At 39.8% G+C, this 72,089-nt stretch overlaps 1 protein-coding gene across 1 annotated transcript; it reads left to right on the top strand.

Annotated features, from left to right (window-relative positions):
- The first annotated feature begins 54,328 nt into the window (after nt 1-54,328).
- On the top strand, nt 54,329-55,000 carry LOC142520279 (uncharacterized). Its single transcript, XM_075623280.1, has 2 exons — nt 54,329-54,440; nt 54,519-55,000. The coding sequence occupies exons 1-2, from the start codon at nt 54,329-54,331 to the stop codon at nt 54,998-55,000; spliced, it is 594 nt and encodes a 197-aa protein (XP_075479395.1).
- Nucleotides 55,001-72,089: the final 17,089 nt, after the last annotated feature.

The raw sequence follows: 72,089 nt of genomic DNA, 5'->3' as shown, positions 1-72,089 counted from the left end.
CAAGAGACAGCACCACCATTGAGCTTGAATACAAATCAAGAGGTTGATTTCGAATCATCTACATCTGTTTGGAAGCTAGAATCAATGTAGCCTTCCAATTTTAGTTCTCCACTCCCGTATACCAAGAACAAATTCTTAGTTCTTCTTAAGTACTTAAGAATGTCCTTCACTACTTTCCAATGCAGTGGACCGGGATTCGACTGATATCAGCTGGCAACATGCATATGCCACATCAGATCGAGTAGATATCATACCATACATAATACTGCCTATGGCAGTCACATCTGGAATGCGGCTCATGGTTTCTATCTCTTCATCAGTCTTAGGGCACATAGACTTGGATAGATTCACACCATGAGACATTGAGAGATATCCTCTCATGGACTCCTCCATAGAGAATCTCCTCAGTATGGTATCGATATATGTGGATTGGGTGAGCCCCAGCATCCTCTTTGATCTATCCCTATAGATCTGTATTCCTAATACATATGATGCTTCACTCATATCCTTCATGGAGAACTTACCAGCTAACCCTACTTTAGTTGACTTCAACATCCCTACATCATTCCCATTGAGTAGTATGTTATCAACATAAAGTACTAGGAATGTCACTGCACTCCCACTAACTTTCTTGTATACACAAGGTTCCTCGGGATTTTTTGCAAAATCAAACTCTTTGATAGTGTTGTCAAATCTGAGGTTCAAGCTCATTGATGCCTGTTTGAATCCATAAATGGATCTCTAAAGTTTGCATACTTTATGCTCACTTCCTACTGATGCGAATCCTTCAGGTTGAGACATTTAAATATCTTCCTTAATCTCCCCATTAAGGAACGCTCTCTTTACATCCATTTGTCATATTTCATAGTCATACCATGCTGCTATGGCTAGCAGTATCCTAATGGACTTTAACATTGCGACTGGAGAAAAGGTTTTCTCATAGTCAACACCTTGCCTTTGAGTATATCCTTTTGCTACCAATCTAGCTTTGGAGGTCACCACCTTCCCATCCGCTCCAAGTTTCCTTTTGTAAATCCATTTGCATCCTATGGGAACTATTCCCCCAGGTGGATCTACTAAGGACCATACTTGGTTCGAATACATGGAGTCCATTTCAAACTTCATAGCTTCAAGCCATTTAGATGAATCGGCATCAGACAATGCTTACTTGAAATTTCTTGGATCACGTCCAGGAATGGGCTCACCTTGGCCCTCTTCAAGAAGCAGGCTCAACCTATTAGGCGGCCTTGAGATCCTTTTGGATCTTCTAAGAGCTTGTGTTTCTTTGACTGGCTGTTGGGATGTGGGTTATGCTACTTGTGTTGTATGTGGTTCTCGAATCTCATCGAGTTCTATCCTCCAGCCTTTTCTATCCAATAGAAACTCCTTCTCTAAGAAGGTGGCATTCCTTGAAACAAACACCTTTATTTCACTGGGATAATAGAAGTAATATCCAATAAAGTTCTGTGGATATTCCACAAAGTATCACAAATTGGCTCTACTATCCAATTTGTCTCCCACTGCCTGCTTCACGTAAGCAAGGCATCCCCATATTCTTAGATAAGAATATTTGGGCGGCTTTCCCATCCATATCTCATATAGAGTTTTATCCACTGCCTTTGTATGGACTTGATTCAACAACCTTGTCGCTGTTTCAAGCGCATATTCTCATAGAGATGGCGGCAACTCAGTGAATCCCGTCAAAAGTCGGACAATGTCCATCAATGTCCGATTACGACGTTTTGACACACCTCAACTAGGGTGTAGCAGGCGGAGTCCAGTGTGAGAGAATCTCATTCTCTTTAAGGTAGTCTTGAAACTCAGTACTCAAGTATTCTCCACCTCGATCTAATCGTAGTGTTTTAATACTCTTTCCTAATTGTTTCTCTACTTCTGCTCTGAATTCTTTGAACTTTTCAAAGGCTTCAGACTTGTATTTCATTAAATACACATACCCAAACCTCGAATGGTCATCGGTAAAAGTAATGAAGTAGATATGGCCAAATCTCGTGCTAACACTTAGCGAGCCATTCACATTTGTATGGATCAAATCCAACAGATCATGTGCACGTTCCACTTTCCCTAGGAAAGGGGCCTTAGTCATTTTTCCTTTCAGACAGGACTCACACGTCTCTTAGAGAGTTTATGTCTGACGAGTCAAACATGCCATCTCCCACTAGCTTGTGGATCCTTCTTTGGGAAATATGTCCTAGCCTAACATGTCACAAATGTGCTTGGTTTAGACTATCTTGTTTTCTTTTGGTTGTTGTTGAAATTATGTTTACTTGGACATTCACTTATCATTGCCAAAACATTTCTGGCCCAGATAATTTCTTATGTCCAGATTTCTTGCAGTGAAGCAAACATGTTCTGACTTATCGGGCTTTGTCAAATTCCAGGCCCATCACCTTCTCAATAGGCCCAATCATACTTACACCATGCTCATGGGCAAGAGCCCCATCTTGCATACATGTGGTCATGAGCTCCTTGAAAGTAGCGTGCATCATTATGCGAGTTTCATGCACCATGCAACTCTTGCATGTGTTATTCGAATGTCAGCAGCATTCAATATTTCCTCAAACTGTCTCTAAAGTTTATTTGACATAGGCGCGAGCATATAACACTTTAGCTTGCACACTATAGTCCTACCATGTTGCATGCTTTGTCAGTTCAGCAAGACTGACATTACTGTGTATGCTATTCTCTTCGAATTTAGAACAATTTTCCCAGCCAATCTTGAAAATTAATGTTCGGTTAGCTTGTTTTAATAACAGATTTGAATTACGTGACGAAATCATAAATATACTATATGAAAACAGAATAAACGTTACCGACTATTTTAAAATATTTTGTAAGACGTAAAATATGGATTTTGTATTTACGAATTGCCTCCCACTATTTTGACATTTTCACCACCCTCTGATGAAAAACGGTAAATCCAATTTCCTTAGTGAGTACGCAAGGCCCGATTGCAAAATTATGATCCCGAATAATATCAGCCAATCATAACTTCCAAAAGGTAGAGCCCAATTGCAACTCCTTGCAACCCTTACGTAATTTTGCCTCACGTTTGAGGAGGGTCCAATAATATGATCCCCTTTCTCTTCACGTGTCGAGCCCGGCCCATCAATGTTGAATCTTAGTGGACGGTCGCCATGAGATCCCCCATAATATGAGTCGAAGTCATGGGAGTTCCACGTAGTTCACATCAAATATGTCAGTGGAAGTCACAGCTTTCCGGCGTCCAGGCCTCCCCAATAATATGAGCCAGACACTGACCGGGGTAGCGTTCATCATGCAACCACCGTTGATGGAAGGCAAGGAATTATAAAACTTTCTTTTAATTATCCTTTTAATGGGTTTAATTTAAATTTTGGATCTCATCCAAAATGAGGGATTTTTATTTTAAAAATTTGTCTCATCATTAATTTTAAAACTCGTGCCATGATTGTTAGTATGATTGCCGGATTCATTCAACTCTTGTCATTATATTAATAATAACGCAGATACTGATTATTTATAATATATCACATACATCATAAATAATAAAGGATGATCGATAACCGAGAGCTAATTGATCCGTACGAGCCACATACGGATCCATGTCCATAGCCTAGGGAAATGCAGGGATGAAAATGCAACTATTACATAAGCCTCCAAAATTTACATGTCTTCGATCTTCAAAACTCTTTTCGAGGATCTCGGGCCCACCGTCTTCAAATCTTGATCTCCCACTAATTTTAATATTTACATTAAATATCCATGGCACATTGGGATACAAATTTAGGGGGTGGGGACGGACCATAAACCAGGTCCACTTTTAATTATCAAATAATCAAAAATTACAACATGTAAAAACCTAACATACACCTAGCAAATTGGTCATGGCTCTCGATCATCCTTTTAACATATAATATCATAATATTATATAAATCCGATAATATCACATATCATCAATAAATCGTGTATCTCGTAAATTATCACTAACCACCATAATTATCAAATTAAATAAACACTTTTATTTAATTTCAAATAATTAAATTTCTTGTAAAAAACCTTTTACCATAAATAATTAAAATCATATTTCAATTATTTATTTTGTAAGAAATTGATTTTATAAAAATTATTGTAGGGGTAAAATCGTCTGTATTTTCATAAAATATCAATTTAACCCAAACTTTTAAAAAATAAGAAAATCGCCCTCGGGCCCGAACAATTCAAGCCCACGACCCAGCGCGGGGCCCGAGACTTTCCCGAGCACCCGCCCGCTCAATCTTATCGGGCGCTGGCAAGCGCGGCTGTGCGCTGGCCGCGCGTGCGCCGTACAGCGCCGCGCCTGCCGTGCGGCGCCTGCGCATGCGCCGTGGCGCGCCGCGCGCGCCTGGCTGCTGCACGCGCGTCTGCCCGGAACAGTTCGGAGCAGACCCAAAATTAATTTTATTTTTCAAAAACAGATTTTTCAAAATAATTTTTAGGGGCGTTTTTCATAAAAATTCTTACGCGGTTAGAAATAATAAACTAAACACAATTTAATTAAAACACACGATTGAGAAAAAAAACCGGCTCTGATACCACTGTTGGGACATCGAATTCTCGCACCCAAGACGCAGCGGAAGTTTAAAAATTTTGTTCTTGGGCTTCGTGTGTTCAAAACATCCATAGGGTGTTTAGAATTATACTTTTGCGTTCTAAACGCTGAACTCCAAACTATTCCGATGTTTAAGCGGATATAACCCTTCTTGTAAATCCCTACGAACGGCTCTTCTCCTTTGATCGCCTAATTAGGTCGACGATTGAAAAATGTTTTCCTCGTTTGGTTTGCACTAGAAAAAACAAACGATTCTTGCGTTGAGATTGTAATCTTCGAATTTCCAAAATCCAGAGACGGTGTAGCGTCGACGGCGCGGTGGTGGAAAGAAAAATCACTTGACCAAAATTTTCCCAAATCCCTTTGAATTGGCAGATTGATTTTCTCAGAGGTTGGGAAGATTTGGTTAATTTTTACATAATGATTCTTAATCAAATAATTATGGATTCTTAATCCACAATTATGCAAATCTAATTTGAATATTCTTGCCAAATTTTCTTCTAACTCTTTTGGGGTGGCCGTGACTTCAATTGGAGGAGAGAAAGGTTTTTTGAGTTGTTTTGTGTACAAAAACTTCATCATCAAACAATGAGCCCTAATATTGTATTTACAGAGTAAGACTCCTAATCTAATTAGGAGTCCATCTCCTACTAGGACTCTAATAATTTCATTATATTTAAACTCTCATATAATTAATACATAATGTATTTATTAACCTTTAATAATACATGATATAATAATATTATATACACATATTTTATATCTTTATATAAAATACATACATGTATATTAATTAAATTAAATAACCATTATTTAATTAATAAATTAACTCCTTAGTTAATTTAATTCTAGACTCCTCTAGAACATATATGAGAACTTGTGCAAGTTAGTAGTCACCACTACTAGCACAATAATTTAATTAGTAAATTCTCAATTCACTAAATAAATGATTTCGAACTCATTATAACCCCGATCGACGATCCGAGAGCGCCGATGTGTCAAGGATACAAATCTTGTTCATATAATGAAAATCAAAAATTTCGAAAATAAAAATTTTCATTTACCAAATTTAGAATTTACCAGATATGGCAGTTACCATATTTGGCAGCTGCCAGTTTTAGTGAACTCCTTCACAAAACAGGCAGTTCCACTCTCCTTCCTTATTTAGCAATCATACTAACTTCCACTTCTTCCATCCTATGGAATCAGCTCATAAACTCCTTTATAAGCTTCCTGTTTGATCTCCATCAAACTATAGTCGCCAAATTCCAACTCCTTGAAATTTGACTATCTCAACGGGAACACAGAATCCGATACTTGTGTGACCCTCAATGGTTCAGGGATACAGCTAGCCGTGGGTTCACATCTCCATGTGATTCAGAATAACATTTATTCTTATTCGGGTTTACCCTAGTTAACCCCATTCTTTTCATCAACTCCTTGATCAAGAATGTCAAAACTCATTTCTGATTGCACCCATCGGATCATATAAAAGCGTCAAGTAGCATCGCTCCATGATCTCCTAGGTATCACTGATAGTGCCTGCAAGAACCTTTAGTCATGGTTAGCGTACAGTACGGTCCCTTCAACACATATATCCCAATCGAATCTAAGACCATTGATTATCGAGAGTTGCATATGAATTCGATAACGATGTGATTTATCTTTGAGTACTAATAGTGTCATGGCATGTGCAACTAGGAAAACACATTTCCCTAAAGCACATTTCTTGCTTTGGCCAGAGACTCCTTGCACTATTAACTCATCAGATCACATAGTATATCTTCACCCGTAGGCGAATGGTGAATCGCCGACTACAATGCATTTGCTCCTACGTATTTCGAAACTACACCCAACCTCGCCACCTGATGACCCTCGATGGAGTCGGTAAACGGATCAAAGTGCATGCTAGTACGTATAGCCCCTACATTGTCCCGGGTCAAAGGACTAATGATGTACAACCATAACTGCGAACTATTCCACTCGATAATTGGGAACCACTTGGATACTCTGAGGGAGGGTTGTTCAGTGCATCATCATATGATCACCCATCTGTGTGAATGGACATCTCCATGGCCTTGCCAATGAAATATGGCGTTTACACCACAAATGCTAGTCTCAAGCTCGCGCGTCCTTTATCCTTGTTTTAGGTGGCTGATTCGACTAGGAACCTGTTTAGAATATATGGTATACTTCCTAATGAGTTTCATGATCTTACGTTGAGACGCAGACCTCATAGTACCTATTGTATATTCAAGGACTTTATCTATGCAGCTTGCATGGGTACACAGATAAAGTATAATGCCATAATCGAATAAAATCATAAAATATTATTAAAATAAAGATTTTTTTGCATTAGAGTCAATAAAAGCCCTATCCACAAGTTGGCTTGCCGGGCACCTACTCTAACACTTCATGGATCTCATGAATCGCGTATTTCAGCCGTATCTTGACCAGTTTGTGATAGTATTCATAGAAGACAATCTCGTCTACTCCAAGAATCATGAGGAGCACAGCAGACATCTGACCGCAGTTTTACAGACCTTGAAAAAGCACAAGTTATTCGCAAAGTTCAGTAAGTGCGAGTTCTGGTTAGAGAAGGTGGCATTCTTAGGCCACATCATTTCTAGCAGCGGTATTGAGGTAGACCCAGCGAAAGTTGCAGTAGTCAGAGATTGGGTTGTGCCGCAGAATGCATCAGAGATCCGTAGTTTCCTTGGGCTAGCAGGGTATTATCGGAAGTTTATTCAGGGATTCTCCTCTATCGCAGTTCCACTCACGTCGTTGATAAAGAAGAACGCAAAATTTGTGTGGAGCGAAGAGTTCCAGAGGAGCTTCGATACTTTGAAGCAAGCCCTTATCTCAGCACCAGTATTGGCCATGCCGTCAGGGCCCTGAGATTTTGTTTTGTATACCGATGCTTCGAAGATCGGTTTGGGTGCAGTATTGATGCAGCATGGGAAGGTAATAGCATATGCTTCTCGTCAGTTGAAGACCCATGAGAAGAATTACCCTACCCATGATATAGAGTTGGCCGCCGTAGTATTTGCCTTGAAGATTTGAAGGCATTATTTGTACGGAGAGAAGTTTCAGATCTTTACTGACCATAAGAGCCTCAAGTACTTCTTTACGCAGAAAGAGCTGAATATGCGTCAGAGGCGTTGGTTGGAGCTAGCGAAGGACTATGAATGTGACATTAGCTACCACCCGTGCAAAGCTAATGTAGTTTCGGATGCACTAAGCAGGAAAGTCACAGCGATGGCTCATTTGGTAATTCTGAGACCTCTTCATTTTGAGATGCAGAGGTTTGACCAAGAGACTTATCCTCGAGGTGGAGTTCCTCGTCTATCTACTTTGACGATTCAGTCTTCCCTTCTAGACCGTATTCGCAGTGGTCAGTTAGCAGATGAGCAGTTGGCAAAGTGGAAGCAGAGAGATGAGGCCAAGGGCAGTATCTTGTATACAGTTAGCGACGGTATTGTGAGATATCGAGACAGAATGTGGGTTCCTAGCAGTGATTCTATTCGAGCAGATATTTTATCCGAGGCCCACATGTTGCCGTACTCTTTTCATCCTGGGAGTATGAAGATGTACAAAGATCTGCAGTTGTTGTATTGGTGGCCCGGAATGAAGAAGGATATCAGACGTTTCGTATCCGAGTGTTTGACGTGTCAGCTAGTGAAAGCGGAGCATCAGAGACCAGCAGGTATGCTCAAGCCTCTTTCTATTCCAGAGTGGAAGTGGGAGAATGTTACCATGGACTTCGTCGTCGGTCTGCCGAAGTCAATCAGAGGATCAAATGCTATCTGGGTGATTGTTGATCGTCTTACCAAATCAGCGCACTGCTTGCCCATTAAGACGACTTTCAGCATGATTCAGTATGCAGAGTTGTATATCCGGGAGATAGTTCGACTTCATGGTATTCCCGTTTCTATAGTGTCTGATCGAGATTCTAAATTCACTTCCTCATTTTGGAAGAGTTTGCATTCGGCTATGGGTACGAAGTTGTTGTTTAGCACAGCTTTCCACTCACAGACAGATGGGCAGTCAGAGAGAGTTATCCAGATTTTGGAGGATCTTCTCCGTGCATGTGTCATCGACTTCTCAGGGAGTTGGGAGTCGAAGTTGCGATTGGTAGAGTTCACCTATAACAACAGTTTTCAGTCGTCTATAGGTATGGCTCCGTATAAAGCACTGTACGGTCGTAAGTGTAGATCTCCTATTCATTGGGATGAAGTAAGGAAAAGAGCAGAATTGGGTCCGGAGATTATTCAGCAGACTGCCGATGTAGTAGTCAAGATCCGCGATAGGTTTAGGACTGCTCAGAGTCGACAGAAGAGTTATGCGGATCAGAGGAGGAGAGATCTAGAGTTTGCCGTTGGCGACCATGTTTTTGTGAAGATAGCATCTATGAAAGGTGTCATGCGGCTCGGGAAGAAAGGAAAGCTTAGTCCGATATTCATCGGGCCATTTGAGATCCTCGACAGGGTTGGGACGTTAGCCTATCGTGTTGCTCTTCCGTCGATTCTGGCCGGAGTACACAATGTGTTCCACGTCTCTATGCTGAGGAAGTATATGGAAAATCCTTCGCATGTCTTGAACTTCGAACCGTTGCAGCTCACTCCGAACTTGTCTTATGAAGAAAGACCAGTGCAAATCTTAGGCAGACAGGAGAAGAAGCTTCGGAACAAACTGGTGAAGCTAGTGAAGGTCAAATGGCTTAATCATTCGGAGGAGGAAGCTACGTGGGAATCGGAGCCAGAGATGAGGAGTCGGTATCCCGAGTTATTCGGTGAGTTTTAATTTCGAGGACGAAATTTCTTTTAAGGGGGGGGAGAATTGTAGAACCCGTTAAATCAGACTACGTATAAGCCATGCATAATTACTATTATTTAAATTAAAATGATCTTTTTATGCATAAGGATTTATATTCATTCTTTTAAAATTGGTTGAGTTATGATTATTTATTTTACGCAGTAGTTTAGTTTTTATCTTTTTAGTTAAATAAGCGAGGCCGGACCGGAGTTGGAGTATTGAGATAAAATATAAGGATAAGAAAACATTCCTAGAATTTATTTAAGATAAATAATAATTTATTTTAATGAAAAAGAATGTTTAGGGATTTAAATAATTAATTGGAGTTAAGTAGTAAATAAGTTCTTTCATGTCCAATAATTAATTAAAGCCTAAATTAAAATGTGTGACCAATTGAGATAAGTTAATTTAGGCTTATTTTATTTAAGAAATTGTAACTTAACATGTTAGCAATTTATTTTAAAGAATTAGCCATGCATGCAAGAAAATTACCATCCTAAATTAAATTTACTATTTCACTAAAATACATAATTAGTATTTAAAATTTTAAAGAGTTAAAATTCAATAATTTAGCAATATTTCTATCATATTTATCTAGCAATTTCGGCCACCCCACCTTAAAGATTTAGTCATGATTTGGAAACTCACCATTTTGATTCATTTACTTAATCTTTTCTTGGTAGATAATTCCCTCACCTTTTAATCAACAAAAAAATTAATAATTAAGCAATATCCTTACCCTTATTTGACAAGAAAAATCGGTCATCCCATTCAATTAATTATCCCTCAAATCCCTTGATATCATTGTCATTCCTTATCTCACAAACCCAAAGAAAGCAAGATTCATTTTGCCATTTAATTATCCATTTTATCTTGCAACTTCCCCTAATTTCCTAACCACTCTCCCTCACCCCATTCTCTCGAAATTCAGAGTAAAAAACTAGAGAAAAATCGTGAGAAAACAAGGGAGAGAACAAGAGAGAAAGCTAGAAAAGAAAACTCCGTCTCCGTCGCACCGTGTCGTCGTATCATTTTTGTTTTCTTCAAAACAAATTCAAGGCATGTATATGTTATTTTTTTCTCTTCAATCAAGTCATATAATTATTTTTAAACATCACATGTACGCGATTTTATTGGCAAAACCGAAATCATCACAGCACCTTCGAAAATTTGTATGCAGATTTTTTTTCGGTTTCTCTTCATGCTTCACGTTTGGTATTGCTTTGATGGTTTCAGGGTTTGGCTCGGTTCCAGGCGTTCAAGGCTGCATCTAGACATGTACTAGGGCATGTTATGGTCATGCTAGTCCATTGGTTCCAGCCTCTACACGCAGGAGGAAGAGATTTGACAGCAACTCTCCATAGTTGTAATTGTTGAGTCTCGATTTCTCTTCTCGTTTGTCTAACGCGAGGGTTCGGACCTTGGTTGGCCTAGGGCCTGTAACCATGGTTTGAACACTTTCTTAGCATTTCTAGGACGTGACCAAGTCGGACTTTCAAGGCTTGGTCCATGGTTCCATCGATTTTTAAAACAAAACAAGACAAGTACCCCCCTTCGATTTTTGTTCCTGCGTGAGTGAAGCTTCGGATTTGAGGATTGGAGTGGATCATGGTTGGATTTTTAGCCCTTAGCCATGGTTCACACAATACCTCATGATGTCTAGATCGAGCCATGGTCAATCGTATGGCCACTGGAACGATGAAAGACAGCAAGCGAACCAATGCATCACAGTACAGATTTTTGGTGTTCTCGGTTTCAAGTTTCGGTTGCCTTGGGTGTTTGCTTGGATTGTGGTTGGCCTAGGTCCCTTAGCCATGATTCAAGCCATACCTTCAGATGTTGGTAAGAGGTTCTGGCAGGCGGTTCAAGCCCCAATGGCCATTAGCCTCGTAAACGAAGCAAGAAAGCACAGCAGCTGCTGCTGAATTATTTTGACAGCAGCTTGGGCTTCGGTTCAGAGGCCTGTTTTGAGTTCTTGGTTGGCTTTTAGCCTATGGCTTTGGACTTGAAAGTACCTAATTGAGTTAGGAAGGTCATGTTTTTGGCCGTTTGTGATTTGGTTAAGTTTAGAAGTCGTACGAGAATTTACGGTGCAATGTGCCAAAGTGACTCTCGAAGGAGCGTTTCAAGATTTTGGCCTCCATTCACCAAATTTCGTGAATTGCAATGTAGAGGCCTAAAAATCCGTGTTTGAAATTTGCGGAAGAATTAAAATTTTCTTTTTAAATAATTAAAATTGCCTCATTCATAAATGAACTGATAAATAAATTTTGATGTTCAAAATGGCAGCGGAAGAAATTAACATTTTCGAAATAACGGCAAAATTTTATCCAACGACAATCACAATGTTTGAGCAATCTAATAATAATAAATGCTGAACTGAGGTCCTCGGGTCCTACTACTGCCGACTCGAGCTGGCTCACTGGTCCCTGCCCTCGGTCCCGACATCATCAGTACCTACAACAATCAAGTCTAGTTAGTCTAAAGACTTAACATGCATATATCGTAAATAACAAGTAAATAAATAGTAAAATTTTGCATGGGATAAAAATATCATGTCATGAGGCATAATGTGAAAATAACTTGTCATGAGCAATTATAATACGTGCATAACTGAACTGAAAATCATAGTGAAAATGTTTTCTCCTTGGAGCGCTGTACTGAAATAGCATGTAATAATTTTCTGGTGAGATTATGGTCTACGCAAGTGGTCCCTGAACTGAACTGAACTGAGCTGACCGGTAACTGGCGACCGGACCGTAACTGGCGACCGGACCGGTAACTGGAGACCGAGTTTAATAATGTACGTCTGATCAGACTACTGCCACAATATACTGGGTGAAACAACTGAACTGACCGGTAACTGGCGACCGGGTTTTATCATGATAGTAAAGTGACCACAAGCAATATCGCATAAATCTCAAAATGAATATTTTTGCACGTAATATAATTAATCAACATAATTAAATATCCTGCAATAATTTTACTGAATGGATTGGATCGCTCCCAGGCTCGCTGCAACCTACATATGCCATGAAAATAATGCAATAGCTTTTACTTGACCAAACTATGCAATTAAATCCGAAAACTGAGACAATTGCGCCTACGACTTCGTATTTAATCATGACTCCGTGCCAACCCGAACCAACACCGAACCATCAAGTAGTCATGATTAAAATACGCCTTAAATGATGAAATAATGATCCTAAAGTGGTGAGGGTCAAAATCTAGGTGAATGGAGGCCAAAACATGAAACGCTCTTTCGAGAGTCAATTTGGCACATCGCACCGTAAATCCTCGTACGACCTCAAAAATGATCCGAATCACAAACGGCCAAAAACAAGACCTTCCTAAATTAATGAGGCACTGTACAGTCCAAGGCCATAGGCTAAAAGCCAACCAAGAACCCGAACGAGCCAGTGAACCGTCACAGCATGTTGCTGTCCACAAAATACAGCAGCTGTGCTTTGGTTTCTTGCGTCGTTTTTGAGGCTAATGGATATTGGGACTTGAACCACCGACCAAAACCTCTTACCAACATCCTAAGGAATGATTTGAACCATGGATAAGGGCCTTAGACCAGCCACAATTTGCATCACACCAGCAAACAACCGAACGTTCCAACCGAGAACAAATTCTGCACGTAGGATGCATTGCTTTTGTTTTGCTGTCACGAATCGTTCCAATGGCCATTTGATTGACCATGACATGATCTAGACATCTAGTGGTATGATATGAACCGTGGATAAGGGCCGGAGGCCAACCAAGATCCACACCATTCCCTAAAAATCGAAACAACACTAGCTGTCAAAAATGATAAGCCGAAGGGTGCAGGGGCTGTTCTTGAGTATTTTGTAAAAACCGATTCACCATGGACCAAGCCACCAAAAAGGCAACTTAGTCACGTCTTAGACATGCTAGGGAAGTGATCTAACCATGGCTATAGGCCCTTAGGGCAGCCAAGATCAGATCCTTTCCCTTGACATCAAAACATAATTTTCGAAAACACAAATGGCTAAGAATGAGAAGCTGCTCTCAATTTCGGTTTCTATCATGCATGGGGCTTGTTTGAATGGACCATCATGGTCTTGACACACCCTAGTATGTGTCTAGATGTAGCGTAGTGAGCCTGGAGTCGAACCATCCACCTGAAACATCAAAACAAGAGAACCCGTGAAGAGCATCATGAAAGCCGAAATTCTGCATCTTTTATTTTCTCAAAATTTTTGATAGATTTCGGTTTTTTTTGCTTGGAAATGATGATCATGTAATGTTAAATACTGATAATAGGACTTGATTGAAGAGTCAATGAAGAATATATGCATGCCTGGTTTCGTTTGAAAGAAAAACGAAAGGATGAGACGATTCGGCGCGGAGGAGGTGGAGTGATCTTGCTTCCTTGTTTCTTACTCGATTTTCTCTCTTGTTTCTAGCTATGAGGTTCACGTTTTTTTACTCTGAAATGGCTCTGAATTTCGGTGATGGAGAGGAGAAATATTGGTTAGGAGAGTGAGGGAAATGGTTGCAAATATAATAAGGAATGCAAGACCAAGTCTCCTATTTGAAATTTGAATTTTTGTTTGATATCAAATGATTTGTTGGGGTGTTTGTTGGAGTGCTAATGACCGATTCCTACATGCTAGACTAGGTTAGGATAATGATCTAGTATTAATTAATTAATTAAGGGTGAAAAGATAACCATGCTAAGGAGTGACAAAGAATGGGTCAAAGGGTGAGTTGGCAAGGTATTGCTTAGTCATCTAAGGGGGCCGAACATTTTACAATAAAAATGAAGGGGAAATGTTGATTAGTTAGTTAATCTATAACCCTTAAAAGCCTTACCTATCTTTTAAATAATTTAGTGAATTAACCCCTTAATTATGGAACTTAAATGAATTTATTTCCTACTCACCTCAAGTTGTATATATAATTCCCTAAACCTCCTTATTAACTTAAATTAACTTACATGCTAGCTAAAATAAACTCTGGAAATGTTTTCTGAATCTTAAATTTTATCTCTAAACTCCAACTTCAGTCCAGCCTTACTGAAATAACTGAAATGATAAAAATTAAACTACTACGTAAAATAATTAAATTTAAATACTCATGCAATAAAATCATTTTAATTTAAATACTAGAATTATGCATGGCTTATACGTAGTCTAAGTTACAGGTTCTACAATCCTTCTCCCCTTAAAAGAAATTTCGTCCTCGAAATTAAAACTTACAGAAAAACTCGGGGTAACGACTCCTCATTTCCGGCTCAGACTCCCATGTAGCTTCCTCCTCTGAATGGTAGAGCCATTTGACTTTGACTCGCTTAACCAGCTTGTTCCGAAGCTTCTTCTCCTGCGTGTCTAAGATCTGCACTGGTCTCTCCTCATAAGATAGGTTCGGAGTAAGCTGCAACGGCTCAAAGTTCAGGATATGCGAAGGATTCGCCATGTACTTCCTCAGCATAGAGACGTGTAATAAATTGTGTACTCCGGCCAGATTCGGCGGAAGAGCCACACGATAAGCTAGCATCCCAACTCTGTCGAGGATCTCAAATGGCCCAATGAATCTCGGACTGAGCTTCCCTTTCTTCCCAAATCTCATGACACCCTTCATAGGTGCCACCTTCACAAAGACATGGTCGCCGACAGCAAACTCTAAATCTCTCATCCTCTGATCTCCATAACTCTTCTGTCGACTCTGAGCAGTCCTCATCCTATCACGGATCTTGACTACTACATCGGCAGTCTGCTGAATAATCTCTGGACCCAACTCTGCTCTCTCTCCTACTTCATCCCAATGAACAGGAGATCTGCACTTGCAACCATACAAAGCTTCATACGGAGCCATTCATATAGACGACTGAAAGCTGTTGTTATAGGTGAACTCAACCAATGGCAAGTTCGACTCCCAACTCCCTGAGAAATAAATGATGCAAGCACGGAGAAGATCCTCCAAAATCTGAATGACTCGCTCTGACTGGCCATCTGTCTGCGGATGGAAAGCTGTGCTAAACAGCAACTTCGTCCCCATAGTCGAATGCAAGCTCTTCCAAAACGAGGAAGTGAATCTGGGATCTCTGTCAGATACGATAGAAACTGGAATACCATGGAGTCGGACTATCTCTCGGATATACAACTCCGCATACTGAATCATGGTGAAAGTCGTCTTAATAGGCAAGAAGTGCGCTGATTTGGTAAGACGATCTACAATCACCCAGATAGCATTCGATCCTCTGGCTGACTTCGGCAATCCGGTCACAAAATCCATGGTAACGTTCTCCCACTTCCTCTCGGGAATAGGAAGAGGCTTGAGCAAACCTGCTGGTCTCTGATGCTCGGCCTTCACTAACTGACAAGTCAGACACTCGGATACAAACTGTCTGATGTCCTTCTTCATACCCGGCCACCAATACAATAGCTGCAGATTTTTATACATCTTCGTACTCCCTGGATGAATAGAGTACGGCGACGTATGGGTTCTGATAAGATATCTGCTCGGATAGAATTACTGCTAGGAACCCATATCCTGTCTCGGTATCTCACTATACCGTCACTGACTGAATACAAGACACTGCCCTTGGCCTCATCCCTCTGCTTCCACTTGGCCAACTGCTCATCTGCTGACTGACTACTGTGAATACGGTCCAGAAGGGAAGACTGAATGGTCAAGGTAGATAGATGGGGAACTCTACCTCGAGGATAAGTCTCAAGATCAAACCTCTGCATCTCAAACTGAAGAGGTTTCGAAACTGTCAAATGGGCCATCGCTGCAACTTTCCTGCTCAATGCATCCGCAACTACATTAGCTTTACCCGGGTGGTAGCTAATGTCACAATCATAGTCCTTCACATGCTCCAACCAACGCCTCTGACGCATATTCAGCTCCTTCTGCGTAAAGAAATACTTGAGGCTCTTGTGGTCGGTAAAGATCTGGCACTTCTCTCCAAAAAAATAGTGCCTCCAAATCTTCAAAGCAAAAACTACGGCGGCCAACTCTAAATCATGGGTAGGGTAGTTCTTCTCATGAGTTTTCAACTGTCTAGAAGCATAAGCTATCACTCTCCCATGCTGCATCAATACTGCGCCAAGACCGAGCTTCGAAGCATCGGTATACAGAACAAACTCATCGGGCCCTGACGGCATGGCCAAAACTGGTGCTGAGATAAGAGCTTGCTTCAAAGTATCGAAGCTCTTCTGACACTCCTCGCTCCAAACAAATTTCACATTCTTCTTTGTCAGTGCTGTGAGTGGAACTGCAATCGAGAAGAATCCCTTAATGAATTTCCGATAATATCCTGCTAGCCCAAGAAAACTGCGGATCTCTGATACATTCTGCGGGACAACCCAATCTCGGACTGCTGCAACTTTTGCTGGGTCTACCTCAATGCCACTGCTGGAAACAATGTGGCCTAAGAACGCCACCTTCTCTAACCAGAATTCGCATTTACTGAACTTCGTGAATAATTTGTGCTTCGGCAATGTCTGCAACACTGTGGTCAGATGCCTGCTGTGATCCTCCCGATTCTTGGAGTAGACGAGAATGTCGTCTATGAACACTATCACAAACTGGTCGAGGTACGGCTGAAATACGCGATTCATGAGATCCATGAAGATCGCTGGCGCATTCGTCAAAACGAACGGCATCACAAGGTACTCGTAGTGACCATAACGAGTCCTGAAAGCTGTCTTCGAAACATCGGCGTCTCTCACCCTCAACTAGTGATAACCTGAACGCAGATCAATCTTAGAGAAAATCGAAGCTCCTTGCAACTGGTCAAACAGATCCTCAATCCGCGGAAGTGGGTACTTGTTCTTCACTGTGACCCTGTTCAACTCCCGATAGTCAATACAAAGCCTCATCGTGCCATCTTTCTTCTTAACAAATAAAACTGGCGCGACCCATGGTGAAAAACTCGGGCGAATGAACTCCTTGTCAAGAAGTTCCTGACTCTGCTTCTTAAGCTCTGCCATCTCTGTCGGTGTTAGTCGGTACGGTGCTTTGGAAATCGGAACCGTAACTGGCATAAGCTCAATAGAAAACTCCACATCTCTCTCGGGTGGCATACCAGAAACGTCCTCAAGGAAAACGTCTATGAAGTCTTTAACAATCGGAACGTCTGCGGCTGACTGACTGGGCGCCTCGGGGACAGATATGAAGGTCGCTAAAAACGCCCGACACCCTCTATGCATGAGCTTCCTAGCCTGAACATATGGAATAATGCGCTGGGTCATTCCAGGCGGTCGGACTAGAACAAATCTCCACTGGAAGTCAATCAAAACTCTGTTCCGTAATAGCCAGTCCATGCCTAATATGATGTCAAACTCTGGCATCGGCAATAAGATAAGATCCGATTAAACAAAATTTCCATGCAGCTCAAGGTCTATGTCTCGGATCACATTGGTGGCTGTGATCTCCTCTCTAGAAGGCAATGATATTGAATAGGCTACATCTAACCCGATGGTCTTAACTTTGAGAAAGTTCGCAAAGACCTCTGAAATAAATGAGTGGGTAGCCCCTGAATCTATCAGGGCTTTGATAGCTGAGCCAGCTATGAAAATTCTCCCTGAAAGTTTGGAACACTAAGTTGAAACCAATAATCACAAGAGCTAAGCTTATAGGCATGCAAAGGTCAGAGTTCTTCTATCTTAATCCCGAAAATAATACTGAGTAGAGCATGCAATCCTATCGCAATACTAAGTTCAAAATCTTAATCCCGATTCCCAAAACATTGGAATGCAAATATAAACTTAAAGCTGTAAGGTACCTGTCATCAGCATGGTATCGGGGTTCGTCTCCGTAGCATGGAGAGCAAAAACTCTGCCTTGGGTAGGAAGATTCTTCCGGGGGCACTGCTACAGCACGTGGTCTATGCTGCCACACTTGTAACATTTCCCTGAGCCATACATGCATGCTCCAGGATGACGGCGTGAGCACTTGGGACAGACTGGGTTCTCAAAAGTCCTCGGGACGGCACGTCCCTGATGCTGCTGCTGCTGCTGAGGTCCTCCTCTGTTTCTGGGCGGGCCGTGATGCGACCTCTTATGCTGATGCTGATGCTGCTGAGGAGGAAGAGGACGGTGTGGTACCTGTACTGGTCGCTTTCCCAAGCGATCCCTCTCTATATCAATCAGATCTTGCTCTGCAACCAGAGCCCTAGAAACAGCAACCTCAAAGGTAGTAGGGCCAGCAACCCTAACATCGCGGCGTAAGATCGGCCGCAGACCATCCAGAAAGTGCCTCAGCTTGGCACTGGCATCGTTCGCAATCAAGGGCACAAAGTAACAGCCTCTCTCAAACTTACGGATGAACTCCGTAACAGTTAGATCTCCCTGTCTCAGGGTCATGAACTCCTTGGTCAAACGCGAACGCACCTCATCCGTAAAGTACTTGGAGTAAAACACCTCCGTGAAGCGCACCCAAGACAGTGTAGCCAAGTTAAGGGCTACTGAAGCTCCTTCCCACCATAAGCGGGCATCTCCTCCGAACCGATAAGAGGCACAACGAACTCGATCTGAATCCCCAAGCTCCATAAACTCGAAGATAACCTCGAGGGACTTGATCCAGCCCTCGGCAATCATGGGGTCCGACGTCCCTGAAAACTCCTTCGGACGCATCTTCATAAATCTCTCATATACAGCCTCGGGCCCTGTCGGCCTGGTCGCCACGGCATTGTTCCCCGCAAACTGTGCGAATAATTGCGTCATCCCAGCTAGCATCTGGGCATTCATGTCAGGCGGAGGGGGTGGTGGAGGTGGAGGTCCATGCCTCTCTTGTCTCTGATCCTCGCCGTCCTCATAACGGCGTTCCTCCTCTCTAGTGCGCTCGAGAATGCGTCTAGGGGGCATACTGCTCCAATCATAACCCATACGTAACTAACATGTATAATTCCTTAATTTAATTAAATATAAATACTGAACAATAAAAAACTGGACGTAAAATAATTCATGAAAACATGCTGTCAAATAATTCATGCTTTAAATAAAATGCGTAAATGTAAAACTTACAGTCCGAAGACGTGACTTCATAAGCTTCTCGTGGTCAGTAGTAGTACAACCCTTTACAGAACCATTGCTCTGATACCAGCTGTAGAGGCCTAAAAATCCGTGTTTGAAAATTTGCGGAAGAATTAAAATTTTCTTTTTAAATAATTAAAATTGCCTCATTCATAAATGAACTGATAAATAAATTTTGATGTTCAAAATGGCAGCGGAAGAAATTAACATTTTCGAAATAACAGTAAAAGTTTATCCAACGACAATCACAATGTTTGAGCAATCAAATAATAATAAATGCTGAACTGAGGTCCTCGGGTCCTACTACTGCCGACTCGAGCTGGCTCACTGGTCCCTGCCCTCGGTCCCGACATCATCAGTACCTACAACAATCAAGTCTAGTGAGTCTAAAGACTCAACATGCATATATCGTAAATAACAAGTAAATAAATAGTAAAATTTTGCATGGGATAAAAATATCATGTCATGAGGCATAATGTGAAAATAACTTGTCATGAGCAATTATAATACGTGCATAACTGAACTGAAAATCATAGTGAAAATGTTTGCTCCTTGGAGCCCTGTACTGAAATAGCATGTAATAATTTTCTGGTGAGATTATGGTCTACGTAAGTGGTCCCTGAACTGAACTGAACTGAGCTTACCGGTAACTGGCGACCGGACCGGTAACTGGCGACCGGGTTTAATAATGTACGTCTGATCAGACTACTGCCATAGTATACTGGGTGAAACAACTGAACTGACCGGTAACTGGCGACCGGACCGGTAACTGGCGATCGGGTTTAATCATGATAGTAAAGTGACCACAAGCAATATCGCATAAATCTCAAAATGAATATTTTTGCACGTAATGTAATTAATCAACATAATTAAATATCCTGCAATAATTTTACTGAATGGATTGGATCGCTCCCAGGCTCGCTGCAACCTACATATGCCATGAAAAATATGCAATAGCTTTTACTTGACCAAACTATGCAATTAAATCCGAAAACTGAGACAATTGCGCCTACGACTTCGTATTTAATCATGACTCCGTGCCAACCCGAACCAACACCGAACCATCAAGTAGTCATGATTAAAATACGCCTTAAATGATGAAATAATGATCCTAAAGTGGTGAGGGTCAAAATCTAGGTGAATGGAGGCCAAAACATGAAACGCTCTTTCGAGAGTCAATTTGGCACATAGCACCGTAAATCCTCGTACGACCTCAAAAATGATCCGAATCACGAACGGCCAAAAAATTGACCTTTCTAACTTAATAAGGCACTGTCCAGTCCAAGGTCATAGGCTAAAAGCCAACCAAGAACTCGAACGAGCCACTGAACCGTCACAGCAAGTTGCTGTCCACAAAATACAGCAGCTGTGCTTTGGTTTCTTGCGTCGTTTGCGAGGCTAATGGCCATTGGGGCTTGAACCACTGACCAAAAACTCTTAAAAACATCCTAAGGAATGATTTGAACCATGGCTAAGGGCCCTAGACAAGCCAAAATTTTCATCACACCAGCAAACAACCGAACGTTCCAACCGAGAACAAATTCTGCACGTAGGATGCATTGCTTTTGTTTTGCTGTCACGAATCGTTCCAATGGCCATTTGATTGACCATGACACGATCTATACATCTAGGGGTATGGTATGAACCGTGGCTAAGGGCCGGAGGCCAACCAAGATCCACACCATTCCCTAAAAATCGAAACAACACTAGCTGTCAAAAATGATAAGCCGAAGGGTGCAGGGGCTGTTCTTGAGTATTTTGTAAAAACCGATTCACCATGGACCAAGCCACCAAAAGGACGACTTATTCACGTCTTAGACATGCTAGGGAAGTGATCTAACCATGGCTATAGGCCCTTAGGGCAGCCAAGATCAGATCCTTTCCCTTGACATCAAAACAGAATTTTCGAAAACACAAATGGCTAAGAATGAGAAGCTGCTGTCAATTTCGGTTTCTATAATGCATGAGGCTTGTTTGAATGGACCATCATGGTCTTGACACACCCTAGTATGTGTCTAGATGTAGCGTAGTGAGCTTGGAGTCGAACCATCCACCTGAAACATCAAAACAAGAGAACCCGTGAAGAGCATCATGAAAGCCGAAATTCTGCATCTTTTATTTTCTCAAAATTTTTGATAGATTTCGGTTTTTTTTTTTTGCATGGAAATGATGATCATGTAATGTTAAATACTGATAATAGGACTTGATTGAAGAGTCAAGGAAGAATATATGCATGCCTGGTTTCGTTTGAAAGAAAAACGAAAGGATGAGACGATTCGGCGCGAAGGAGGTGGAGTGATCTTGCTTCCTTGTTTCTTACTCGATTTTCTCTCTTGTTTCTAGCTATGAGGTTCACGTTTTTCTACTCTGAAATGGCTCTGAATTTCGGTGATGGAGAGGAGAAATATTGGTTAGGAGAGTGAGGGAAATGGTTGCAAATATAATGGGGAATGCAAGACCAAGTCCCCTATTTGAAATTTGAATTTTTGTTTGATATCAAATGATTTGTTGGGGTGTTTGTTGGAGTGCTAATGACCGATTCCTACATGCTAGACTAGGTTAGGAAAATGATATAGTATTAATTAATTAATTAAGGGTGAAAAGATAACCATGCTAAGGAGTGATAAAGAATGGGTCAAAAGGTGAGTTGGCAAGGTATTGCTTAGTCATCTAAGGGGGCCGAACATTTTACAATAAAAATGAAGGGGAAATGTTGATTAGTTAGTTAATCTATAACCCTTAAAAGCCTTACCTATCTTTTAAATAATTTAGTGAATTAACCCCTTAATTATGGAACTTAAATGAATTTATTTCCTACTCACCTCAAGTTGTATATATAATTCCCTAAACCTCCTTATTAACTTAAATTAACTTACTTGCTAGCTAAAATAAATTCTGAAAATGTTTTCTGAATCTTAAATTTTATCTCTAAACTCCAACTTCAGTCCGGCCTCACTGAAATAACTGAAATGATAAAAATTAAACTACTACGTAAAATAATTAAATTTAAATACTCATGCAATTAAATCATTTTAATTTAAATACTAGAATTATGCATGGCTTATACGTAGTCTAAGTTACGGGTTCTACATGCAATTTTTAGGAGCATTATTTCATCATGTTAGGCGTATTTTGACCATGACTAAACGATGGTTCGATGTTGGTTCGGGTTGGTACGGAGTCATAGTTAGAAATTAAGTTGTTGGTCTAGTTGGCCCCGTTTTTGTTCAATTACGAAGTTATTCTCAAGAAAAATATTTACATGTTTCTATATTAGAATTAGGTCGCAGCGAGCCATGGAACGATCCAAATCAATTGGTAAAATAAAACAGGATTTTAATTATATTTCGTGCATAAAAATAGAAAATGTTTATTTTTTAGATATATGCGATATGTCTTGTGGCCACCTCACGCTTATGGGATTCAGCTTATGGGATTATTACTTTACCCGGTGACTTACGACCGGTTCATGTTCATGTATGGGTACGGATATCCAGTCCAAGGGCTGTGATCATCTCTACTGCCCAGTATACTGTGGTTTAGAAGTGGTATCAGAGCCGACCTCTCTTAGTACGGTGTGGTTCGGGGACGAACCAAGCGGAAGCTGGTGGGCATGTGAGGCCCGGGGCCGAAGAGGGCGGGGGGTGATCGCCGGTGCCATCAGTTGCACGGACAATGAGCGGCTCCTGGCAGGCTTCTAGGTGAAGGGAACATGAATGAACCGAACCCACACGGGAATGAGAGGGATTCCGAGACTGTTCAATGTAATGGACTGTACAGTTGAAGAGGGCTTAAAAGATTTGATTTGTACTACTCATATCACGAAGGTGCATCTTCTTTTCGGTAGCTCATCACATAAGAACTCCAAAGTTAAGCGTGCTTGACTTGGGGCAATTTTGGGATGGGTGACCTCCTGGGAAGTTTCCCAGGGTGCGTGTGAGTGAGGACATAAGCACGCTGGAAAGACTCGTCGTGGTACAGTGAGGACAGTCGTCGAATCTGGGGCGTTACAATTATCTGCGGAGCCGACTTTGTTAATCGACATTTCTCCTCTTTCCACAATCTTTCGGAGGATGTGGTACTTTCTCAATACATGTTTGAACTTCTGATGAGACATTGGCTCCTTTGCTTGAGCAATGGCTCCCGTGTTGTCACAAAACACCGGGACATGAGCAACTCCATTAGGAATGACGCCCAACTCTTGGACGAAATTCCTTATCCAAACAGCCTCCTTTGCTGCAGCTGATGCAGCAATGTTTTCTGCCTCAGTAGTGGAATTTACAGTACTGTCTTACTTGGAACTCTTCCAAGAGACAGCAGCACCATTGAGCATGAATACGAACCCAGAGGTTGACTTCGAGTCATCGATATCGCTTTGGCAGCTAGAGTCGGTATAGCCTTCCAATTTCAGTTCTCCACCCCCATAGACCAAGAACAACTTATTGGTCATTCTCAAATACTATAGGATGTATTTCACAGCTTTCCAGTGTGGAAGACCAGGGTTCGATTGATATCTACTCAATACACTTAGTGCAAAAGCCACGTCAGGACGTGTAGATAACATCTCATACATGGTGCTACCAATTGCAGATGCATACGGAATGCGTGACATCGCGCTATCTCTGCATCAGTCTTGGGAGACATAGACTTGGATAGGGACACGCTATGACACATTGGTATATGTTCTCTCTTGGACTCATCCATCGAGAACCGCTTCACGATGGTATCAATGTATGTGGACTGGGTGAGACCAAGCAATCTTCTCGATCTATCTCTATAGATTTGTATTCCCAATACAAAAGATGCTTCACCCAAGTCTTGTATCGAGAAATTACTTGCTCACCATATTTTAGTTGATTGCAACATCCCTACATAATTCTCAATGAGTAGAATGTCATCAACATAAAGCACCAGGAATGTCACAGCACTCCCACTGACCTTCTTATACACACAGGATTCCTCAGGATTCTTAGTAAAACCAAACACTTTGATTGTACTATCAAATCTAAGGTTCTAACTCATAGATGCCTGCTTTAGACCATAAATAGATCTCTGAAGTTTGCATACCATATGCTCACTTCCGATAGATGTAAACCCTTCAGGTTGAGACATGTAAATCTCTTCCTTAATATCCCCATTAAGAAAGGCTGCCTTGACATCCATCTGCCATATCTCATAGTCATACTATGTAGCTATGGCTAGCAATATCCTTATAGACTTAAACATTGCAACTGGAGAAAAGGTTTCCTCAAAGTCAACTCCTTGTCTTTGAGTATATCCTTTTGCCACCAATCGGGCCTTGAAGGTCAATACCTTATCATCCGCCCCAAGTTTCCTCTTTTAAATCCATTTATACCCTATGGGTACAATTCTCTCAGGTGGATCCACGAGATTCCACACTTGTTTCGAATGCATGGAATTCATCTCAGATTCCATAGCTTCAAGCCACTTGGATGAATCGGCATCAGATAACGCTTCCTTGAAGGTCCTTTGATCACATCCATGGTTAGGCTCATCATGGCGCTCTTCAAAAAGCAGACCATACCTCATAGGTGGTCTCGAGACTCTCTCGGATCTTCTAGGAGCTTGTATCTCCTCTCTTGGCTCTTCGGGTGTGGGTTCTTCAATTGTTGGTGTCTCTCGAACCTCTTCGAGTTCTATCATCTCCCCTTTTCTATCCAATAGAAATTCATTTTCTAAAAAGGTTGCATTCCTAGAAACAAACACTTTTGTTTCTTTGGGATGATAGAAATAGTATCCAACTGAATTCCTTGGATATCCCACAAAGTAACAATAAGTGGATCGACTATCCAATTTATCTCCCACTACATGCTTCACATAAGCAGGGCATCCCTATATTCTAAGATATGAATATTTGGGAGGCTTACCCATCCATATCTAATATGGCGTTTTTTCAACTGCCTTTGAAAGGACATTGTTCAACAACACTGCCGCTGTCTCAAATGCATATCCCCAAAAGGATGGCGGCAACTCCATGAACCCCATCATAGACCGAACCATGTCCATCAAAATCCGGTTACGATGCTCCGAAACACCATTCAACTGTGGTGTAGTAGGCGGAGTCCACTGCGAGAGAATCCCATTCTCCCTAAGATACTCTTGGAACTCGGCACTCAAGTACTCACCACCTCGATCCGATCGAAGTCTCTTGATGCTTCGTCTCAACTGTTTCTCTACTTCATTTCTAAATTCTTTGAACATTTCAAAAGCTTCAAACTTGTATTTCATCAAATATACATACCCATACCTCGAAAAGTCATCGGTAAAGGTGATGAAGTAGGCATGTCCATGCTCAGTGGTGATGCTAAGTGGACCGCACACATCAGTATGGATCAAATCCAATAACCCTTTGGCTCGCTCCACATGGCCCTTAAAGGGAATTTTGTTCATCTTTCTTTTTAGACAGGATTCACAAGTTGGGAGAGAATTAATATCAGACATATCAAACATGCCCACTCCTACTAGCTTGTTAATCCTTCTTAGGGAAGCGTGTCCTAATCGAGCATGGTATAATTGTGCCGAATTTAGAGTATCTTGTTTTCGCTTCTTTGTTGTTGTTATTGCTTGGATATTGTTTAGTGGAATATCTTTCTATTTTAAGGTGTAGAGATCGTTTTCAAGTTCTCCAGTACCAATAAAACATTCATTCTTGTAAATGTTGCAAACACCTTTGCTAAATAAACAAGAATATCCATCTTTATCAAGCATAAAAATGGAAACAATGTTTTTAACCAAGTGAGGTACAAAAAAAACTTCTCTTAAAATCAACTTAAAATTATTGTTCAATAACAAGCAAACATCTCCTACGGCCTTGGCAGCAACTCTTGCTCCATTGCCCATCCTCAAGAATGTCTCAACTTCCCTAAGCCTCCTACTCCTTCCCATCACATGCAAATCATTACAGAGATGTGAGCCACAGCCGGTATCCAATACCCAAGAAATAGAGTCAATTGAAATGTTTATTTCAATATAGAACATACCATTTCCAGAACTCTTCTGGGGAAGATATTCTCTGCAGTTACGCCTGCAATGTCCATGCTTCTTGCAGTGATGACAAATGTCAACAGTCTTGTCAGCTTTAACTGATGTAGCGGCCATAGCGGGACTCAGAGCTTGCCTCTTCAAGGGCACATTCTTCTTAAGACGTTGGAAAGAACGCTTCTTTCCCTTACCATGTGGGCCAGTCTTCGCACCAGATGAAGAACCCAAATAAAGAACCGGCTTCTCTTTCTTGATGGTGGCTTGAAACGTAACAAGCATATTCACCAACTTCTCAAGGGTAGGCTCTAGCTTGTTTATGTTGAAATTCACCACAAAAGGATCAAATGAGCTAGACAGCGACAAGAGCAACACTTCGGTGGTCAACTCCGAAGGCAACATAAGATCCATGCCAACGAGCTTATCCACAAGCCCAATCAACTTTAGGCCATGCTCATGGACCGAGGCCCCATCTCGCATGCGTAATGTGATCAGCACCTTGACGGTAGCATGCCTAAGAGGCCGTGTTTGCTCACCAAAGAGCTCCTTGAGATGCAAATGAATGTCAGCATCACTCTTTGCATCCTCAAAAGGCCTATGCAGCTCATCATTCATAGAAGCCTACATATAACACTTAGCTCGCAAATCATGGTCACACCAATCCTTGTAAGTCTGCAATTCCTCAGGAGTGCAGCTAGTCGGAGCCTCAACAAAGGGCGACTCAGTAAGTGTATATGCTATCCTTTCCGAATTCAAGACTATTTTTAGGTTTCTTAGCTAGTTGAGGTAATCAGTTCCGGTTAATACGCGTTTGTCAAGTATTGCAGATAGAGGATTGCGAATTGAAAGACATTGTCAAAAATTGTACTGAAAAGTAAAACAGATAAATGTTAATGACTATTTTAAAATATTTAGTAAGATATAAAGTATGGACTTTTACTTCATAAATTTTCGCTCCCACTGTTTTGACATTTTTCACTACCCTCTAGTGGAAACGGGAAACTCCTTTCCTCAGTAGGTACGTAAGGTCCAATTAGCAAATTATGATCTCGAATAATATCAGCCAATCATAATTCATAAAACGTAGTTTCCAATTGCATCACCATGCAACCTTCTACGTAAAATTTTGTCTCACGTTTGATTAGGACCCAATAATATGACGTCGTTCATATTTACGTGTCAAGCCTTACCCATCGATGTTGAACATTAATTGACGGTCGCCATGAGTTTCCTCAATAATATGAGCCAAAATCATGGCTGTTCCACGTAGTTCACATCACCATGTCAATAGATGTCACACATTTCCGGTGTCCAGGGCCCCCCAAATAATATGAGTCGAGCCCCGAACATGGGTAGCGTTCATCATGCATCCATTGTCGATCGAAGACATAAAAATTATAAACACCTTTATAATTCCCCTTTTCGGGCTTGATATTAATTTTGAATCTTATTCAAAATGAGGGTTTTTAATTTTGAAAGGTCTCATCATTAATTTTATTTAAAAGCTCGCCATGTTTGATCGTATGTTTGTCGGATTTATGCAACTTTGTTATTATCATAATAATAACGCACATACTCATATTTATAACATATCATGCATATATTATAAACAGTAAACAAAACAAGGATGATCAATTGCCCCAATACTAATGGCCCGTGTGAGCTAAACACGGGCCTAGGTCCAATCCTATGGAAATTCATAGGATGCAAATGCAACTTTTACATAAGCTTCCAATATTTACATGTCTTAGATCTTCATAATCATCAAGACCATCATCTTCCAATCTTGATATTTCACTATACTAATATTTACAAATAAATATCCATGGCAAATAGGGATACATCTCATGGGGTGGGAACGAGCCATAAACCAAGCCCACTTATAAATTGATAATTATTACAAACATTCAACAAAAAATATCCAAGCCTACACCTAGTGTGGGGACCCGGACGCTAATCAGTTCTTAATCGTCATCAGGATCAATTTACTAATCAAGTAATTAGGGTCATAAAATTTTTTTCTTTTTAATGCGGAATGTAGTGAAATCAAACTAATATACAACTCAGTATAAAATAAAGTACAAGTCCTGTACCGTCTACAAATCAGTAAAAACTAAGGTTCAACATCTAATTATCAAGTGACAAAACCCTATATACATCAAAGTCCGAAGTCTCCACTCTATCACGATATCTCCTCATCTCCTGGACCCTGATCCTGTCCCACCTGTTGTCATGTACACATACAAACAAGACAAAAGCCGGATAATTCCGGTGAGAATATAATCCCAGTATAAATCAACGAAACATGCTATCATATAAACAAATATAAAGCATGTAACAGATAACAGCAATATGTATCAAAATCTGAAACATAATCAATATCAAACTGTCGACAATGCTCGTAACTCTACGATTCAGACTAGACTCAATCCTAGTCTAGGGATCCCGGTTTCCAGAAGTTGGCATTCCATATCGATCACCACTAATAGAAGAAATTCCGATTCTATCCACATCAATATGGTATCGATTACCAGTAATAGAAGAAGCTCTGATTCTATCCACATCGATATAGTATCGATCACCAGTAATAGAAGAAACTCTGATTCTATCCACATCGATATGATATCGATCATCAGTAATAGAAGAGTTACGATTCTATCCACATCGATACAGTACCGATCACCAGTAATAGAGAAGCTACAATTCTATCCACATCGATAGCCAATCATCCGGTGAGAGACTTTGGCACTATCGCCCATACACTATCTTGTGACATCGTGCATTGTGCCCGTGGCGATCCCGCCACTATTAGACACTTCTGTCACAAGATTACTCGTCTAATACCTGCTATCTATAAATCAAGAGAACAAGTACATCAATCAAATCAATGCAAATATCAATGCAAAAAAGTAAAGTATGTGATTTAGGGAAACTCAAGTCTAAACCGACTCAAGTCGATCTCCCAATACCACATTGACTTATACCTTTCGTTTGTAGTCTCGGTCTGAAGCAATATCAATTCTGAACTCAAGACTGTCTCTGTAAATCTGAAACGACATATTGAGAATCATAATATCAATATTCTATTCTCAATTCAACACTGAATCTGATTAACCAGGATTTAATTCAAATCACAGCATAACAGCACAATCTCAGTATCCCCGTCAATACCATATCAACAGACATCAATTACAAATCATAACTCATATCCGATACAATTTGTAATCCATCTATAATCCAAAACTGTCCGATTTTAGATCAATATAATCAGAAATTCATAACAATTCCATAATCAGTCCGTTTCTTAATCTGACATCGATTCTATGATGTCTAACATGTCAAGAACATCATATATGAATTCTATTCAATTCTGACAACATCATAATTTCAAAACATATCAAAACGTAGTAAAACTTACGTCCAGTTGTAGCCTACGTCGATAGGAACACAGTACTGAAGTCGGATTTAAAATCGGACGGACGAATTTCTCACAAAAGGCGTAAGGATTTTCTATAACTTTCCCCTGACCCCTTTTCTCGGTTTTCTTGCGAAAGAATGAAGGGAATTGCATTGTATATATATATACATCAACGATGCATGCTGAAGCCAAGTGGATCTTCCTTCATAAAACACGTCTCGCGCATATGCGCGACATCACTCGGCGCATATGCGCGAGACACTCTGTCTCCGCGCGTATCATGCACATCGCCTCGCGCATATGCGTGAATCTAAGTCGCGCATGTGCGCCCAACTCTCTGGACCTCTCGCGCATGTGCAAGTATTGAGGTCGCGCATGTGCGCCGAACTCTCTGGACCTCTCGCGCATGTGCGCGTATTGAGGTCGCGCATGTGCGCCCAATGCTCGGTCTCTCATTATGGCTTCCGCATAGCTCGCGCATATGCGCGCCTACTCTTCGCGCATATGCGCGAGACCTTCGGTCCTCGCACCAACAATTCCCACATAAAATCTCCTTTTATGTCTCGGTTAGCCCCTCTCATAATCGTCTCGATTAAAATCAATAATCGTAATTTAACACGATATTAAATCTCGGGCATTACACCTAGCAAATTGGGCTTAGGCTTTTGATCATCCTTCATGCATAATATCACATATCATACACCATCAATTAATTATCACAATAATCAATTGATCCAATATTATATATCTTGATCCAATCACTAAACGCAACGATTATAAACTAAATTAACAAAGTATATAAACTCCTTTGTCTACTTTCTAATTAATTTATTTATAACCGAATTTCTTGTAAATCACCATTTACTATAAATAATTAAAGTCCAACTTCAATTATTAATTTTATGAGAAAATACGTACAAATTTTGTAAATTTAAACTTTAGGGCCCAAAAAGTCATTTTTCACAAAAAATATTTTGGCCCATTTAAATTCACAAATTGTATTAGCCATCTAATGGCCCAAAAACTTCAAAGCCCATGACACTTTGATATTCCAAAATACTTTAGGAAACCCTAGTCTTCATCGCTGTCGTCGGAGCTCCGTCGTTGGATTCCGGCCAACTTATGAATTGGCTGTTCGGGGGCTGCCCTTGCTGCCTGTTTCGGGCAGCCCGAGGTGCCCGAAATGGGCAGCAAGTCCGCCCCAAAAACCGGCCTTCAATTTGTCGTTTTGATTGTCTCATGCGGTTAGAATCATGTATATGCCACACAAAATAGTAACCATAGCTCATAATACCACTTGAAAGGGATCGTTTTAAGGTGCCCGAATGCGCAATGGAAGTTTCAAAAATTATTTTTCTTAGCAAAACCGAGCACCTCTATAAGGCTTGAGATTTATTAGTCTTCATTGATGTGATATTCGAAGATATGAGTATGCATGACATGTAATGAGAGGCATTAAGTGAGATGAGATTGTGAAATGTGGCAAGAACTGAAGACCGCACCCGCGCTAAGGAAGCTACCGCACCCGCGGTTGATGGACAGAGAGTTGGGACATTTTTTACAGTAGGCACCAGCCAGAAAGAACGCACTCGCGGTGCAGCTACAGTAGGGTCACCGCACCCGCGGTATAAAGCATAGCGCACCCGCGGTTCTTGCTGCTGGAAAAATTGATGTATATCAGTACACCGAGCGCACCCGCGGTCCAAGGTATAGCGCACCCGCGGTGCGACGTGCAGTATGAAGATTTAGCCACATGTTTTACATGAAATTGAGATATATATATAGATCTTGATTCCTCACGATTTCAGCAGAAGAAATCGTGATTTTCCCTCAGCAAATTCCTCAAAGCTTCCCATACCTTTAAATCGTGATTTTGAAATATCCGTGTATCAGAATTTGAATCCGAACGCAGTATCGTGCTCCTCTCGCTACGAGCTACAATTGGACGTAAGTTTTACTACGTTTTGATATGATTTAAAAATATGAGGTTGATGGTATCAAATAGGATTCATATATGGTGTTCTAGACATAGTAGACATCGTATAATCGAAACCGGATTGAAGAACAGATATGGTATGGAATTATTATGAATTTTGGAAGATATTGAGTAGGAATCGATATCAGATTTGTATTGTTACTGATTATGAATTGAGAGTTGAGTATTATTATATGTGCTAGATATACTGATCAGTATGTATTTGAAATCAGATCGAAGAACAGACTGTTTATACAATTGTTATAATTTATCGGATTTGATAGGATTGAAATGATGCCGATTTAGTATCAGACTATGTTAATCGATTGATTATGAGTTATGGAGATTGATATACACTGATCTGTACTACCGGTACTTGGAAATTGGACCATTGTGCCGTAAAAATTTGATAAGACTGAGAGATCTTAAATTGAATTGAATATTGATACAGTAGATTGGATATTAATCAGAACAGAGTTTGAATTAAGCTATACATTGATACAGTGTATTCGATATTGTTATTGCCAGATTGTTTTGGACAGGCAGTGAGTTTGAGACTTCGACAGAACCAGATCGAAAGAACGAAAAGAAAGGTATAAATTAATGTTGAGTTGGGATTGCACAACTTGAGTGAGGTTTGACTCGAGTCTCCCTAAATCACATACTTAGTTTATTACATTGATATTTGTAATTGATGAGATTGATGTTTGTAGTCTATTGATTTATAGCCAATGCATGTATTGACTACTGATTCGTTTAGTCATTGGCTGATTTGCTTAGTTACCGGCTGATTCGTCTGGTTATCGGCTGATTCGCCTAGTTACTGGCTGATTCGTCTAGTCATTGGCTGATTCGCCTATTCTCTGACTGATTCATCAATTCTGCGGCTGATTCGCCCAGACACTGGATATATGAATTATATCGATGCCGTTTAGGGATTGATTCATTCCTATCGACTGAGATTCGATATATTTATCATTATTCAGACACCGGGATCCCTAGATTAGAATGGAGTTGAGTCTGAGACGACGTGTCAGTTGAGTCGAGTCTGAGACGACGCGTCGGTTGAGTTGAATCTGATACGACATGTTGATTTACAGTGTTTATATCATTCATGTTTGTTGAGTTGCTACATGTTAATGATATCTTATTTATGCTTTTATATATGTTTTTATATGATTGCATGTTTACATTGTTTATACTGGGATTTATTCTCACCGGAGTTATCCGGCTGTTGTCTTGTTTTGTATGTGTGCATGACAACAGGTGGGGCTGGAGGATGAGAGAAGACAGTTAGCGTGGAGATCCGGACATAGGAGTATATCTGTTATATCACCTGAGACGTAGTGAAGAAACAGTAGTTATTATGATTTATAGTTGAACCTGACTTGTACTTAGATCTGAATAGTGATCTTGTAAATGAGATAAGACTTATTTCATATGCTGCGTACTCCCGTATTTTAAAAAAAAAAAAATTAGACCCTATTTATTTTAATTGATTAATTATTCCCAGAAAGTGATTAAGAATTGAATTAAGTTCGGGTCCCCACAACCTCAACCACTATAGTGTGTATGCAAAAGTGAAAAGTATCATGTGCATGGCATGCTTTGTTTAATGAAAAAGTTGCCTCCAACTCTTCACCTCTCAAGCATGCAATTCTATTTGGGCTTGTAACAATTACAAAGCCCATGAACTTTTATTTAAATATTTCAAACATATTTAAGACCATTTAAACTTTACTTTATTTTTCTCAAGCACACTAATTTAATAATTATTTCTAATTGGGCTCTACAAGGTCCAAGGTTGTTTAATTAATTGAACACTTGAATTAATTTAATTATTTGGACTCTACTAGGTCCACTAGTGTTTAATTAATTCAACACTTGAATTAATTTAATTTAGTTCATAATAATGTTTATGAAAATCAAAATTTTCAAATACATTATTTGTTTGGCCAACTTTTAATCTAGGAACACTTCCTCAAATTAAAAGTTACATTTCCCTCATAGAAGTCATACTTCTATTTTTCCTTACGCTTATAAAATCCTTTATAAGCCGTTCAACACATTGAACTATTTTTCTTCTCAACGGGATCTAGAAAGCTAGTACTTGTGTGGCCCTCAATGGTTCATTGATATAACTAGCAGTGGGTTCACATCTCCATGTGATTCGGGACTAAACATGTCCTTATATGAGCATACCCAAATTGCTCCATTCTTACTTATCAACTCCTTGATAATAAGAACGTCAGAACTCAAGTCTGATAGTACTCAACCAATCATGTTAAACGTCTAGCAGCATTGCTTACATGATTCTCTAGGTATCAAATGATAGTGCCTGCAAGAACCTTTCAATTATGGTTAGCGAACAGTACGGTCCCTTCATCTTATATATCCCGACCGATTCGACTACTATTGGTATATCGAGAGCTGTCAAAGAATTGATACTATGTGTCATGTCGTAGTTGCATCGATGGTATAATCTATGTAACCCCTTTCATAATTACCATCATACTCTGATCAGAGATTTCATACTACATATACATGAGATCACATAGGATATCCATACCCGAAGGTAAGCGGTGAATCCCCGACTACAATGCATCGACTCCTATATGTTTCGACAAAACACCCAACCTTGCCACCTGATGACCCCATGAGAGTCGACAAACAAGTCAAAATGCAATGCTAGCTTATAGAGTCTACATGTTGTCCCGGGTCATTAGGACTAATGGTGTAAACCATAAACTAGGACGTTACAACACGACAAGTGAGAACCACTTGGAAAGTCTTATATGAAGGGTTGTTCAGTGCACTCTACAAGGAGCACCTATCTGCATGTTCGGACATCACAATGTCCCCTACCAATGAAACATGGTACTCACATCGCAGATACCAGTCTCGAACTCGAGCAGCCTATATCCTTCTTTGCGGCGGCTGAATCGACTAGGAACTGTTTAGAATATACAGTATTCCAAATACGAGTTTCATGATACTCATCATATGAGCATTTTATATTCTTTCTACTATTTGTACAATGAAGAACTTTATCTATGCAACTAGAATGTGTATACTGATGAAGATGTGCCAAAACATTATTTTCAAATATTATTAAAATAAATATTGTTTATACATAGAGTTTAAACATGAACCCTTGGCCAACACTTGGCTCGACGGGCACCTACTCTAACAAAGACGACTTTCTCCATGACTCAGTATGCAGAGCTCTATATCCGGGAGGTAGTCTGAGATCACGGGATCCCAGTTTCTATTGTATCTGACAGGGACCCAAGATTCACATCGTCCTTTGGGAAGAGTTTACATGCAGTCATGGGGACGAAGTTGCTATTCAGTACGACATTCCACCCTCAGAGAGATGACCAGTTTGAGCGAGTGATTAAGATATTGGAGAATTTTTAGCGAGCCTGTGTGATAGATTTCCATGAGAATTGAGAATCGAAACCACCTCTAGCGGAGTTTACCTATAACAACAGTTTTCAATTATCTATAGGAATGACTCCCTATGAAACACTATATGGAAGGAAGTGCAGATCGCCGATTCATTAGGATGAAATCGGTGAGAGATCAGAACTTGGCCCAGAGATTCTTCAGCAGACTGCAGATGTAGTGGTCAAAATCTGAGACAAGATGAAGACTGCCCAGAGTCGTCAAAAGAGTTATGCTGACAAAAGAAGAAGGGATCTCGAATTTGCCATAGGAGATCATGTATTCGTGAAGATATCACCTATGAAGGGTGTTATGAGGTTTGGAAAGAGAGGCAAGCTGAATCCGAGATTTATTGGACTATTCGAAATTCTTGACAAAGTTGGGACACTTGCTTATCATGTAGCTCTACCGCCGAATCTAGCTGTATTACACAATGTGTTCCACGTTTCCATGCTGAGGAAGTATATGACAAATCCGTCGCATGTTTTGAGTTATGAGCCATTGCAGCTTGCCATAGATTTGTCATATGAGGAAAGACATGTCCGAATTCTAGACAGACAGGAGCGGAGACTTCGGAACAAAGTGACCAAGCTGGTCAAAGTCCAGTGACTGAATCAATCAGTGGAGGAGGCCACTTCGGAGGCCAAACCAGATATGAGAAGTTGCTACCCGGAATTTTTTGGTAAAATTTAATTTCGAGGACGAAATTTATTTAAGTGGGAGAGGAACTGTAGAACCCAAAATCAGTACACGTAAACCTATGCATTTATTAAATTGTTAAATTATTTATTTAATTTTAAATTTATTTTTTTACTATGCATGATTTATGATTTGCATTATTTTAAATTATTACATTTATATTTGAAGCAAGTTAAAATGTTTCTTGAGTTTTATGTTTCAGGCGAATATCCAATGCGGAATCGGGAAAAAAGAGACCGGTGACGTTTTAGACGATTTATGAAAATGTGGTATTTTATTTCAAGTCTAGGAAATTGATATATTTTTAACATTTTAAAACCTAATTTTATTTATTAGCTGATTTTAAGATTTTAAACTTTTCAAATACTAATTAGATTATTGGAAAATTTTAATCTTGAAAATTGGTGCTTAATTAATTGTAACAAATCTTTGAGTGAGATTAAATAATTAGAATAGTGTCATTTTATCACTAATTATTTAATTAAACACTTTAAGCCCCTAATTATTTAATTAAGCAAAAATTCTCACCTAAATTAAACCACACTTACGCGCGCACACACAACACACACATTGTAGATTTTGGAGAATAGCTAGGGTTCTTGAGTTCTTTCAACAGCCACCCTTCCCCTTGCAAAATTTCTGGAGATTTACGTCTCTTTTTCGAGCAAGAATCGTGTAACAAAGCGTCTCCCGGTCATCTCCCGTAGTCCACCACGTCGGTATTCGTTATCTTCGATCGTTTAGACGCAAAGGCATGTCTAATCTTTCGTTTTCACATCGATCTTGTCATACTAAACATTTTGATGCTTATTGTATGTAAAACTCTGTGTATGTCATGCAAAAGTTTGAGCAATAATGTTTAAAACGCTTTTGAATCAAAATTTTAGATCTCAAAACTGAGAGTGTTGTTATTTCGAGTTCTGCGAATTTTAAGTCGATTTTCTGGAAAATATTTCAACCTATAAAAGGTAGTGCTTTTCGATACCTTCGATTTGACAGTAAATTCGAAATTTATGGACAGGAAACGAGTGAGTTATGATCATTTTTGTGTGAATGCTCAAACTGTTACGAATTTAAAATATGTTCTTCATGTTTTTTGAGTTATTTGGTTGCAGGCTTCATTGGAAATCGCCGAGTGGTTATTGTTGTGTTTAGGTGTGTCATATGTTGTGATCAAATGCTAGTTGATGCTTCATTTTGAGTCGGTAAGGTTTTGGTTTCAATAGAAGTCGTAGGGAAACGAATTATTTCGAATTTCAGGTTTATGGGATTGTGATGCGTTGTGGTTGCGTGTGATTTCTTGGGGAATGTTTGGGGCATTTGTATGGGTTTGAGTCAATGTCTTAGCGTCTTAGGATGTGTCTCGATGTGTTGATTCGACTCGGTTGGGCATGGATTAGAGTTTGGATCAAGAATCATTTTTGGGAAAATGTTTCGAAGTCGGGCACCGCGGCGCTATTCGTGTGGCACCGCAGCGCCAACGTTTCGATTTTGTAGAGCCACAGCTCTGCCATGTGGTGCCGCATCGCTAGCACTTCCGTGCTTGTAGCGCCGTGGCGCTGGCACGCAACGTCGCAGCGCTGAATGTCTCGGCGCCTAGGCGGTAGTTCAAGGTTGTTTGTGTTACTATTTTTGGCAGTCTTGGTCCGTGTATTCCATTGTTTGGGGAATGTTCATACTTCATATTGGGATTTTTTTGGGATCGATGTTACAGTTTAGTATGATGGTTGAACATGGTCAAGTCTTGAGTGGTCTAGAAAGTCATAAGTTATTTAATTGTTTTGGGAATTAGCACGATTGGCATGATTAAGTTATGAAATTTGAGTTGCTTGAAATACGTTTTAGCATGTGCAGAAGTAGCCCAAGCGAGATCGAACGAATCTCTCAACGCTATGTAAGTATGTTCGACGTGCAAAAAAAATATTTTATTTTTTGAGGTATGCTAATTGTCTTGTGACCAAATATGAACGGGTTTGGAAGCTGAAGAACGTGTCCGGGGACCTTTCCACCCCGATAAAGTATGATCGGGTTTTGATCAGGATTGGAAAGCAGTAAAGTATGACTAGTGACCAATCTACCCGGTAAAGTATGACCGGGGATCTTATGTATGTTGCATTGGACATCACTGCCAGCCCAGTACTGTGGTTTAGTCTTATCAGGCGCACTATGTTATGGGTCACTTGCTTTGAAACATATCTCTACCCTAAATGATGATGATATGCATGTTTAAGTATGTATGATGTAAGTACGTTTATGAAATATTGGCATGTCTATGTTTATGCAAGTATGTTCGGAATTTAAGTACGTATGGGCTACTTTAAAAAGCATGTGGTTTTATTATTTATTATTTGATATTCTTAGTTTATTCATGTCGAGTCTTTAGACTCACTAGACTTGATCGATGCAGGAGATGACGAGTATGAGGAGACAGGAGGTGGGGACCAGTGAGTTGGCTCGGACAGTGCTGAGGCCTAACCCGAGGACCGCTTAGTTTTCAAAGATTTTTTTGCATGTTAATTCATTTATTCTGATTTTTAAGGAAATTACTTCTTGTGTTTAAACAAATACTTGTTGCAAATTCGTTTACATTTCAAATATTTAATCAAGCATGTTATTCATATTGCATCTTTTTAAAGATTATTGTTTATTTAAAAAAAACTTTTATTTTACGCAAATTTTAAGTATGTTCAAAATTCGGTACATTACATTAACCTTTGTGCTAGTTAACTGGTCGAGTTGACTCACAATTAACTCAAATGATGCTGAACCGCATTGATCATCTACTTTGATCTGATATGGCAGTTAAGCGACGGTATACTGCTGATGATTAAGCTCCACTTTAATCATCAGCATTTCAGCTTAGCTGGGTTTCGTCTGTGATCAGCTGAACTAGTAGGATGGAAACTGAAATCTTGTCCACTGATCAGTTTAGCTGTTCTGATGTCATTTGCACTCAAAACCATGGTAGTTGCTAAAACAACAAAATCCGGAGTCGAGAGAAGCGGCTACAATATTAGTTGCAGATCCAACAATCTTCTCTCTTCCCATGGTAAGCTCATAAAATTTTTAAGAGGATTTTGAAATTCATTTTAAATAATATTTTGAAACATATTTTAAAATATTAGATTTCAAATGTCATTTTTAGAACAACTAACTCTGATATCAATTGATTTATCGGTTTGGGCACCTTTTGTAAGGACCTATTACAGGCCCAGTGGACCGCCTATACGGCCCACTGCCCCGATCGACCCAAGACTATCCCGATCTTGGGCTCCCTCGGGGGCCTTGTCCGGTCTTGGGTTCCCACTGGGGCTTTTTCCCTCACGGGCTTTCCACATGTGTCTGTACTCATAGGACTCTCCACACCAGGTTGGTGGAGTGATAACTCCCCAAGTCTCGAACCCATGACCTCCTGGCATAAGTACATAGTTCAAATAGACTTGGTACCAGTTGGGCTACTAGCTCAGGCGCACTATGTTATGGGTCACTTGCTTTGAAACATATCTCTACCCTAAATGATGATGATATGCATGTTTAAGTATGTATGATGTAAGTACGTTTATGAAATATTGGCACGTCTATGTTTATGCAAGTATGTTCGGAATTTAAGTACGTATGGGCTACTTTAAAAAGCATGTGGTTTTATTATTTATTATTTGATATTCTTAGTTTATTCATGTCGAGTCTTTAGACTCACTAGACTTGATCGATGCAAGAGATGACGATTATGAGGAGACAGGAGGTGGGGACCAGTGAGTTGGCTCGGACAGTGCGGAGGCCTAACCCGAGGACCGCTTAGTTTTCAAAGATTTTTTTGCATGTTAATTCATTTACTCTGATTTTTAAGGAAATTACTTCTTGTGTTTAAACAAATACTTGTTGCAAATTCGTTTACATTTCAAATATTTAATCAAGCATGTTATTCATATTGCATCTTTTTTAAGATTATTGTTTATTTAAGAAAAAATTTTATTTTCCGCAAATTTTAAGTATGTTCAAAATTCGGTACATTACATTAACCTTTGTGCTAGTTAACTGGTCGAGTTGACTCACAATTAACTCAAATGATGCTGAACCGCATTGATCATCCTCTTTGATCTGATATGGCAGTTAAGCGACGGTATACTGCTGATGATTAAGCTCCACTTTAATCATCAGCATTTCAGCTTAGCTGGGTTTCGTCTGTGATCAGCTGAACTAGTAGGCTGGAAACTGAAATCTTGTCCACTGATCAGTTTAGCTGTTCTGATGTCATTTGAACTCAAAACCATGCTAGTTGCTAAAACAACAAAATCCGGAGTCGAGAGAAGCGGCTACAATATTAGTTGCAGATCCAACAATCTTCTCTCTTCCGATGGTAAGCTCATAAAATTTTTAAGAGGATTTTGAAATTCATTTTAAATAATATTTTGAAACATATTTTTAAATCTTAGCTTTCAAATGTCATTTTTAGAACAACTAACTCTGATATCAATTGATTTATCGGTTTGGGCACCTTTTGTAAGGACCCATTACAGGCCCAGTGGACCGCCCATACGGCCCACTGCCCCGATCGACCCAAGACTATCCCGATCTTGGGCTCCCTCGGGGGCCTTGTCCCGTCTTGGGTTCCCACTAGGGTCTTTTCCCTCACGGGATTTCCACATTTGTCTGTACTCATAGGACTCTCCACACCAGGTTGGTGGAGTGATAACTCCCCAAGTCTCGAACCCATGACCTCCTGGCATAAGTACATAGTTCAAATAGACTTGGTACCAGTTGGGCTACTAGCTCAGGCGCACTATGTTATGGGTCACTTGCTTTGAAACATATCTCTACCTTAAATGATGATGATATGCATGTTTAAGTATGTATGATGTAAGTACGTTTATGAAATATTGGCACGTCTATGTTTATGCAAGTATGTTCGGAATTTAATTACGTATGGGCTACTTTAAAAAGCATGTGGTTTTATTATTTATTATTTGATATTCTTAGTTTATTCATGTCGAGTCTTTAGAATCACTAGACTTGATCGATGCAGGAGATGACGATTATGAGAAGACAGGAGGTGGGGACCAGTGAGTTGGCTCGGACAGTGCGGAGGCCTAACCCGAGGACCGCTTAGTTTTCAAAGATTTTTTTGCATGTTAATTCATTTACTCTGATTTTTAAGGAAATTACTTCTTGTGTTTAAACAAATACTTGTTGCAAATTCGTTTACATTTCAAATATTTAATCAAGCATGTTATTCATATTGCATCTTTTTTAAGATTATTGTTTATTTAAGAAAAAATTTTATTTTCCGCAAATTTTAAGTATGTTCAAAATTCGGTACATTACATTAACCTTTGTGCTAGTTAACTGGTCGAGTTGACTCACAATTAACTCAAATGATGCTGAACCGCATTGATCATCCTCTTTGATCTGATATGGCAGTTAAGCGACGGTATACTGCTGATGATTAAGCTCCACTTTAATCATCAGCATTTCAGCTTAGCTGGGTTTCGTCTGTGATCAGCTGAACTAGTAGGATGGAAACTGAAATCTTGTCCACTGATCAGTTTAGCTGTTCTGATGTCATTTGCACTCAAAACCATGCTAGTTGCTAAAACAACAAAATCCGGAGTCGAGAGAAGCGGCTACAATATTAGTTGCAGATCCAACAATCTTCTCTCTTCCCATGGTAAGCTCATAAAATTTTTAAGAGGATTTTGAAATTCATTTTAAATAATATTTTGAAACATATTTTAAAATATTAGATTTCAAATGTCATTTTTAGAACAACTAACTCTGATATCAATTGATTTATCGGTTTGGGCACCTTTTGTAAGGACCTATTACAGGCCCAGTGGACCGCCTATACGGCCCACTGCCCCGATCGACCCAAGACTATCCCGATCTTGGGCTCCCTCGGGGGCCTTGTCCGGTCTTGGGTTCCCACTGGGGCTTTTTCCCTCACGGGCTTTCCACATGTGTCTGTACTCATAGGACTCTCCACACCAGGTTGGTGGAGTGATAACTCCCCAAGTCTCGAACCCATGACCTCCTGGCATAAGTACATAGTTCAAATAGACTTGGTACCAGTTGGGCTACTAGCTCAGGCGCACTATGTTATGGGTCACTTGCTTTGAAACATATCTCTACCCTAAATGATGATGATATGCATGTTTAAGTATGTATGATGTAAGTACGTTTATGAAATATTGGCACGTCTATGTTTATGCAAGTATGTTCGGAATTTAAGTACGTATGGGCTACTTTAAAAAGCATGTGGTTTTATTATTTATTATTTGATATTCTTAGTTTATTCATGTCGAGTCTTTAGACTCACTAGACTTGATCGATGAAAGAGATGACGATTATGAGGAGACAGGAGGTGGGGACCAGTGAGTTGGCTCGGACAGTGCGGAGGCCTAACCCGAGGACCGCTTAGTTTTCAAAGATTTTTTTGCATGTTAATTCATTTACTCTGATTTTTAAGGAAATTACTTCTTGTGTTTAAACAAATACTTGTTGCAAATTCGTTTACATTTCAAATATTTAATCAAGCATGTTATTCATATTGCATCTTTTTTAAGATTATTGTTTATTTAAGAAAAAATTTTATTTTCCGCAAATTTTAAGTATGTTCAAAATTCGGTACATTACATTAACCTTTGTGCTAGTTAACTGGTCGAGTTGACTCACAATTAACTCAAATGATGCTGAACCGCATTGATCATCCTCTTTGATCTGATATGGCAGTTAAGCGACGGTATACTGCTGATGATTAAGCTCCACTTTAATCATCAGCATTTCAGCTTAGCTGGGTTTCGTCTGTGATCAGCTGAACTAGTAGGCTGGAAACTGAAATCTTGTCCACTGATCAGTTTAGCTGTTCTGATGTCATTTGAACTCAAAACCATGCTAGTTGCTAAAACAACAAAATCCGGAGTCGAGAGAAGCGGCTACAATATTAGTTGCAGATCCAACAATCTTCTCTCTTCCGATGGTAAGCTCATAAAATTTTTAAGAGGATTTTGAAATTCATTTTAAATAATATTTTGAAACATATTTTTAAATCTTAGCTTTCAAATGTCATTTTTAGAACAACTAACTCTGATATCAATTGATTTATCGGTTTGGGCACCTTTTGTAAGGACCCATTACAGGCCCAGTGGACCGCCCATACGGCCCACTGCCCCGATCGACCCAAGACTATCCCGATCTTGGGCTCCCTCGGGGGCCTTGTCCCGTCTTGGGTTCCCACTAGGGTCTTTTCCCTCACGGGATTTCCACATTTGTCTGTACTCATAGGACTCTCCACACCAGGTTGGTGGAGTGATAACTCCCCAAGTCTCGAACCCATGACCTCCTGGCATAAGTACATAGTTCAAATAGACTTGGTACCAGTTGGGCTACTAGCTCAGGCGCACTATGTTATGGGTCACTTGCTTTGAAACATATCTCTACCTTAAATGATGATGATATGCATGTTTAAGTATGTATGATGTAAGTACGTTTATGAAATATTGGCACGTCTATGTTTATGCAAGTATGTTCGGAATTTAATTACGTATGGGCTACTTTAAAAAGCATGTGGTTTTATTATTTATTATTTGATATTCTTAGTTTATTCATGTCGAGTCTTTAGAATCACTAGACTTGATCGATGCAGGAGATGACGATTATGAGAAGACAGGAGGTGGGGACCAGTGAGTTGGCTCGGACAGTGCGGAGGCCTAACCCGAGGACCGCTTAGTTTTCAAAGATTTTTTTGCATGTTAATTCATTTACTCTGATTTTTAAGGAAATTACTTCTTGTGTTTAAACAAATACTTGTTGCAAATTCGTTTACATTTCAAATATTTAATCAAGCATGTTATTCATATTGCATCTTTTTTAAGATTATTGTTTATTTAAGAAAAAATTTTATTTTCCGCAAATTTTAAGTATGTTCAAAATTCGGTACATTACATTAACCTTTGTGCTAGTTAACTGGTCGAGTTGACTCACAATTAACTCAAATGATGCTGAACCGCATTGATCATCCTCTTTGATCTGATATGGCAGTTAAGCGACGGTATACTGCTGATGATTAAGCTCCACTTTAATCATCAGCATTTCAGCTTAGCTGGGTTTCGTCTGTGATCAGCTGAACTAGTAGGCTGGAAACTGAAATCTTGTCCACTGATCAGTTTAGCTGTTCTGATGTCATTTGAACTCAAAACCATGCTAGTTGCTAAAACAACAAAATCCGGAGTCGAGAGAAGCGGCTACAATATTAGTTGCAGATCCAACAATCTTCTCTCTTCCCATGGTAAACTCATAAAATTTTTAAGAGGATTTTGAAATTCATTTTAAATAATATTTTGAAACATATTTTTAAATCTTAGCTTTCAAATGTCATTTTTAGAACAACTAACTCTGATATCAATTGATTTATCGGTTTGGGCACCTTTTGTAAGGACCCATTACAGGCCCAGTGGACAGCCCATACGGCCCACTGCCCCGATCGACCCAAGACTATCCCGATCTTGGGCTCCCTCGGGGGCCTTGTCCCGTCTTGGGTTCCCACTGGGACCTTTTCCCTCACGGGCTTTCCACATGTGTCTGTACTCATAGGACTCTCCACACCAGGTTGGTGGAGTGATAACTCCCCAAGTCTCGAACCCATGACCTCCTGGCATAAGTACATAGTTCAAATAGACTTGGTACCAGTTGGGCTACTAGCTCAACTGGTACCAAGTCTCTTTGAACTAAGTACTTATGCCAGGAGGTAATGGGCTCGAGACTTGGGGAGGTATCACTCCACCAACCTGGTGTAGTGAGTCCTATGAGTACACACAGATGTGGAAAGCCCGTGAGGAAAAAGGCCCCAGTGGGAACCCAAGACGGGACAAGGCCCCCGAGGGAGCCCAAGATCGGGATAGCCTTTGGTCGATCGGGGCATTGGGCCTTATGGGCAGTCCACTGGGCCTGTAATGGGTCGTTACAATAAAAGGCACCTTGTAACGATCATGGGCTATCCCGATCTTGGGCTTCCTCGGGGGCCTTGTCCCGTCTTGGGTTCCCACTGGGGCCTTTTCCCTTACGGGCTTTCCACATGCGTCTGTACTCATAGGACTCTCCACACCAGGTTGGTGGAGTGATACCTCCTTAAGTCTCGAACCCATGACCTCTTGGCATAAGTACATAGTTCAAAGATGATACCACTAAATGTAACACCTCTGACCGATTTAAAAAGATAACAGCGGAATTTATCTAAAATTTATTTGAAGGGAGGAAGGATTTAAAATTTTCTTGACGTAAAACATTTACAATCAAAAGTATATACATGATCAATCACAAAATACAAAATATCATTTTTGATCATGTCAAAATGCTAACAAAATAGCCTTCTTCCTTCCATCTTCTATGCATATGACCTCGGCTCCAATCAACGTCCTGGTCCGTCGCTCTTATCTGCATCACATGAATAACTGAAATGAGTATAAATAAAACTTAGCAAGTGGAACTCTTACCTAACAATCTACATATATCATACTCTGTAAAACATGAATTTGAAATCATTAAATACCATCCAACTCTTGAAACATGAATAACATGGTATAGCATAACAATAACGATGGTATTTCTCTTTTCTCTGGTGGATTGATATTTAAATAGTATCTCTGTCTCTGTACCTATATCCCATCGATATAAATCGATACTCTGTTGGGATATAAGTCTATGGTCGTTGATCAACTAATTGCATGTAATCTCTGACTATCTCTCTATCAATCCAATAAATCATTTGAACTCTCTTTTGGGCATTAAACCAAACACTTTGCATACTCTTTTCTTTTGTATTCCCTTTTACACAATTGAGACGTATAAAGCCTCTTATATACAACATGGTATATCTATACATAATATGAATCAAATGGAAGGGAATAACATGTTAAAACATTGGAACACAATACATATATTATCATGTGAGCACAAGGAAATGAATTTCACTTACTACACTTGGAGCACTTGATTCAAAACTTTTTGTACAAAACCTACAACAATAAACCATGTATTGCACCATCAATAACCCAATAATCAAACAACCATACCATTAAATCCATAAAACCAACAAAATCAACAAACCCAATATTTCTCCCCAACACCAAAATCCAAATAATAACTAAACCAAAAGCTTACCTTAGCTCCTTGGACCCAAAAAAACCTTGTTCTCACTTCAATAATCCAACAAGAAGCTTGAATCAAAGAAACAAATGGAAGAAATATGAACCCTAACCTCCCCTTGAGCTGAAGAACCGAGAGAATTGGGAAAGAATGAGGAAAAATGGGCCAACTCCTTCTATTAAATCACTTAAAATACCAAACCACGTTTTTTAACATTGCTGGCCGCCCGGGCGAACATCCTTTTCCTCCCGAGTGCGGAACTCTCGGCCAAAAATCCAAGATTTTCGAAGTAGGCTCGCCCGGGCGGACATCTTTTTCGGCCCGGGCGCGCTCTACGCACAGCTACTTCAAAGATTGCTTCCGAAACGCCTCTTCCTTTGAGAATTAGGAAAAGTGGTAAACTGGAAAGCTGTAGCCCTTTTTCTTTTCTTGAGTCTTCCCAAATTTCAGGTCATTTGGAGGTTTGAGTAAAATGTTATGCTAAATCTCCCAACATGTGTCACTGGAGGAACGATGAAACACACGACATACTTCGGGGCACTTTTGGCTTATCTTCCACAATGATTTGAACAAAACCCAAAACAAGAAAGTTATAACTTTATGTCTTATCTTTTTAATGGAATTGGCCTCACCTCATTTGGATCAATATATAAATTATCATGAATTTAATCGTAACGCCGCTACTATAATACTACACGTCATCTATAACCAACCATACTATAAATCATAAATCGAAACTCTTAACATCCAAACTATACTTAAACTTGACCAAGTAGTCAAAAAATTTATGAAATCTTAAACCGTACTGTTCACCAGGCTTGGATATTACAATCTCCTCTCCTTAAAGAAATTTCGTCCTCGAAATTGACGTCACTGCGCAAACAACTCACGATACTTTTCTTTCATCTCATCCTCTGGTTCCCACGTGGCTTCTTCAATCAATTGATTTCTCCAAAGGACTTTAACAATGTCGATCTCTTTGCTTCTCAATACTTTAACTTTGCGATCCAGAATCTGAACTGGAATCTCTTGGTACGTTAAATTCGGCGTCAAATCCAATGGATCGTGGCGAAGAACATGGGAAGGATTCGCAATATACTTCCTGAGCATGGAGACATGAAAAACATTATGAACTCTGTCAAGATCTGGCGGTAGGGCTAACCTGTAAGCTCGATCACCAACTCTGTCCAAAATCTCAAATGGGCCAATAAATCTCGGACTCAACTTTCCCTTCTTGCCAAACCGCATCACACCTTTAAGAGGTGCTATCTTCAAGTACACATGATCACCAACCTCAAACTGCAACGGCCTTCGTCTGACATCAGCATAACTCTTCTGTCTTGACTGTGCTGCCTTCATCCTTTCTTGGATAACATCAACAACATCAGCTATCTGTTGGACCAACTCTGGACCCAACATCTTTCTCTCTCCAATCTCGTCCCAATATAAGGGAGATCTACAGTTTCTGCCATAAAGTGCTTCATACGGTGCCATGCCAATCGTCGTCTGGTAACTGTTATTGTACGTGAACTCAACAAGAGGCAATTTGGAATCCCAACTACCAGGATAGTCGGTAGTACAAGCTCTGAGCATATCCTCCTAATCTGAATAACTCTCTTTGATTGACCGTCGCTCTGAGGATGATATGCTGTACTGAATGCCAACCGTGTACCCAAGGCTCTGTGCAAACTCTTCCAAAACTCTGAAGTAAATCTAGGGTCACGATCAGACACAATCGACACAGGAACACCATGAAGTCTAACAATCTCTGCTATGTGCTCTTCGGCATACTGGTCCATGGAATACGTGGTCTTGACTGGGAAAAAATGCGCTGACTTGGTCAATCGATCAACGATAACCCAAATAGAGTTATAGCCTTTTTGCATTTTGGGAAGACCAGTCACGAAGTCGATTGTAATGAGCTCCCATTTCCATTGAGGAACCGGCAATGATAGCAATGTCCCAGCAGGTTTCTGATGTTCGATTTTCACCTGCTGACAAGTTAGGCATTGAGAAATAAACATGGCAATATCCTTCTTCATACCTGGCCACCAATAAAGTCTACGAAGATCCTGATACATCTTGGTACTACCTGGATGTATCGAGTATGGCGCGGTATGTTCCTCTGTCAAGACGACTCGCCGAATATCATCACCAGTAGGAATACATATACGGCCTCTAAATGTCATTAAACCATCTCTATTCATCCCAAACTCTGAATTACCTCTCTCTTCTGCTCTGGCTCTCATCTCTATCAACTGTGCATCATTGGCCTGCTCTCTACGGATCCTGTCCGTCAATGTAGGCCGAATGATCAACGCTGAAAAACGAGCAATAGTTCCCGGTACTACCAAAACTATCTCTTCTCGTTGCAAATCTAACAACAACGGCTTCTGAATCATAGAACTCAAAGAGGAAATTGACTTACGGCTCAATGCATCCGCTACGACATTCGCCTTCCTAGGGTGTTAACTAATCGTCACATCATAATATTTGACAAGCTCTAACCACCGTCTCTGTCGCATATTGAGTTCTTTCTGCGAAAACAAATACTTTAAACTCTTGTGGTCCGTGAAAATTTCACACTTTTCGCCATATAAGTAGTGTCTCCAGATTTTCAGGGCGAAAACCACAGCTGCCAGTTCCAGATCATGCGTAGGATAATTCTTCTCATAGTCTTTCAACTGGAGAGAAGCATAAGCTATAACCTTTCCACGTTGCATCAGCACTGCACCAAGACCCTTCTTCGACGCATCGGTATAAACAACAAAATCCTCTGTACCACTGGGCAATGCAAGTACCGGAGCTGTCGTCAATCTATCTTTCAACTTCTGGAATCCATTATGGCATTCATTGGACCACTCGAACTTCACAGTCTTCCTCGTTAGATTGGTTAACGGCAGGGCAATCTTGGAAAAGTCTAAAATAAAACGACGATAATAACCCGCCAAACCAAGAAAACTGCGTACCTTTGAACTATGTACTTATGCAAGGAGGTCATGGGTTCGAGACTTGGGGAGGTATCACTCCACCATCCTGGTGTGGAGAGTCCTATGAGTAATGATGCATGGGAAAGCCTGTCAGGGAGAAGGCCCCAGAGGGAACACAAGATGGGACAAGGCCCCCGAGGGAGCCCAAGATCGGGATAGCCCATGGTCGTTACAATAAAAAGGCGCCTTTTATTGTAACGATCCATTACAAGCCCAGTGGACCGTCCATACGGCCCACTGCCCCGATCGACTCAAGGCTATCCCGATCTTGGGCTCCCTCAAAGGGGCATTTTCCCTCACGGGCTTTCCATAGGCGTCGTACGGGTTACTCATAGGATCTCGCCCTCCCTACCAAGGGGTTTCTTTGGCCTCTCCAGGACTCGATCCCATGACCTATAGGATAAGTACATTGATATCAAGAGTCCTGGTACCAATTGAGAGCCCAAGATCTGGATAGCCTTGGGTCGATCGGGACAGTGGGCCGTATGGGCGGTCAGTGAGGGCTTGTAATGGGTCGTTACACCTTTGAAGGTGCTCCAAACATAATATTCTCAATGAGCTGCAATAGCTCATGTTCTAAGAATGTAAACACCGATGAATTTGATCGAGTTTGTTTTTAAACCAAGCGAAAAATACTCAAAATAATCTTTCGTTAAGAAAACTAATCAGTTTGAAGCTTTTAATTTTGTAAACTGATTAACTGATATAAAAGGGATTAGTTCTTGCATATATCAGTTTAGTTATAGTGAGAACTGAACTGATAACTACTCGAACTAATCAAATCAGTTTTAAATCAATAGTTAAACAGCTAATAACACAAGATATGTTTATGGATGTTCGGATACTTCAACTGCTCCTACGTCACCCTTCTACCACCTCGGGTAGGTTCCACTAGAAGACTTTGATTTATACAATACTTTGTACAAACTCACTTAGCTTAGGAATTACCTTACTGCCTAACTAACTCCTAGCCTAGACTGAAGGCAAAACCTTCCAGCCAACACTTGTTTAACGTCTATGTGTCAAAAACTACATACACAAGTTTTACGTCTTTGTGCAAGACTCACTTAGCTAGTCAATAAGCTCAATTCTCTTTATATGTGAGTGATTGTGTGTGTGCGTGTGTGAGCAATGAACTATGAATACAACACGAAAGTGTTCTCACACACTGAGAATTTTGCTTCTATACTAAGAAGTTGGCATGCCCTTTTTCTCTTCTATCTTCACGCACTTGTGTATTTTCCACACACTTATATATTGATGATATTGGTCTGATATTTATAGAGGCAATGAGACCGTGCACCAAGACTCATCAAATATGAACGTTGCAGTTTGAATTCGATCGTCAATATTTGTCTTGTATTTTTTGACAGCTATTTTAGAACGTTTTGACTTTAAGCACTGCTGCAACTTCTATTATTGTCCTTTGACTGGACAAAAACTTTTCCTCAGTGCGCACTGCTGGATTTCATTGAATAAGCTTGTAGTGTTCTGCAAATTGATTGATTCTAACTGATGTTCTGAGCTGGTAAGTTGAACTGATCTTGAACTGGTTCGATGAAATCAGTTGGCTCGTCAGCTGAACTGATTTTGCTGCTTTAGTTGAACTGGTCAGTTGAGCACTTTATCAGCTGGCCGGGCTTCTGAAATCTTTTGCTGAAGTGCCTGTCAGCCGGACAATCAGTTGAACTGGTCTTTCGATATTTCAGTTGAACTGCTTCAGTTTGGGCGATCAGTTTGAGCTTTCAGTTTGCGTCTCGATAACTTCAGTTTTGGCTCGATAACTGATTAATTCGAATCATGATCATTTCCAATTTCTGCACACTTTCGTAAAATTATTAGAAACAAAATAACAAATTTTGTGAACATCAAAATCAAGATTGCGAACATGAAATGTTTTAACAGTTTGATTGGTTAGTCGGGTTGTTTTGGATTTAGGTTAGTGTTTTCGGGTTGTTTCGGGTTGAGAATTTTTTTGTGATACCCTTGTTTCAAATCGACTCGAACGCATTCGAACAATCCGAATTGACACTCCTACCCCTACCTCCTTTATCATATCCAAAAATGATAACATGAGAGTTAAGTTATAAATATATTAATACCGAGAATGCTAACGAAGAAACCCAAATTTTTTTGGGTCGATTTGCTTAAATTCAAAGTTTAAAGAAAAATAATTAAATACATTTTAAAATACTTGTCCAAAATGAGCCATAACTATTAAAAGAATATACGGAAATTAAAGTTGTAATTTTATTTCTGAATAAAATTACTAGTGCTCCTCTAGCAAATTTGGTGAGATTCATTGAAAATATCTATGCCTAAGTGGGTGTCAATTGAAATCTGATTGTTATTTTAACCTTCCCCTTCCATTAAAAGTGTCGTTTTCATTACTATGCGTAGTCTGAAACTCTATACGGGGAAAATCTATGCTGTACCGGTGTAACATACTCGATAGAGTAAAATTTCAAGGTTTTCTCGTCGCCGTTCTTCGCATCGTCAACAGAATTTCGTGCATTAAATATGCAAAGGCATGCCATAATTCTTTTTTTTCTCATCTATCACACTCTAAAAATGTATTTCATATGATTTGAATGAAAAACAAGTTAACATTTTTATTATTTTCGTTTTTATGCAAAACATGGGTTTTAAAGCATGTTTTTTGTTCCAAAACATGATGTTTACTTGCATGAAGGGGCTGCCATGATTAGGAATTGTATATGGGTTGTTTTTACACTAGTTAAGTAGTCCTAGAAAGAACTAGATAGGCTGCACACGAATTTGAATAAGCTGGAACCGAAATTAACATGGTTTTGTGTCAAGGGCTTGGTCAAGGGGGTTAAACCTTGCATGGTTCGGCTTGGGTGCGACCAGGGATGGGCTGGGACATGGTTGGGTCAGGGAAGGAGTCCTAGCCACGCTAAGACTCGAGCACGGTGGCTGGGAAGAAGTCCTAATAAGCTAGGACCCTTCCCGAGCCAAGGTACGAAGGTGTTGTAGCATGCGCAATGGAGTTGTGGCTCGGCCAGGGTGGTTAGGTCTGGGCTAGGCTAGGTCTCCAGGGTCCTAAGGGTGTGCACGAGGGGCTGGGTTAGGGGTTGGCTCCGTGGCTAGAGTCCTAGCAAGTTTTGAAGAGTCCTAGTCTTGTATGGTTCTCGGCCGCAGCGCATGGCACACACAGATGGCTTCGGTCGAGTTAGGGTCGAGTCCCAAGGGTTCAGTAGGGTCCAGGGAAGGTCTGGTTAGGGACTGGCTCGGGTGTGGCTCATGGAAAACGTAAGTTGGCTCGAGGGTTTTAGCTTAGGGTTCGAAAATGTGGTTTTAATGCTTAAGGCTTGAACCGTGGGTCCACGAGGGAGGTCCATGGGTCACAAGGGTAGATTAAGTAATTAAAAGTTTATGTTTAAAATTTGAGAATTTTATATTAAAGTTTGAATTAATTCGGGAATTAAACACTCTGCGAATTAATCATTACAGAAAAATTGGAAAGTCTAGAATTTAAGCTAAATAAAATTATTGGAAATGTAATCTAAGCTTAAATAATGATTTGGGACGGTCTAGAGTCAATGAAAGTAAGAAAAAATCAAATTCGAGGAATTTTACGTCTAAGGATAAAACGGTTATTTTACACCTAGAAAATAGTAAACGTCATGGTAGTGCTTTGAACACTGTATTATATGATAAAATGTATATTTTAAATGTTTATGGGATTTTATGATGAAATATTAATGTTAAAAGACATGTTGCATGCTTGGTTTAAAAGAAATGGTTATTATATGCATGAATTTTATAAAATAATGAAAATATGAAATGTTGAAGGAAGGCAAGTAATTGTGACTAATACGAATACGATGATATGTTAATATGTAAGACCAATGCTCATTTGCCCGGTACTGCGGTTACATGTAGATGGATCAATCGCCCCTAATACGAATACGAAAGTCACAATTAACGATCCGAATTCAACGAAAAAGGAATAAGTATACGTATATGATGAATATGAATATGTTGATGATAATATGAAAATGTTTATGTTTATAATGATATGAAAATGTTTAGGTTAATATATGATTATGAATTATTATTTAAAGTAAAAGTATTTTCAATGTTGCATGTGATCTGTATACGTATTATTTGTTATCAAGAATATGGTGTGTTGAGTCTTTAGACTCACTAGGTGTGATCGATGCAGGTAAGTATGATGTTGATGGTAATGGAGGTCTTGATGGTTGATCTTGCTGTATTGAAGGTGCACGTAACCCGAGGACCAGTGCTAGTAGTTTTCTGCAATTATGTTTATTATTTAGGATTTTATGTTTATGTTAAAGATATTTTTACGACGTTGATCATGTTTTTGAGTAGTTTTTGAGAGGTTGTTAGTTTTAACAATATTGCTAAGTTAGGATTTGCAAATGTTTGACGTTTTGATATTTTTAAACTATTTCCTTTGATTTTCAAATGTAGTAGGTTGTTTTATTTTTAAAATGATGCAACTTATATTTTAAGGTATATATACGTATATATATATGAATCATGAGGGATTTAAAAAAGTCTAGTACTTTTTAAGCAAAACGAGTAGTAGAAGTTTCAGTTGGTATCAGAGCCGACCTCTCCTAGTATGGTGTGGTTCGGGGACGAACCAAGCGGAAGCTGGTGGGCATGTGAGGCCCAGGGCCGAAGAGGGCGGTGGTGATCATCGGTGCCATGAGGTTGCACGGACAATGAGCGGCTACTGACAGGCTTCTAGGCGGAGGGAATATGAATGAATCGATCTTACACCGGAAAGAGAGGGATTCCAAAACTGTTCAGGCATGTGACTCCAAAGTTAAGTGTGCTTGACTTGGGGCAATTTTGGGATGGGTAACCCCTAGGAAGTTTTTTAGGGTGCGTGTGAGTGATGGCATAAGCACGCTGGAAAGACCTGTCTTGGTACAGTGAGAACAGTCGTTGAATCTGGGGCGTTACAATTGGTATTAGAGCAATGTTCCTGTAAAGAGTTGTGCAGCCATCAGTGTTGTTAAGCTCAGTCGTCAAGCCCCAAATTTGTATTTTTTTATGCTTTATATGATTTTTATGATAATACCTGCATGATTACATGAATTATATTTTTACGTCACATGTTTAATCGCTTTCTGAGAATGTGTTTTATATGCTTAGAAATCGCTAAAAATGGATTAGAATATGTTACATGATTAGAAAACTTAGATTTAAATGCATGTTGGTTATGTTAGATTTACAAAACATTCAGATATAATGCCTCCTAGACGCGCACCTATTGCTGATGGAGAGACAGAGAATGTGGAGGATCGTAGTGTTAATGCATCCCCACCTCCTAATTGGGATGCTGCTACGTGCGCACTGGAGGGCATAACTCGTTTCTTTGAGCGACAGTTTCAGCAGGCTCCTAAGCCACAACACATTTATGATTAGTTCCGGAGGCTAGGTCCGAAGGAATTTTCTGGCACCATCGATCCATTCGCTACTGAGGCTTGGATTCGAGCACTTGAGATTCACTTTCACTATTTGAATATGGGAGACACTGATAGAGTTAGTTGTGCCACTTACATGTTTAGAGATGATGCTTCTTTATGGTGGGAAGGAGCAGAACATGGTATTGATATCGCTACTCTTACTTGGACTCGATTCAAGGAAATATTTTATGAAAAGTACTTCACTGCTGACGTCCGAGGACGATTGAAGAGGGAATTTATGACTCTCCGTCAGAGAGATACTTCTGTGGCTGAGTTTGTGAGGAAGTTTGATAGGAGTTGTCACTTTATACCCCTTATTGCTAGGGACTCTATTGAGAAGATGAGACATTTTCTAGGTGGTCTACGACCAGCTATATGTCGTGACATGATGATGATGCGTCCCTTGATTATGCTGCTGCCATTGCCTATGCATTTCAAGCCGATCAAGCTTTGAACGAGATTGATTTTGACATGCAGCGTAAAAGACAACACCACCAGCAGAATTCTCAGCCGAGTAAAAAGCTGTACATGGGGCCTCCTAGACCTCAAGGGCATCAAAAACTCCAAGGTCAAGCAAAGAAGCCAGGACCACCAAAGCCACCACAACCTGGAGCATCGAAACCTGCGGAGAGGCAACCATGCAAGGAGTGCAATCGCTTACATTATGGCAAGTGCATGTGGGGATCTTTTAGATGCTTCATATGCAAGAAGGAAAGGCAAAAAGCTGCTGATTGCCAGAAGAAGAATGCACCTATTGTGGGAAGAGCTTATGTTATGCATGCCGAGTAGGCAGAAACGACTCTTATCACCGGAACCTAGTTATTTAATATTTTTATATTGCTTTTATTGCGTGAAATATTAAACTGGTTATGAGATTTGAATTTGGGATCAAGATAACCTAGTAGAAATTAGGCTGCATGCTCTACCTTAGTTGGAATTATGGAATGATGATGGAAACCATAGAAATTAGATTTGATTTTTGAGCCTTAGTTTGTGTAAAGGACGTAATAATTCTAAATAAAAAGTTTAATGGCCAAAAATTGAGCAAAGTCATAACTTGGTGCACAATTGTGTTTTTTAGAAATTTAGGAAGGGTTAATATGCAACTCTCGAAACTTTAGGGGCAACAATGCAAATTCTCGAAATAGAAGGACCAAAATGCAATTAACCGAAATCTAGGGGCTAAATTGTAGTTTCCGATAATGTAAGGACCAAAAGTGTAATTTTCGAAATTATGGGCCAAAATCGAAAATTCCGAAACTTTAAAAGGGTCAATTTGCAATATTCAAAAATTTCTGGGGACTAAAATGAAAATTTCAAATAATTGAAGGTTCTAAATGTAATTAATCAGAAATAGGGAAATTATAAATTTTTCTAGAAACGGTAGGGTCCAATCAATCATCTTCTTGAAATTTTTGGGAAATTATTGACACAAATTCCTTAAGCTTCAACCCGAGTAATCTAAAACGTTTTCGACTCAGGGAGAATATTCATTCTAGGTGTAGCTATCTATGCATGGCTGGATTCGAGAGCTACACATTCTTTCATATCCGAGACTTTCGTTAAGCGAATGAATATTACACCTGAGGATATGGGATTGGGTTTCAAAGTTTCTATTCCTTCTGATGACCAAATAATCACGTCTAGTATTGTGAAGAATCTGGAGCTTCGTTTATATAAAGATGTGGTTCGGACAGATCTTATCGTACTCCCTATGCCTGAATTTGACATCAGTATGGACTGGTTATCAGCGAATTCAGCTTCGATAGATTTCCGTCAGAGATCAGTGTCTATTCGACGGCTTAATGGGAAATCTTTTGTCTCTGAGACGGCGAGGAACAAGCAAATGCCGCACATTATCTCTTGTCTATGTGCGAGGAGACTTATGAGACGAGGATGCCAAGCTTTCTAGCATGTGTCGCTACAGCACATGCTCCTATCAGTCAGAAGTTAAAGGATGCCGATATTGTCAGAGACTTTCCTAGTGTCTTTCCTGAAGACGTATCTGACATTCCTCCTGACCATGAGGTGGAATTTTCTATTGAATTGATGTCGCGCACTGTGCCTATTTCTAAAGCACCTTATCGTCTAGCACCCTCTGAAAGGAAAGAATTAAAAGATAAAATCCAAGAATTGCTAGAAAAGTGTTTTATTCGTCCTAGTTACTCTCCGTGGGGCGCATCGGTATTATTTGTGAAGAAGAAAGATGGTATGCGACTTTATATTGATTATCGAGAGCTGAATAGAGTCATTATCAAGAATTAGTATCCTCTATCGAGAATTGAAGACTTATTTGATCAGTTGCAAAGAGTATCGATATTCTCGAAGATTGATCTTCGTTCTGGATACCATCAGTTGAAGGTGAGAGAGTCCGATGTTCATAAGACAGCATTTAGGACTCGATATGGCCACTATGAGTTTATGGTCATGCCATTTGGGTTGACCAATGCGCCAACGATCTTCATGGATCTCATGAATCGCGTATTTCAGCTGTATCTAGATCAGTTTTTTATAGTCTTCATCGATGAAATTTTGATCTATTCGAAGAGTAAAGAGGAGCATAGTCGGTATTTGAGGACCGCACTGCAAGTACTGCAAGATAGGAAGTTGTTTGCGAAATTCAGCAAATGTAAGTTTTGGCTTGATAAAGTGGCGTTCTTAGGCCACATCATTTCTAGAGATGGATTTGAAGCTGATCCAAGAAAAGTTGAGGCAGTGAAAGAATGGTCAGTACCGAAGAGTGTAACCGAGATTCGAAGTTTCTTGGGACTAGCTGGCTATCATCGAAAGTTCATTTAGGGATTCTCATCTATTGCGGTGCACATGACCGCCTTGACAAAAAATAATGCAAAGTTTGTATGGGGATCTGAGTGCCAAGATAGTTTTGACAAGTTGAAGCAAGCCTTGATTTCAGCGTCAGTGTTATCTATGCCATTGGGGCAAGGAGAGTATGTTCTTTATACCGACACTTCTAAACTTGGTTTGGGTGCAGTTCTGATGCAAAATGACTGAGTTATATCCTATGTGTCGAGGCAGTTGAATGTTCACGAGAAAAACTACCCCACTCATGATCTTGAGCTTGTAGCGGTAGTATTTGTATTGAAGTTATGGAGTGTGACGCCCTCCAGATTCGATGACTGTCCTCACTGTATCAAGACTGGTCTTTCCAGCGTGCTTATGTCCTCACTCACACGCACCTAGGAAACTTCCCAGGAGGTCACCCATCCCAAAATTGCCCCAAGTCAAGCACGCTTAACTTTGGAATTCTTATGTGATGAGCTACTGAAAAGAAGATGCACCTTCGTGATATGAGTAGTACAAATCAAATCTTTTAAGCCCTCTTCAACTGTACAGTTCATTACATTGAACAGTCTCAGAATCCCTCTCATTCCGGTGTGGGATCGGTTTATTCATGTTCCCTCCACCTAGAAGCCTGCCAGGAGCCGCTCATTGTCCGTGCAACTGATGGCACCGGCGATCACCCCCCGCCCTCTTCGGCCCCGGGCCTCAAATGTAACGCCCCGAAAATTTAAAGGTCCACGCAAACCACATGTATGCAATTATTAAATTCCCTTGTATTTTAATTAAATGATTTAATTGCATTAATTAATTATGTGGTGCATTTTTACATGTTTAAAATATATTTTTCTACATGGTTGCATTAAAATTTATTTTTAAAAGGTTATTCGAGTTGCGATCGAGGAACGAAGACCGATAGCAAAAAAAAAAATGGAAAATGATTTTATTAAATAAATGTTTTTAATTATTTAAAATATGGGTGATGCTTTTTTATTAATTTTGAAGAAATGGGGTTTTAAGGTGATTTTATACGCCGGGACGTAATTTTTATTGGTGTTGGATTTTTAACAAAAATGCGAGCGTTTTGGCAACCCGGCTAATAAATTCACAAACTTAGTTAAATTAAATTATTTTTAATATTTTAATTAAGTACTAATGGGCCTAATTAACCTCTTAGTGGGCCAAGGCTTGATTAGTGTTTAATTAAACTATATATTATACAATTAAACCCCATAACCCACCCCCTAATCCCTAAAGCACACGTCCCACTTCCCCCAACAAATCAAACTCTCCCTTGCAAAGTTTTACACGGCACACACCAGATTTTTGGAAGAGAAAGTTTTCGAAAAGCTTGAAGAGAAATCAAGTGTAGGCCCTCGTCGTCGTCGTTCTTCGTCGTCAACGGTTTTTCGTGTGTTTAAAACGCAAAGGCACGCAATATTTCTTCTTTTACTCATCTATCACACCATATTATGATTTATTGCATGTTTTGAATGAAAAATCAAGAGCCATGATAATTATTTTCGAAATTGCATGCACATGGGTTCTAAACTTGAGTTTTTGTTTACCAAAATCATGTATTTGTATTGTGTAAGGGGCTGCCATGATATAGGTTATGTTCAAGCATTGTTTTCATGAATTTAGAGTCCTAGAACCAGCCACAAACCCTGCAAGAAACAGAACACGCAAAGCTATACCAAATCTGTCATGGGATGATCTTATGGTTCGGTTTTCACGAGTTGGGGGCTTAGCTTGGGTTTGGTTGGGACCAGGACCGAGCTAAGACCAAGGGGGAGTCAAGGAAAGAGTCCTAGCCATGCTAGGACTCGAGTAAGTGGGCTGGGAGGAGTCCTTGCCAAGAAATACTCCTACCCGAGAGGATGCATGCGAGAGGCGCAGGTGGACAGCTCGCGCAGATGGATTGTGGGCTCGGCCAGGGGCTTTGGGCTGGGCTAGGTTAGGTCCTTAGGGTCCTAGAAGGGCGCTGGAGGGGCTGGTTCAAGGGGTGGTTCGATGGTTAGAGGCCTAGTAACAGAAACGTGAGGGTTGCATCATTAGAGTCACGCACAGGTGCTGCCTTCTTCAGGTGGCTCGTGCGCAGGGTCCAGGGGCTGGGTCGGTCTGGGTATGGTGTGGGCGTGGTCCAGGGTCAGTTAGGGACGTGTGGGCTCGGTGGTGGCTCGGCTGGGAGAGTCCTAGTTGGGTTAGGAGTCCTAGACATACAAGGAAGCACACACACAACACAGCAGAATATTGGGTTGAGTTTCAAGCATGTTTTGGTCGGGCTAGGGCTTGTTTTACGGGCTGGGCTTGCACAGTAGGGTCCCTAGATGGGTTGGCTAGGTTTTGGTTCAAACTTGCTCGGGCGTGGCTCGGGTAAATTAGGAGATGGCTCGGTGTGTTCGCCGAAGGGTAAAAACGGACTAATTAAGCCAAAATTGATTCCATGGGTCCACGGGGATGGCTCATGACATGGAATGGTAGAATAAATAATGAAAAGGCTATGTTAAAAATTTGGGATCAAAATAACGAGTTTTGGATTTATTCGGGATTTAATCGCCACATGAAACGTTAATTAAATAACTAATTGAAACACCTAGTTTTATGCCTTATAAAATTATGAAAATTAGGGTTAAGCTTAAATAATTATTAGAAGTCTAAGTTTTCAATTTGGGAATTTTATATTAAGGTTTGGTTTAATTCGAGATTAAAACGCATTAATACGTTATATTTAAAGATTAATTTAAAAATCGTCGAATTAAGCTAAATAAAATATGAAAAATTCATGTAAGCTTAAATAATTATTTAGGACATGTTAGAGTCAATGAAATTAAGAAAATTTCAAAAACGGGAAATTTTATGTCCAGGGGTAAAACGGTCATTTTACATCTAGAAATTAGTAAACGTCATGGCAGTGCCCTATTTGCTGTTGAATATGCTAATATTATTATTTCACATATTTATGAATTTTTATACGTTGATATATGATTTTTAAAATGTTCATGGATGTTTATGATTTTTAATATGTTAAGTTATGATTTTTAAATGTCTATGATTTTTTTTATGATTTAAATTGGACATTTAAAAGATATGTTGCATGCTTGGTTTCAAAATAAAAATGATATTATATGCATATTTTTATAAGTGATGGAAATACGACATGTTGAAGGATGTGAAGGGATTGTGACTACTGAATATGTTGGAAATATCGTGAAGGTTATGGTCCCAGTGGGAGCCCGACGATCGTGTTTCCTTGGATACGAATACGAATACGAATATGATGAATATGATTGGAGATATCGTGAGGGGAGAAGGCCCCAGAGGGAGCCCATTTATGGGAAAAGGCCCCAGAGGGAGCCCCGACGATCGTACTTCCAATGTCATAATATGTTAATACGTAGGCCAGGGCCTTGTTGACCGGTGAGAGTGTTGCTGGTGTCCCCCGCCGCCCAGTACTGTGGTTTCTTTAGATGGATCCATCGCCCAATACGATCAAGAATACGAGTCACAATCACGATCTGAATTCAACAAACACGAACATGAACATGAATACGAATATGGATATGTATATGAATACGAATATGAATATGAATATGTTTATATTTTTATGAAAATGTTTTTATGCATCATGAAAATGTTTACGAAAATTTTTAAGTTTATGCATCTTCATGAAAACGATATTTTAAGTACAAATATTTTTCACCGTTATATGTTGATTGTATTACGTATTACTCGTTGTAAAGATTATGGTGTGTTGAGCCTTTAGACTCACTAGGTGTGATGGATGCAGGTGGTATTGAGGGAGGACTTGATGAGTGATTTGACTGGACTGAAGGCGCACACAACCCGAGGACCATCGCTTCTACTATTTCCGCATTATGTTTTATGATTACTGATTTTAGATAAAGATTTTTAAGACTATTTATTTATGCTTTTGAGAGATTTTTCAGAGGTTTAGTATGGGCTATACTTTTCAAACTTATTGCTTTATTTAGGTTGGGTAAAACAGTTGATGATTTCATTTTATGACTATTGCACTTGATTTTTAAAATGCTAGTTGGTTGAGATTTTATTTTAAAGGGTAAAATATTATTTTCATGAGTCATATGTCATGGTTGAAAATCGAGTGTTTATAAAAAAAAAAATTTCTAGTACATTTTAAGAAAACGAATAAGCAGACGTTTCATGGAGACATTACTTGTATGGGGAGAAGTGCAAGATTTTCACCGACCATAAAAGTTTGAAATATTTCTTCACCCAAAAAGAGTTGAATATGAGACAACGAAGATGGCTTGAATTAGTGAAAGACTACGACTGTGACATTAGCTACTATCCGAGAAAAGCTAATGTGGTGGCAGACACATTGAGTCCAAAAGCATAAGTTATTACTCAATTATCATTTCAAAGACCGCTGCAGTACGAGATACAACGGTTTGAGCTTATAGTATATTCTAAGGGTGAGGCCCCTAATCTTGCCACCTTGTCACTACAGTCGACTTTGAGAGATAGAATCCGTGAGGGATAGTCTTCTAATGAGCAATTGCAAAAGTGGAGATTGAGAGACGAAGCCAAGGGTCTGAAGTTGTATTCTGAGGTGGATGGTATAGTCCGTTATCGAGATCGTTTATGGGTTCCTAGTGACGAGTCTTTGAGGGAGCTCATTATGAAAGAAGCTCATGACACACCATATTCCATTCATCCTGGAAGCATGTACAAAGATCTGCAGTTGTTATATTGGTGGCCGGGCATGAAAAGAGATATCCTGCGATTTGTATCCGAGTGTTTGACATGTCAGCAAGTAAAAGCAGAACATCAGAGACAAAAGGGGAAGCTTAAGCCACTTCCTATTTTCGAGTGAAAATGGGAAAATATCACTATAGACTTTGTTGTGGGATTGCCGAGGACTATCAAGAGATTTAATGCCATATGGGTGATAGTTGATCGTCTTACGAAATCAGCGCATTTTTTACCTATTAAGACGACATTCACCATGATACAGTATGCTGACTTATATATTCAAGAGATAGTTCATCTGCATGGGATTCCTGTATCTATTGTTTCTGACAGGGATCCGAGATTTACATCGTCATTCTGGAAGAGTCTACATGCAGCGATGAGAACCAAATTATTATTCAGCACATCATTCCATCTTTAAACCGATGGTCAGTCAGAGAGAGTTATTCAAATTTTAGAAGATCTACTTCGAGCTTGTGTTATTGATTTTCAAGGAAGTTGGGAACCGAAATTACTTCTAATGGATTTCACCTACAATAATAGCTATCAATCATCTATAGTGATGGCTCCTTTTGAGGAACTTTACGGAAGGAAATGTAGATCATATATTCATTGGGACGAAGTTGGCAAAAGAAGAGAAATTGGTCTTGACGTCATCGAGTAGACAACCGAGCTAGTAGTCAAAATTTGAGATAGAATGAAGACTGCACAAAGCCGACAAAAGAGCTATGCTAACAAGCGATGAAGAGAGCTAGAGTTTGCAGTGGGAGACCCCGTTTTTGTGAAAATATCACCTACGAAGGGTATTATGCGATTTGGCAAGAATTGCAAACTTAGTCCAAGATGCATAGGCCCGTTTGAGATCTTGGAGAAGATTGGAACACTAGCCTATAGAGTGGCATTGCTACCGATTCTATCTGGATTACACAATGTGTTTCATATCTCGATGCTGCGAAAGTACATGTCGAACTCTTCACGTGTACTAAATTATGAACCTCTGCAATTAACTCCAAATATGACTTATGAGGAAAGACCTGTCCAAATCATGGGTAGGCAAGAAAGAAGACTCCGAAACAATTATTCCAATGGTCAAGGTCAAGTGGCAGAATCACTCACAGGAAGAAGCTACTTAGGAAACCGAGAGGGAGTTGAGAAGTCGCAATCCGGAGCTATTCAGTAATTTCTAATTTTGAGGACGGAATTTTATTAAGGGGGGAGGAATTGTAAGGTCCAAAATTAAGACGAAATAATCCAACTGTATGCAAATCTAGGGAAATTGGAAAATAGCTAATTAATTGATTTTAATTACTTAATTAATTATGTGGATATTTTTATATGATTTTTAAGTATTTTTCTACTTGAATGCATAAAAATGTAATTTTAAAGGTTATTCGAGTTGCGATCGAGGAACAGAGACCGATGGCTGAAAAATGAAAAATAATTTTAATAAATAATTTTTTTAATTTTTTAAAATAAGGCTGATGCTTTTTATTATGTTTAAAAATAAGGAGTTTTGAGGTGATTTGATACGCCGAGACGTAATTTTTATCGGTATTCGATTTTCAACAAAAATACGAACTTGTTGAGAACTCGGCTAATAATTTCATGAACTTTGCTAAACGAAATATTTTATTAATGTACTAATGGGCTTAATGGCCATAACTAACCATGTTAATGGACCTAAGCCATTATTAAGTGTTTTGATTAAATATTTGAAGCACAAACCCACCCCATAATCCAAATATCACACGTCCCACTCTCCTATTTGTCACAAATCTCCCCCTCCAAACTCACGGCACACACAAAAACTAGCATGGAAAAGCTTTGAATTTTCAAGGGAATTCAGCCAAGGTTTTCTCGTCGTCGTTCTTCGCATCGTCATCGGATTTTCGTGCGTTAAATACGCAAAGGCACGCCATAATTCTTCCTTTTTTCATCTATCACATTATAAATATGTATTTGATATGATTTGCATGAAAAACAAGCTACCCTTTTTATTATTTTCGTTTTTATGCAAAACATGGGTTTTAAAGTATGGTTTTTGTACCAAAACAAGATGTTTACTTGCATGAAGGGGTTGCCATGATTAGGAATTGTTTATGGTTGTTTTTAAACGAGTTAAGGAGTCCTAGAAATCAATAGATAGGCTACACACTAATTTGAATAAGTTGGAACCAAAATTAACATGGTTTTGTGTCAAGGGCTTGGTCAAGGGGGTTAAACCTTTCATGGCTTCGCTTGGGTGCGACCAGGGCTGGGTTGAAACATTGTTGGGTCAGGGAAGGAGTCCTAGCCATGCTAGGACTTGAGAACGGTGGCTGGGAAGGAGTCATATCAAGCTAAGACCCTTCCCGAGCCAAGGTGCGAAGGTGTTACAACGTGCGCATGGAGTTGTGGCTCGGTCAGGGTGGTTAGGGCTGGGATAGGCTAGGTCTCTAAGGTCCTGATAGGGTGTATGAGGGGCTGGGTCAGGGGTTGGCTCGGTGGCTAGAGTCCTAGCAGGTTTTGAAGTTTCTTAGTCTAATATGGTTCTCGGCCGCAGCGCGTGGCTCACACAGATGGCTTCGGGCGAGTTAGGGTCGAGTCCTAAGGGTGCCAAGGGTTCAGTAGGGTCCAGGGGAGGTTTGGTCAGGGGCTGGCTCGGGTGCAGCTCGTGGAAAACATAAGTTGACTCGAGGGATTTAGCTTAGGTTTCGAAAATGTGGTTTTAATGCTTAAGGCTTGAATCGTGGGTCCACGGGGGAGGCCCATTGGTCACAAGGGTAGATTAAGTAATTAAAAGTTTATGTTTAAAATTTGGAAATTTTATATTAAAGTTTGAATTAATTCTGGAATTAAACGCTTTGCAAATTAATAATTAAAGAAAAATTGGAAAGCCTAAAAATTTAAGCTGAATAAAATTATGGGAAATTTAATCAAAGCTTAAATTATTATTTGGGACGGTCTAGAGTCAATAAAAGTAAGAAAAAGTCAAATTCAAGGAATTTTACGTCTAGGGGTAAAACAGTCATTTTACACCTAGAAAATAGTAAACGTCATGGCAGTGCTCTGAATGCTGTATTATATGATAAAATATGTATTTTAGATATGGGATTTTATGAGGAAACGTTAATGCTAAAAGACATGTTGCATGTTTGGTTTAAAAGAAAATGATTATTATATACATTAATTTTATAAAGTGATGAAAATATGAAATGTTGATGGAAGGAAAGTAATTGTGACTAATAAAAATACAATTATATGCTAATATGCGTAAGGCCATGGCTCAGTTGACGGGTGAGAGTGTTGCTGATGTCCCCGCCGCCCGGTACTCTGGTTATCTGTAGATGGATCCAATACGAATATGAAAGTCACAATTAATAATCTGAATTCAAAGAAAAAGGAATACGTATACATATATGATGAATATGAATATGTTGATGATAATATGAAAATGTTCATGTTTATGATGATATGAAATGTTTAAGTTTATACATGATTATTAATTATTATTTAAAGTAAAAGTAATTTCACTGTTGCATGTGATCTGTATACATATTATTTGTTATTAAGAATATGGTGTGTTGAGTCTTTAAACTCACTAGGTGTGATCTATGCAGATGAGTATGATGTTGATGGTAATGGAGGTCTTGATGGTTGATCTTGTTGTACTGAAGGTACACATAACCCGAGGACCAGCGCTAGTAGTTTTTCGAACTTATGTTTATGATTTAGGATTTTAAGTTTATGTTAAAGATATTTTTACGACGTTGATCATGCTTTTGAGTGGTTTTTGAGAGGTTGTTTGTTTTAGCAATATTGCTAAATTATGATTTGCAAACGTTTGACGCTTTAATATTTTTGAACTATTTCCTTTAATTTTCAAATATAGTTGGTTGTTTTATTTTTAAAATGGTGCCACTTATATTTTAAAGTATATATATTTGTATATATATCGGCCGAATCATGAGGGTTTTTTTAAAAAAAATCTAGTACTTTTTAAGCAAAACGAATAGTGGACGTTTGACATCACCTTTCCATTTGATCAAAGGATGCCATCCAAAGAAGAGTTGAAAGGTCGAGAGTATTGTAAGTACCACAACTCATATAATCACGCTAATAAATTTTGTTGAGCTTTAAAAAATATTCTGCAGGACATAATTAACAAGGGAATCTTGAAGTTCCCTGATCAAACAAGAGTCCATGGCAGTGGATGATGACCATTTTCCCCAATAGCTTCTGTTAATGTGAATGTGACATATTTCATAGATCTTCTCAATGAGAAAAGAAGCCGATCCTGTGCGGTGAAAGACAGAATAATTAAGAAATGTTGAATCCCGAAGGGTCAATTGTTTGAAGCTCATGAAAGGCATAGTGCTGGTCGAGTAAGGACAGTTCAACAGCGTTTCCCCAGAAATGTTAGTGAATCCGCGGCCTGTCGGCTGAGGAACCAACGTTTCTTCGAGAGGTCAGTGCCTGAGAATCAATGGTTCAGATGGGAGTCGTCTCGGAATCAGTATCAAAGATACTCAGACAGGAGGACACATGTATAGTTGAATCGCAAATGATAGAAATCAAGAAAAAATCAGCTGATCAAAATAAAGAGCTGTGTGTGTATGAAGTTGCAAAGGAAAAAATGATGGAGGGCAGAGGGACAAAAATCAGGTATGTGCTTCCTGTTAGGTGCGAGTTTGGTGATTCTTGGAGAGTGGCTCAACACAAAAAGTTCCCTAGGCCACTGACTAGGACTCATAAAAGAAGATTGTTGAGAGAAAGTGCTATCCCGAGAAGAGAAGAGTATGCTAAGTTGATAAACGAGCCAACAATTGAAGGAGATCTAATGGAGAGCAAGTCCAAGTTTAGTAGGTCCGCCACTGAAAATAACTTGGTAGACGAAGACGACAATTTGCTGAGTGAGGATAAGGATCCAGAAAAGAAAAACATCAGTTTCTGTGTAAGGAAGTTCCACATCTCAGTGGACTGTGCCAGAGGAGTGATGATGTTATAAGAAAGGTTCAAACTTGTCGATGAGGAATGTGGGGAGTCAATGTCAGAAGTAGCAGTTGAAGAGGTAAAGGTGGACAGCAGACTCTCCTCAAGAGGTTCATGGGTTATCATCATGGAAGATCGCCCTAACAAGCCTAAGCAGGTGATTTTGGAAAAGCTGACAGCCGCCATGACCAAGCACATAAGGCCGTTATACATCAAAAACCATGTGAATAGAAAGCCAGTGTCTAGGGTTTTGATAGACAATGGTTCAGCTGTGAATGTTCTTCCAGGAAGAATGTTAAAAAATTTGGGCAAAATCGAAGAGGACTCGATTGATGCATTTACAGGGAAAACCACCAAGTCCATTGGAGTATTCCCCGCTGATGTTACAGTGGAGAGTATGTTGACTTTGTGTGCATTTCTTGTGGTAAACTTGTCCGCCAACTTCCAAGCGTTGTTAGGCAGGGACTGGATCCATGCAAACCAGTGCATCCCATCCTCAATGCACCAGCTGTTGTTGTTCTGGAAAGAGGACGATGTGGAGGTTGTAGAAGCAGATGGACAACCCTTTCAGACAAGTGCAAGTACAGTTGAGGCCAGGTATTACAATGGGGATTTTGTGCCTATCAGAGTTCGTAGCAATAGTAAGAAAGAAAGTCCAGTGTACATGCAGACACCAACTCCAAGCTCGGTGTTGGAAAGAATCCTCAAACCTACTGTTATCGTGCCGCCTAGGCCGATAATTCAGCCACTGATTGAGGAAGTTGATGATTGAGCTGAATCAAAAAGGAAAGGAGGTAGCTGCAACCTCTCTACGGAAAGCACATTTGCAGCAATTACTGAACAAATTAGAGGAAGAGGAAGCATGGGACACCTATGCGACCGAGGTTGTCCAAGAAATAGAATACGAAGAGGATGAACTTCAAGTTGATGAATTGTTGATGGCGCCATCTCAAATGGAAGATGGCCAACACGAAGTACAAGACCCGTTAGAAGATATCAACTTGGGGGAGACTGTGAATCCAAAAGTGGTGTATGTGAGTAAGCTACTGGAAGAGAAGTTGAAGCAAGATTTGATCAGTATGTTGAAGGAGTACAAAGATTGTTTTGCATGGAGTTATGATGACATTCCAGGGTTGGACAGGAAATTGGTCGAACACTGACTTCCACTCAAAGATGGTTTCAAGACATTTCAACATCCATCTCGCCACATGTCAAAAGAAGTCGAGTTTAAAGTGAAAGATGAAGTCAAGAAACTGTTGAGGGCCAAGTTTATAAAACAAATCAGATATACTGAATGGTTGTCGAACATTGTGCCAGTCATGAAAAAGATTGGCAAGGTAAAAATATGCATCGGCTTCCGAGACTTGAACTGTTCAACTCCCAAATATGTGTATGTAATGCTGATACTTGATATGTTGATTGATTCAATGGCTAGGCATGAGCTGTTATCCTTCATGGATGGATTGTCGGGTTACAATCAGATCAAAATAGCAGAGGCAGACACTCACAAAACAACATTCAGATGCCCATGAGCTGTTGGTACATTTGAGTGGAATTTCATGCCATTCAAGCTCAAAAAAAGAAGGAGCCACGTATCAGAGGGCTATGAACTCGATCTTTCATGATATGATAGGACATCATATTGAAGTATATATAGAAGATATTGTTATGAAATCTAAACAAGCCGTTGATCACATCGAGCATTTGAGGAAGAGTTTCCAAAGAATGATGCAACATGATTTGAAGTTAAACCCATTGAAATGTGCTTTTGGTGCGAAAGCAGGGAACTTTTTAGGATTTTTAGTACATCAGAGGGAAGTTGAGGTGGATAAAAACAAAGCGAAAGATATCATGGAGGAAAATCCGCCTAGGAACAAGAAAGAGTTACAACGCTTCCTTGGGCAAGTAAATTACGTGAGACATTTTATTTCTAACCTTGCAGGGAAGACGAAAGAGTTTTCACAGTTGTTGAAGCTCAAAGACAGCGGGGAGTTCAAATGGGAAGTTTCACATCGGAAAGCTTTTGATGTGATCGAGATATTTATCTAACCCGCCTGTTCTGATGCCTCCTAGGTATGGAATGCCCATTAAATTATACATCTCTGCTGCTCATGAATCAATTTGATGTCTACTAGTTCAAAATATTCACGAAGGAAATGAGCAAGCTATCTATTATTTGAGTGGATTTCTTACTCCAGTAGAGGTAAAATACTCTGTGATTGAGAAGCTAAGATTAACATTGTATTATGCATGTACTAAGTTAAGACATTATTTGATTCAATCATGAGTATTTGTGGTGGCTAAAACCGATTTGATTAAATACATGATTAATAGACCCATTCTCTCTGGACGGATCGGTCAATGGTCTTTAGCATTGGCCAAGTTTACATTGACATACTATCCCCAAAAGTCAATAAAAGGCCAAGCCATAGCCGATTTTTTTAGCTTATCACCCTTTACTTGATGAGTTTATTGGAGAGCATGTTGGGTTTCCAGTTTGTGGAGTGGGAGTTCGACCCTAGGAGTTGAAGTTCTATGGATCAAGTACAGAAACTGTAGTCGGAGCTAGTGTTGTGATCACCACCGCAAGAGGCGTGAAAACCGCTCTATCTTTTAATTTTTGTTTTCCATGCATCAACAATTAGGCGAAATACGAAGCACTGGTCATTGGATTAGAAATTCTTAAAGATTTAGGGGCGAAAGAGTTGTTAATATCAGGGGATTCTCAGCTGATACTCAAACAGCTATCAGGGGAGTCAAATGCACAAGTTTATCATTGGCTCCATACTATACCGCGGCATCCCAACTTCTAGATGATTTTGAAGAAGTTCGTTAATACACGTCCCAAGGCAAGAAAATTGGGAAGCAGATGAGTTAGCACAGGTTGCATCGGGATTGAAGATGTTTCCCGAACTTACACACAGTCTAGTGTTGATTCAAAAGAGAAACTACCCATCAATTCAGCAAATAAGAATTCGGGTGGATGTTCTCAACTTGGATATAAACTTAGCTGGCGATTGAAGAGATGACATAAAACAGGTGCTAGAATCTCCCGAGAGAGATATTCCACATGGTTTAAAAAAGAGAGCTCTCAATTATGTCTTAATGGAGGGAGATTTGTACAAGAAGGGGTTAGATGGTCTGCTCCTCGATGCAAAGGCTTCCCAAAAGCATTGGAGATCCTGAAGCAAGTTCATGAAGGAGTGTGTGGAGCCCATCAATCTGGATTGAAGATGAGATGGTTGATAAGGAGGTATGGCTACTATTGGCCATCTATCCTGAAAGATTGCATCAGCTATGCAAAAGATGCCAGCCATGTCAGAGACACGGGAACATCCAAAGAATTCCGGCGGATGAGCTCCCCAGTGTTGTTAAACCATGGCCATTCAAGGGCTGGGCCATGGACTTAATTGGAAAAATTTATCCAGCATCATCTAAAGGCACTCATTTATCCTTGTGGCAACATATTTTTTAACCAAATGGGTAGAAGCAGTGCCTTTGAAGAAAGTGGAACAAGAGGATGTCATTAACTTTTTGAAAGAGAATATCATTCACAGAATTGGAATTCCAGAGTCACTAACCACAAATCAGGGAAATATGTTCACGGGTTCAGATATGAGGGAGTTTGCAAAAGACTATGGAATCTAATTGATAAACTCATTCCTTCATTACACACAATCCAACGGGCAAGCCGAAGCATCAAACAAGGTGATGATAAATATTCTACAGAAGATGATGGACGAAAATCCCAAGGATTGGCCAAGGCTGTTGTCGGAAACGTTGTGGGCATATAATACATATAAAAGGTCTGCAACTGGGGTAGTCCATTTGCCCTCACCTTTGGCCATGAAGCAATGCTGCCGTTAGAGATTACGGTACCATCAATGCGAGTGGCAAGGCAAAACGAACTTTCCTCTGAACACTACAGTGAGGCTATGATTATGGAGCTAGAAGAAGTTGATGAATAAAGAATCCAAGCATATAATGCTTTGTTGTTACAAAATCAGAAAGTGTCAAGGATCTACAATAGAAGAATCAATAAGAAAGTCTTCCAAGAATGGGACATTTATGGAAAATCATACTGCCCCTGGAGACAAAGGAAAAAAACTTAGGCAAATGGTCCCCAAATTGGGAAGGGTCATTTAAGGTGCACAAGATCCTAGACGGAAATTCATATTGGCTATCAAGTTTAGATGGCCAACTACACAAAAGATGCATAAATGGCAAGTATCTAAAGCCTTACTTTCCAAGTATGAGAGAAGAAACAGAAAGAGTGAGTGGATAAAACAAGCAGGAAGGCTGATATCCAGCTGGGAGTCGGCCTTTGGGCCTCTCTGGCATACCTTCGATTTTATCACTTGCATATTGTGAAATATGGAGAACAAAGTGTGTAACGCATCGTACTTTAAAATGCTTAAAATTTGCGAAAAATAAAATTTTTTTTCTTAAATAAGTAATAAAATATCGAAAATGAAATACAAATAAAATGCTTGTCTAAATATTTGAAAATAAAAGAGTCCAAACAATTTTCGTGACATCAAGTCACAACCAACTAGCTTGCAAAAGTACTTGTTTAAACGACAACATAAATTAGTTTCATAAAAATCAGAGTAAATGAGTTCAACATGCATAAAAATCCTTAAAACTTAAGCGGTCCTCGGGTTAGTCCCCCGCCTAGTTCGAGCCATCTCACTGGTCTCCGCCTCTCGTCTCCTCAAACTCGTCCTCACCTGCATCGATCAAGTCTAGTGAGTCTAAAGAGTAAACATGTATAAACTGAGAATAGCAAGTAGTATATAATAAGCCACATGCATTTTAAAGTAGCACATACATATTTAAACTTTGAACATACTTACATAAGCATAGACGTGCCATCAATTCATAAACATTTTCATAAACGTGCTTGCATTGTACATACTTAAACATGTATAATCCTCATCATTTTGCGTAGAAATATGTTTAAAAGCAAGGGATCCATACATATCGTGCCTGATCAGACTAAACCACAGTAATGGGCTGGCAGGGATGTCCACTGCCAC

The sequence above is a fragment of the Primulina tabacum genome, chromosome 12 (assembly GCF_025594145.1).
Source record: "Primulina tabacum isolate GXHZ01 chromosome 12, ASM2559414v2, whole genome shotgun sequence".
NCBI lineage: Eukaryota > Viridiplantae > Streptophyta > Magnoliopsida > Lamiales > Gesneriaceae > Primulina > Primulina tabacum.
The sequence above is the reverse complement of the archived record's forward strand: the minus strand, read 5'-3'. Positions and strand labels throughout refer to the sequence as shown.

Bases quoted from the DNA above. Each gene is read 5' to 3' on its own strand.
- LOC142520279 (XM_075623280.1), top strand. From the start codon at position 54,329: ATGCCTCCTAGACGCGCACCTATTGCTGATGGAGAGACAGAGAATGTG. The intron at 54,441-54,518 runs GCATAACTCGTT...TCCGGAGGCTAG, and splicing joins TGCTACGTGCGCACTGGAGG to GTCCGAAGGAATTTTCTGGC.